General features: G+C 47.9%; 3 protein-coding genes across 6 annotated transcripts; all 3 read right to left on the bottom strand.

The window, feature by feature from the left end:
- Nucleotides 1–7,725: 7,725 nt before the first annotated feature.
- Nucleotides 7,726–22,047, bottom strand: RAPGEFL1 (Rap guanine nucleotide exchange factor like 1). Of its 2 annotated transcripts, XM_008144821.3 has the most exons (15): nucleotides 21,153–22,047; nucleotides 18,322–18,400; nucleotides 17,293–17,428; nucleotides 17,002–17,099; nucleotides 14,473–14,585; nucleotides 14,052–14,219; nucleotides 13,013–13,110; nucleotides 12,776–12,898; nucleotides 11,830–12,008; nucleotides 11,604–11,694; nucleotides 11,085–11,135; nucleotides 10,659–10,746; nucleotides 10,420–10,484; nucleotides 9,995–10,049; nucleotides 7,726–9,728 (listed from the first exon to the last, which is right to left on the bottom strand). In XM_008144821.3, exons 1-15 carry the CDS (start codon nucleotides 21,673–21,675, stop codon nucleotides 9,604–9,606), a joined length of 1,992 nt encoding a protein of 663 aa, XP_008143043.1. In that variant the 5' UTR covers nucleotides 21,676–22,047; the 3' UTR covers nucleotides 7,726–9,603. The 2 variants fall into 2 exon arrangements, with proteins under 2 accessions (XP_008143043.1, XP_054565255.1); XM_054709280.1 differs by lacking the exons at nucleotides 17,293–17,428; nucleotides 18,322–18,400 and having other exon boundaries at nucleotides 14,473–14,617.
- Nucleotides 22,048–25,579: 3,532 nt separating this feature from the next.
- Nucleotides 25,580–44,098, bottom strand: CASC3 (CASC3 exon junction complex subunit). 2 transcript variants are annotated; one of them, XM_008144801.3, is made up of 14 exons: nucleotides 43,798–44,098; nucleotides 43,379–43,406; nucleotides 43,017–43,054; nucleotides 34,319–34,477; nucleotides 34,094–34,233; nucleotides 33,417–33,593; nucleotides 32,577–33,268; nucleotides 30,726–30,790; nucleotides 30,118–30,232; nucleotides 29,780–29,878; nucleotides 29,339–29,553; nucleotides 28,357–28,479; nucleotides 28,116–28,180; nucleotides 25,580–27,189 (listed from the first exon to the last, which is right to left on the bottom strand). In XM_008144801.3, the coding sequence occupies exons 1-13, from the start codon at nucleotides 44,026–44,028 to the stop codon at nucleotides 28,157–28,159; spliced, it is 2,106 nt and encodes a 701-aa protein (XP_008143023.1). In that variant the 5' UTR covers nucleotides 44,029–44,098; the 3' UTR covers nucleotides 25,580–27,189; nucleotides 28,116–28,156. The 2 variants fall into 2 exon arrangements, with proteins under 2 accessions (XP_008143023.1, XP_028008628.1); XM_028152827.2 differs by having other exon boundaries at nucleotides 25,580–27,184.
- A 1,459-nt stretch (nucleotides 44,099–45,557) lies between these two features.
- Nucleotides 45,558–58,391, bottom strand: MSL1 (MSL complex subunit 1). Of its 2 annotated transcripts, XM_054709083.1 has the most exons (9): nucleotides 57,017–58,391; nucleotides 54,134–54,357; nucleotides 52,712–53,094; nucleotides 50,762–50,809; nucleotides 50,238–50,302; nucleotides 49,542–49,609; nucleotides 48,999–49,123; nucleotides 48,758–48,830; nucleotides 45,558–48,151 (listed from the first exon to the last, which is right to left on the bottom strand). In XM_054709083.1, exons 1-9 carry the CDS (start codon nucleotides 57,782–57,784, stop codon nucleotides 48,061–48,063), a joined length of 1,845 nt encoding a protein of 614 aa, XP_054565058.1. In that variant the 5' UTR covers nucleotides 57,785–58,391; the 3' UTR covers nucleotides 45,558–48,060. The 2 variants fall into 2 exon arrangements, with proteins under 2 accessions (XP_054565058.1, XP_054565059.1); XM_054709084.1 differs by lacking the exon at nucleotides 50,762–50,809.
- Nucleotides 58,392–61,727: the final 3,336 nt, after the last annotated feature.

The raw sequence follows: 61,727 nt of genomic DNA, 5'->3' as shown, positions 1-61,727 counted from the left end.
AAATGGAGCGAATAGTGCCTGTCTCAACTGTTTCATAGGCTCCAATCAGGTAATGAATGGGAAAACATGTGATAAGCCAGAAGTTGTTATTATTTTTGTTTTCCTCGTGTTCTGTCATTAGTAGTGCTAAGCACCACCCACTAGTCAAGTAAATGTCCCAGCATTCACTGAGCACCTGCTGTGGGCGAGGCACCCGGAGATGGCTGCAGCGGTGGCTGAGACAGAGCCTCTGCCTCAGGGAACTCACCGTGGTGGGGCAGACTGGCATGTAAACAGCTAGCTGAAATACAAGTCAGCATGTGATTAGTACTATGGGGACATATGGGCTCTGGGACATGTGAGGCAAGGGAGTGATTACTTCCCGCTAAAGAATGGAAGAAGGTTTCGTAAACAGTTTTAAACTCAGCTTTGAAGGATGAGTCGAATTTTATTATTAATCAGAGAAGGCAAGGATCACATTCCAGACATAGGGATCGGTAGGTGCAAAGGTAAAGATTTTCAGGTATGTAGTCCTGCATGCCTGAAATCAGGGTGACTGGGCCAGGGAGATGGTGAATCTAAACTCCCAGCTCTTCAGCCTCATTTTTACTCTGTTCTGTCTTTGCTCACTAGACACTGTGCTTCCTATTGCAACAATGCACCAAGTGGTTTCTCAAGGCGTGTGTGTGTGTGTGTGTGTGTGTGTGTGTGTGTGTGTGTGTATTGGCGTTACTCTGCCTCATTCTCATTTTTCAGGCCTTAGCTCAAATGCTCCCCCTTCAGAGGGTCTTCCCTACCCACCACAGCTAATGTAAGCTTTCATTCTCTATAACATCACTCTATGATAACGGCAGCCACTGGGGTGGAATACAGGGACATCTCACCCAGATTTAGGGAGATATGTGTGGGCTTCATAAAGAAAGTAACTTCCAAGTGAGGCCTGATGGGTAAGTGGGAATTGGCCAGGGGCAGAGGGGAGGGAAAGCATTTCAAGGCAGAGGAAGGGTATGTGCAAAAGAAGAATCATGGCATACTCTAAAAACAAAGCATTTTGGCCCTGACCAGCATACTCAGGGGTTAGAGCAGGGGTCCTCAAACTTTTTAAACAGGGGGCCAGTTCACTGTCCCTCAGACCGTTGGAGGGCCGGACTATAGTTTAAAAAAAACTATGAACAAATTCCTATGCACACTGCACATATCTTATTTTGAAGTAAAAAAACAAAACGGCAAAAACACCCGCATGTGGCCTGCGGGCCGTAGTTTGAGGACGCCTGGGTTAGAGTGTTGGCCCACACGCCAAAGAGTCGTGGGTTCGATTCCCATCAGAGCACATACCTAGGTTGAGGGTTAGATTCCCAGCTGGAGCACATACAGGAGGCAACTGATCAATGTCCCTTTCTCTCATTCTCTCTCTCTCCCTCCTCCCTCTAAAGTCAATAAAAAGAGCCCTAGCTGGTTTGGCTCAGTGGATAGAGCAACGGCCTTCGGACTGAAGGGTCCCAGGTTCAATTCTGGTCAACCCAAGCGCTCAGGTTGCCCAGGTTGCAGGCTGAGTCCCCAGTAGGGGGTGTGCAGGAGGCAGCCGATCAATGATTCTCTCTTATTCATGTTTCTATCGCTCTCTTCCTCACTCTGAATTCAATAAAAATGTAAAAAAATAAAATAATAAATAAATAAATAATAAAATCAAATCAATAAAAACATATCCTTGGGTGAGGATTAAAACATTTTTTAAAGAAAATAAAACAAAAACAGCATTTTGATGTGATTAGAGCTAGAACTATGGGAGAGGCAAGAAGTTAGGTCAAAGAAGTAATGATACTGTTTCACAGTACTTACCGTGTGCTAGGCACCGTCATAACTTCACGTGTCTTAACATTTAATTCGGATCTTGCAGTGGTTGAATAATGTCCTCCAAAAATTCACATTTATCCAGAATTTGACCTTATTTGGAACTAAGTTCTTTGCAGATGTAATAAGTTAAATTGAGGTCAGATTGAGATTAGGTCACATTAGATTAGGGTGAGCCCTAAATTCACATACAAGAGAGAACACAATGTGAAGATGGAGGCAGAGATTGGAGTGATATGTCTACCAGTCAAGTAAGTAAAATCTACATAACATGAACTCATTTTAATCACTTTAAAGTGCACAATTGAGTGGTTTTTAGTCTAGTCACAACATTATGCAACCATTACTACTAGTTCCGGGACATTTCCACCACCCCAAAAAGAAACCCTGTACTCATTACCAGTCTCCTCCAATTCTGCCCTCCTTCCGTCCCCTAGCAATCACAATCCACTCTCTGTCTCTATAGTGGACATTTCATGTAAATGGAATCATACAATATGTCATCTTTTTTCATTCAGCTTTCACTTAGTATAATGTTTCTAAGGTGTATCCATGTTACAGCATGTATTAGTACTGTATTCCTTTTTATGGCCAAATAACATACCATTTTATGGGTATACCGCATTTTAGTTTATCATTAATCAGTTGACACACATTGAGTTGTCCCACTTTCTGGCTATTTTGAATAATGCTACTATGAACATTCTTGCACAGTGAGTTTCTTTTGGAGTGATGAAAATATTCAAAAATTGGTTGTGGTGATGATCGCAAACTGTGTGAATATACTAAAGGTCATTGACCTGTATATTTTAAACAGGTGAATTACATGGTATGTGAATTATATCTCAATAAAACTGTTACTCAAAAATATGCAAAACACTATATTGTTTTGAGATGTATACATATGTAGTAAAAGTTCACAAAAATGCATGGAAATGACACCACAGTCAGGAAAGTGGTTGCCTCTGGGGAGAAACGAAGAAGATGTGATCAAGGACAGGCACCAGGGGCCTGAGCTATAGGGTCATTTTTCATTTCTTAGGTTAAGTGGTGGAGAAACAGGTCTTCATTATGTTAGTCTTTAAACTTTTTGTATGATCAAAATATTACACAACACATTTAAAAATAATGTTTTTGAAAGAGTGAATATTGGGATACACAGTATACAGGGTACCCTCCCCAAAATGTACACACACTTTAACAGCTGATAGCTCAATTTTGAAAATGAAATTACTTTAATAAGCATTGCCTTTATAACTATTCGAAGTGTGTGTATACATTTTTGGGGACACTCTATATTTTCAAGATGCAAAAATTACCAGATAATAACTGCAAAGAAAAAAAAAAAGTATATTTTTAATGGAGAGATCTGGTAGTAGCCGCTTAACCAGGAGTCAAACTCAGATATCACTAATATAGGCCAACCTCTGGCTATTAACAGCATCACCTATAAAGTATTCTTCTCTAGAATATGAATGCTCCAGAAAACCACTAGAACTATGTTGTCCGACTGGGAGCTGCTAGCCACTTGTGGCTATTGAACAGCTAAAATGTGACTAGTCCAGCACTGGCTCAGTTGGTTGGCACATCATCCTGATGTGCCAAGGATTCAGGTTTGATTCCCAGTCAGGGCACACATAGGAGTCAACCAATAAGTGCATAAATGGGTGGAGCTACAGGTCTCTCTCTCTCTCTCTCCTCAATACATTTTTTTAAAATTAAAAAAGAAATAAAATGAACTATTCTAGATTAAAAGAGAGTAAAGTGATATAACAACCAAATGCAGTATATGGAACTAGATTGGATCAGGAAGCGTTTTTTAACGTTTTTTGAAGATATTTTTTGAGACGACCTGGGGAAAATAAATATAGACTAGAAATTAGATAGCATAGAAATACGTTGATTTTCTCAAGGTATGACAATGGTGTGGTGGATATGTAGAAGAATGTCATTCTTAGGAGATTCCCGCTGAGGCAACTTACTTTCAAATAGGTTGGCAAAGGAAAAAGTGTGAGTGTGTGTGTGTGTGTGTGTGTGTGTGTGTGTGTGTGTGTGGAAAGAGAGACACACACCAAGAACAAAAGCAAAATGTTAATTATAGAACCTAGAAAGGTTTAAGAGTATTCATTGTACTAATCTTTCAACATTTCTATGTTTGAAATTCTTCATGATGAAAAGTTGGGGAAACAAAACAAAATAAAAAAGGAATGAATGGGAGACGAGGAAGTGGAGACAATAAGTGGAGTCAAGCCTTTGAAGAAGTTTGGCCATGAACTAAAGTGAGAGAGGGGACAGTGACTAGAGCAGGCTTGGTGGGTCAAGGAACATGTTTTTACAGATAGAGACTTGAGAGGGTTTTAATGCTAATGGCAAAGAGCCAGTAGATATGGAGAGAATAAATGATACAAGTTATTCTGGTCAAATTTATTTCTCATCTTTGGGGATAGACTCTTTCAGACAGATTCAAGAGATCCCCAAGAAATGCTCTAGCGTCTAGCCCATTCTCCCTGTCCCACTCCTCCTCCCTGTTCCCAAGCCTGGAGAGAAAGTAGTCTTGGTGGCGACACCTAGTGGATTCAAAGGGTATTGCTTAAATTCTTCACTCTTCTTTACCTTAACACCTGATCAGGAGGGCAGGCATCTTATTACACTGGTCTTCTGACCGCTCCAAATTATTGTCACCATTGCTAGACCAGCCTAGAAGGCGCAATGCTACTTAATAAGCTCATTCTCTCGCCCACCCCGCCCACAGAACCCTTGGACCACCTACTGAGTCTCTCGGCCACTCTCCCCATAAGGAAGCAGAACACAGGTAGGAAAGGGACCAGAAAGGATAGTCCCCTCAGCTATAGCCAGGTGGCCACTGCAGCCTGGTGAGCACCAGGTGGGCGTTTCTCAACTACTCAAGATCTCAGGACTGTGCGGAGCTTAAACTGGGGCTCTGGAGTCAGAATAACTAGGTTCAAATCCCTACTAGCCGTGAAACTCAGGGCTAGGGACTTAGCCTCTCTGAGAGAAACCCCTGATGAGAAACCTCTCCAGACCTTAGTTCTCATCTGGAAAATAGAGCGGAGAGAGCCAACCTCCGGAGTTTGCTGAGAAGATTAAATGAGAGAATGCACATAATGCCCAGCATAGTGAGTGGCCAAGGGCTTTCCTCCAAATGTCAACTTTCATCATCACCCCTGCAAGGTGCTGGGTCTGATGATCGCTGAGATGGGATGAGAGGAATAACCCACACCACTCCTTCTGCCCTCCTGATTCCCACTTCCACACTTTGGCCATCAAATCCTCTGCTGCTTCAAGACCCGGGTCATCTCTTCGAAAATTTTTTCTCTAATTGCGCCCCACCACCATCCCCAGATCAGTAGTGAATATCCTTGGCTTAATCCCCAGAGCACTTATCATCTTGTGTTTTATGGCTCCTATTTCAACCAACCTAATTTATTCATTCAGCAAATATGTATTGAGTGTCTTCTCTATGCCAGGTACTGTTCTCGGCACTGAATGGTGACTGAATGTCAGACTCATGGAGCTGACGTTCTGGTGGAGGAGTGACCACGAAGCAAATACACAAAGAAGTATATATGATGTCAGGAAGCGATGACATACAGGAGGCTAAGGGGACAGAGAGGAAGGGATGAGAGGGGGTGGGATCAGAGTGGTCAGGAAAGGCTCAGGGAAGGGCAAAGGTAAAATCCCTGAGACAGGAATGAATGTCATGTGTTTTAGGAACAGTAAGGTGGTCAGTGTGGCTGGAGTGGAGTGAGTGAGGAGACAGGGGGGTAGGAGATGGGCAGGAGATTTTGATTTTTAATCTAAGGATTATCGGAAATGGGTGTTATGATCCGAATTGTTTCAGCTGAGGTATAAAATAACCACAGTGAAATGTATAAATCTCACATGAACAACTCAATGAAAACACATGCGCGCGCGCACACACACACACACACACACACACACACGTGTGCATACCATCCCCAGGTCAAAATACAGAACATTTCTATCACCACAGAGGGCTTCTCCATGCCCTTCCCAGCCAATGCTCTCCCACCCCATCGAATAACCATTCTTTTTACTTCTATCTGCATAGATTAATTTTGCCCAATCTTGAACTTCTCTTAAATGGACTAACACAGCATGTAGTCTTATGTGTCTGGCTCCTTTCATTCAATATTATGTCTATGAGATTCACTCGTGCCAATAGTAGTCGTTTGTTCCTTTTTATTGCCATGTAGTATTCCTTTGTAAGAATATACCGTGCACTAGCTCATTGGCTCAGTGGATAGAGTGTCAGCCCTCAGACTGAAGGGTCTCAGGTTCAATTCTGGTCAAGGGCACATACCTCAGTTGCAGGCTGGATCCCCAGCCCCAGTCGATTCCCAGCCCTGGTCAGACACATGTGGGAGGCAACCAATCCATGTGTCTCTCTCACATCGATGCTTCTCTCGCTCTCTCTGTCTCTCCCCTTCCCTTCCACTCTCTCTAAATATATATATCTCACAACTGGCTTGTCCATTCAACCATTCACCTGTTGAAGGACACTTTTTTCCCCCCAATTTCTTTATCATGAATAAAACCACTCTGATCATTGGTGTACATGTCTTTTGGCGGACAGAAGCACTAATTTCTCTTGGATACACACTAGGTCAGAGTTGAGATGCATTTCGTTTCAGCAGATACTGCCAGACAATTTTCTAAAGAGGTTGTGCCACTTTGAATCCCACCAGCAATGTCCGAAAGTCCCAGCTGCTCCACATCTTCACTGACACTTGGCAGGCTTCTCTTTTTCATTTTGGCCATAATGATCTGATTTAGGTTTTTAAAAGAGCACCCTGGCTGAAGCGTGGAGAACTAACTGGTGGGGTTAGGGGAGGAGTGAGAGAGAAAGCTGAGAGGGCAGTAAGAGGCTAGTGTAGTCGTCCTGGGAAGCCATGAAGGTGGTTTGGACTAGGTGGTAATGGAGAAGTCATCGTCATGGTAATAGCGGACCAATCTGGGATATACTAGTATTCTGGGACTCATGGGACTGGCCGATGAGGTGAACAAGGTATGAGAGAAAGAGCCATTCAGGGTGAGTCCTATATTCTTTCTTGCCTGGAGAACCTGGGTGGCTGAGAGGAGCATTTTCTGACATCCAGAAGATCAAGAAAATAACATGTAGGATGAGGGAAGGTCAAGGGCTCCAGCACAGCTGTTTACATATACAGTATCTCCTGGAGCGTAGGTTCTAGCTGCTCGTGCCTTAACATAACTGGCAAATACTGGTTGTGTGAATGGTGCATGCTGTCTGCAGGGGACAGGTCTGGGTTAGAGGCCCAGGCCTGCCCTCTCGCTCGCCCTGTAACATGGACCTCAGGTTAGGACTGCCCCGCCTCCACCTTCCTCCTTACAGTGTTAGAATGCAACAGGATCCGGTAGCTATGGCGCCTGGACCATGGAAGAACTAAAACCTTCCCTCTTCCAAGTGCCGGGCACAATGTGACATGTCTTAGGGGTTTGGCATCTTTTCCTCCCATCCACATTTTCATTCATCCTCACTGAGGATATTTTTCCATTGATTTTTAGAGAGAGTGGGAGGGAAGGGGGAGAGACAGAGAGAGGAACATTGATGTGAGAGAGACACATCGATTGGTTGCCTCCTGCACCTGCCCTGACCTGGGCAGGGGCTCGAGCCTGCAACCAAGGTACGTGCCCTTGACTGGAACTGAACCCAGGACCTGTTAGTCCATGGGCCAAAGCTCCTCTATCCACTGAGCCAAACCGGCTAGGGCTCTCATCCACATTTTCAAAGTCATTCCAGAACCTTCTTGCTGCGGGGCCCAGCACACTGAGAGGCGGTCCCCTCTTGCCGCCCTCGGCCTCAAAGAAACAGAATGGAGAACAGCAGGAGGGTTGATTCATAAGACTTTATCAGCTTATTTCCCACCCAGCAGTTGCCGCAATGCCAACTGAGCCTGTACAGAACACACGGTTCACTCTGTTAAAGCTGTGGGCAGGGGGAGAGGTCTGGAGGCCCCGGGGAAGCAGCAGGGCAGGCGTCAAGGCTAGGGGAGGGCAGCAGCCAAGACTGGACCAGTGGGCCCAGTGGTGGAGGAGGGTGTGGGAGCTGGAGTGAGAAGGCTGCTGAGAGGGGTGGGGAGGGAGGACGGCTACAGGGAGAAGAGGGTGCATCTGCAGCTGCAGGGAGGAGGCAGGGAGCAGGAGGAGGGCCTTGGTCACTGTCTTTGAGGGACGGAGGGGGTGAGACGCGGGGGCTGCATCAGCGGCGGTGGGGGCGGGAATCCATAGACATTTTTTGCCGCAGGAACGAGACAGGCCACTGTATAAAAGGGACTGTACAACATAACCTATGATACACTGTTTACATATAATACAAGGCTCTTTCCCTCTTTTGAGTTTTAAAAAATAAAATTACAATTCCAGAGCTTTGGGTAAAAAATATGTACATCCTCAGAGCAGGAACAGCAGCTGCGTCTGCTGCTGCTGCCTCTTCAGAAGGGAAAGACGTGGTGCCAGAAAGGAGGGTGAGGCTGCGCCTGGAAACCTCACCCAGTAGCTGCCAGGAGCCCCTGCACCCCTCAGCCCGGGAGGCCCGTGATGGGAGAGGATGGGGAGACAGGGGCGATAAAGGCGTCGCTAGAGTCCAGTCTGCCTTTATAGTCTCCGCCGTTCCCTCCCCCCACTTTGGGGGTCTGCCTGCCCCCAGGGACAGGGATCCACCCCACCCCAGCTTGAGGGGGAGGACCAAGAGGGAGTCAAGACCGGGAAAAGGACAGATCATGTTCTTAGCGTCAGACACAGAGCCAGAAGGGGGATGACGACTCCCTCCTTAGCAGTGGGATACCCCAGAAGCAGGGGTGTGGGCAGCAGGTACCCCTAACTCCTGATATCACCTCGCCACATCCCACTGGAACGCAGAAGGCGGGTCCTATAGGCAGCTTAGGCCTGTGTTTCCCTGAGCATCTTTTATCCTCTCCGTGGAGCCCACCCGGGGACCTTCAGGAGGCCTGACTGGGGGGTTCCCGAGGGCGGGCGGGTAACCCCTCCCACCTGCCGCTGCTCGCTGTCCTCACCAGCAGCTTTGCCCACAAGCCTGGGGGTGCAGGGCGGCAGGAGTAACTGAGCAGGGAGTGTGGGCGTGGGGAAAGCACCCACAGGGCGCTGACCCAGGGGCAGAGTAGACAAGGGTAGCACCAAACAGAAGGACCTTCCCCCCCAGCACACACAACGCCCTGCCTCAATGACCAGGCGCACTTCTGCTCCTTGAAGGGGGGCACATGTACACGCACGCCCACACACACACACAGACACGAGGGCAATATAATATTCAGAGGGGTGCAGCCAGGGGTCCCAGCCCTGACCAGGGAGAACCGGAACAGGGGGTGGAGAGGAAGGCTGCCAGGCCTCCCCCAATGGAGGACCAGAGGGTGGGCCACTTTCCTTCCTGCTGGGAAAGAGGAGGTGGGAAACTCTACTCGGGAATGGACCTCGATGGGAGGGGGCAGAGGAGAGAGCTCTGTGCCCCTTTTCCCTGGGAGGGCAGGGACCAGCAGAGTGTGGTTTGGGCTTGAAGGAACAAGGGGGAGAGGACCTCAGCAGGATAAACAGGCTTATGAGTCCCGGAGTAAGTCCATCCGACTCTTCCCCTTCCCGTGGGGCCGGAAGTTGCTCCAGGGGAAAGATGTCGGAGGTGGGTTGGGACATGGTGCAAAGTGCTTGAGTGTCAGGTGCCCGAGGACCCTGCGGGGGGGCTGACTACAATGTCTGTTCTCACTGACTATTCGCCTCCAGCTTGTAGGAAAGCTCGAAGAGGAGGTTCTGGTTGTCGATGACCTGGAACTGGCGCACGTAGGCCTTGGTCTGCAGGTGATGCGGGGATGCCTCCATATCCAGGCCTGAGTGTAAGGAGAGAGCTCATTAGGCTGCTAGACTCTCTTCTTCCTCTACACACACACACACACACACACACACACACACACACACACTCACTGGCCAGAGGACAAGGGTGCAGGCTGGGATGGGTGTTGAGCAGGAGGGCCCCTGGGGAGGCCAAGGAGAGCATGGAGAACTGACGAATTTAAGGAAATAAACATTTCTCCCCAGAACCCTTCCGCTCAGTAAAAACTCGCCCTGTAACGCTCTCCGAACCCTGGGTACTCACACAGAGGCCGGCTCCGGTATTTGCGGACTGTCCTCACTTTTTCAGCCACTGAATGCTGGAGGATGACGAGGAATGAGCCCCAAGAAGGTCAGATAAAGATGCTCCCCCCCCCCCCCGTAACGCTCCCCTTCCTCTGAGCTCCACTTCTGTTGGTTTTGCTCCCTCCAGTCCCCAATTCTGGAGGGTCCCGAAGCACCAAAGAAGTAGGTGTCACAGGGTGCCAGATGAGGGGGAGGTAGAGTTGCCCCTCCCTCTGAGCTGCCTGTCAGCTTTGCCACCCCACCCGTGGGCGGGTTGCCACAGCGATGCCACCAGGAAGATAGTCGGGAGTCTGTCAGGCAAGCTGGGCACCATGGAGAAAGGCTGCTGTCTGTAGGGGGGGTGCCAAGAGAGGGGGAGGGGCTGGGGTTGGCAGTGCCACCTACCAGTTTCTCGATATTCACCAAACCATCCACCAGGGTCTTACTCCCCTCATGCAGGAAAGTCAGGTCTAGGGGATGGAGAGAGAAACAAGTGAGTAAGAGGAGGCCCTTCCCCTTCCCTGGAATCCACTCAATCTTGGGGGGCTCCTCTCCTCTGGGCACTCAGCTGGAAGGGGGTTGGGAGGCAGAACTGGGGCCTGGAGCATGTGGACAGAGGAGCATAATTTGGGAACAACTCTCACCTTTGAGGATCAGAGGCACAAAAGGAATCACAGGAGGTTTCATCTTGGAGATCACGTCTCGGTAGCTTTTGTGGTTCCTGCAGGGGTCCTGGCATTGCGTGGAAGAGGGATAAAGGGACAGATAGGCCCAGGGTACCCCAAAGGCACCCCCCATTTCCTCCCTCATCCCCCTGCCCTCGCAGGTATGGGTGTGAAGGGGGGGTGTTGCTGGGGGATGCTGGGGAAGTTCTCCAATCAGGTAGGGGTGTGCTAGGGAAGTCTTTTCCGGGGAAAATAGGGGAGCAATCCTCCGGCATGGTGGGAAGAGAAGGGGGATCCTAGGCACTAAAAACCTTGAAAGGGAAGCTTGAGGAAGAAAGTTTATGGGAGCAGAGAGTCTCTGGGGTACAAGTCCAAGGGCAGATAAGAGAGCCAAACCCCACTCACCGTCAGGTTCTCAAATTTGCGGAACAAGTTCTTGAATTTCCCTGGCAGCTTCTGCAGAGATTTGAAGGAAGAAGGAGCGTCAGAGTGGAGCTCCTTGAGTTTCATGGGCGCTTCTGACATCCCCAGGGGTTAGAGGGGAAAGGGCCTGCGTGTCTTGCAGGGGCTGGGAAGCCGGTGGGTGGGCAAGTGGAGTCCTCCTTGGCTGGAAGCAGCCCAGAGAAATGAATTATTCTGGGGAGACTGAGGCCTCTGCCATGCCCCAGGGCACCTCACTGAGGCTGGCTACAACCGGACAGCCACGTGTGCCACCTGGCCTGGGCTGCCTGCCCTCCCACTCAGGCGGCCTCCCTTCCTCATCTGCACCAGGACAGGGTCCATTAGCCAGTGCACCCCAGGGCTGTGTGGGCGCCTCCTTCCCAGGGAGGTGAGCCCAGGTGTCAAGACAGGCTGGCGGCCAAGATCCCCAGGTGGGCCAATGCAGGGGGGAGGGGAGGGGAAGGGGGGGAGAGGTCGCATTACCTCCCAGGTGAGCCGCAGGCGGCTGACAGCGGCGTTGTCCAGCCCCATGACCACGGCGTAGAAGGAGAGCAGGTCCTGGTTCTGCTTGCAGCTTCGGGGTTGGGAGGCGGGGTCAGCGGGCGGTCAGGAGGCCCTGGCACCGCCCCTCCCATCCCCAACCCCAGGCCTCCGTGCTAGCTCCCCCGCCCCTCCCCCCCCCCCCCCCCCCCCCCCCCGCTGCACTCACATGGCCGCGATCTTGATGAACTTCTTGAGCAGCTGCACGCGCTTGCCCTGGGCCTCGCAGAGCAGCACCTCGGTGGCCACCCAGTGGGTGACCTCGCTGCAGCGCTGCAGGAGCAGCTCCAGGTTGGCCGTCTCCCGCCGGCCGCGCTCCCCGTGGAACACGTAGTCCACGAACTCCAGCTGCACCCACGGCGGCGGCAGAGGGGCGGCCGGGGCGCGGGGCGTGTGGGTGGGAAGATGGCAGGGCAGGCGGCGAGGAAGGAGAGGCAGGAGGGTTGGGGCGGGAGGGGTAGAAAATAGAAAAGACGGGGACAGGACAGGATGCAGCAGAGATGGGGGGGAACAGCCAACATGAATAATACTGGACCATCTATTGAGCACGTGCTAGGTGCCAGGCACTTAACCCATGTAACAGACATCATTATGCTGCCTTGTTTTATTTCTTTAAGAGTAACTACTCAGCCGACACCGGTTTGGCTCAGTGGATAGAGCAACGGTCTGCAGACTGAAGGGTCCCGGGTTCGATTCCGGTCAAGGGCATGTACATTGGTTGCGGGCACATCCCCGGCAGGGAGTGTGCAGGAGGCAGCTGGTCGATGTTTCTCTCATCGATGTTTCTAGCTCTCTATCCCTCTCCCTTCCTCTCTGTGAAAAATCAATAAAATATATTTTTTAAAAAAAGAAGAGTAAATACTCAAAAAATACTGATAAACCACGGTTCAGGTTGTGGGTAAGCCGCGCTTGGGCCCTGAGCCACCCTGCTAGGGGGTCTCTCTCTTTGCTGTTTCCTCCGATGAGGGGGACAAAGGCTTGGAGAGGTTCTGGTGGTGCACTGCCCCCAGGACGTGCTGCAAGTCGGTGTCTAACCGGGGTTTCTCACTCCAGGCCCCCACACTTGGCACGTTCCTCCCTCCCGGCCCCTCGCCCAGCCCCAGCCCCAGGCCCACCTCGTGCACACAGCGGAACAGCTCCCAGTGGAAGGCCGTCAGGTGGTTGGCCACATCCTCAGGCTCCACTCGGTGGATCTCGGTGTCTCCAGGGGAGACCTGGATTTCCTCGGGGAGGGGCACCTGGTGGCAGGCAGGGGGACAGGGCTGGGCTCCCCTCTGGGCACGTGAGGTTCTGCTCCCAGCCCCTCCCAGCCATCGCTCCCCGCCAAGGCCTTGGGAAGAAGGCATTCTCACCAGCGCCTCGTAGCTGTCCCGGGTGCAGGCAAACAGGTGGCTGTTGATGCCCAGCGTGGTGAAGACACAGTCTTCCGTCGGCTGGAGAAGGACTTTCTCTGAGGAAATACGAGCTGCTCGGCCTCAGGCCCGGCCCCCGGCCCCCTCACACCTCCCAGCCACTGTCGCCATCCCACCCAGAAACTCCTCGCCCTGCGTGGACACGTTCTAGACCCGTGGTCGGCGAACTGCGGCTCGCGAGCCGCATGCGGCCCTTTGGCCCCTTGAGTGTGGCTCTTACACAAAATACCACGGCCTGGGCAAGTCTGTTTTGAAGAAGGGGCGTTAGAAGAAGTTTAAGTGTAAAAAATTTGGCTCTCAAAGGAAATTTCAATCGTTGTACTGTTGATATTTGGCTCTGTTGACTAATGAGTTTGCCGACCACTGTTCTAGACTAATGGGACTTGTATTATCACCAGTTGATGGTATACATTTCTGACATTTTTCAAAGAATGACTTCTTTTGCATTGATAACCTCTTTTTTTGTTCCCAGTGTTCTATCACAGCTCCTCTCTCATGCTTTCGTCCCTGTGACACTGGGAAAGCCGGAATTTTTTTCCTGTCTTAGAGGGAAATACATTGATTACATTGCAGGCTTTTTGCACGCCCACAAGGATTGCAGGCGCGCCCTGCATCTTTAGACTCAAAAACAAAGCATCCTTAGGTACTCAAAGAGATTAAAGGACGAGATCCCAAGACGAGTAAGGCAGGCACCCAGATCAGCATCCAAGTGTCCTGGACCAGTGCTCCCCAAATTTAAATGTGCATGGAATAACAGCCTGGGGATCTTGTTAAAATGCACATCCTGATTCAGCAGGTCTGGAATTGGGGTCTGAAATATTGCATTTTTAATAAGCTCCCAGGAGATGCTCATGCGGCTGGTCCCAGCACCACAGTTTGAGCAGCTAGGATCTAGAAGTCAGTTTCTACCCGCCCCAGGCAGGGGGCTTGTGAGTGTCTCCTCTCCTGGGGTCCCAGCGGGGTTCCTCCTGACCCTCACCTCCTGAAGAGGCCACAGCTACCAGGATGAGGGACTCCTCACGCCCCGCAGGCTCCTCTGAGTACTGCAGTTTCTCCGTCACAGAGCCCAGAATGTCCTGCACAGATGCCGAGAGGCGGCTGCGTATGGTCACGTAAGAGTGGTCAGGCATGTAGACGCGGCAGAAGACTGGGCAGAGACAGGAAGGTGGCTTTCATCAGAGGGCAGAATGGCAGCACGGGCCTTGTCCCCTCCGGGACCCCGGTGTTCCCCACTCCATCCCACCCCTAACCCTAAATTGGTTGGCCTCTGAAAAAGATGCTGTAAAAGGGACAGGTTCTACTACACAGGGAGACTCCGTGGAGGGTGACCAAGACCCAAGACCCCATTGGGCCCCCTAAGCCACTCAGGAAGCCCCGCCCCTCCTAATGCCCCCACTCACTCTCATCAGAGCCCCGGAAGGCCACTCGGGTCTGCAGACAGGAGTCTATCCGGCGGAAGTGGCGGAAGAGTGGCTTCACCTGCTTGTTGGGCGGCTGGCTCTCCTCTGGGATCCTGGCATGGACACAGCTGGGCATCAGGAAGCCCTGCCAGGCATATGGAGCACCAGGCAGGCAACATCAAACAGGGATATCAGAACTGGGTCAAGGATGCACTGGCATCAGGTTCAGAGAGTGGTAGAGGGTGTCAGAAGTGAGGACAATGGCCAGCAGGGGACAACTGTCCGAGTGACCCAAATCAAATGCCACCTCTTCCATGAATTCTTGTCTGATCCACCCCACCCACCAGGAAAGGTCATTTTTTAATGCTGCTTTTTTTTTTGTTTTTTTTTGCTATAGGACAATGGGCTAACTTTTGTTTATGTTTGCATCTTATCTCTTCTACAAGATTGAGAGCTTTTGAGAGCTGGGATTCATTCTTACTGGTTTTGTTTTCCATCGTCCAGGCCTACAACATTGCTTTGGCACATGGTAGGTGTAGGTAACCAGCTGTTTGCTGAATTTTGCCAACAAGAACTTCACACTCTGGGCAGGGAAACCGATGTGCATACAGCTACTTCTAACACAAAGGCAGGTGCTAGGTGACATAACAAATATGCACGGAAAGTTATGTTGGTATAAGGGAGGGAGAAAGCTATTCCTAAAAGGGAAGGTCTGGGGAACTTTCATTGAGAAGATGGCATTTGACCTGGCCCTTGAAGGTCAACAGGAAGAGAAGGGGGTGGGAGGAGGTCCTTCTGGAACAGACCATCTAAATGACAGCAGGAAGTTGGGCAAGCACAAAAGTTTAGGGGATGGGATGTATAGGGAGTGTGGTGGGCACAGGGCTATGTAGGAGTTGAGATGAGAAGGATTAGCAGGAGACAGGCAGGGAAGGGTGTTGAATTCTGTGCTAGGATATTGCAACTTTTCTTGTCTTATAGGCAATAGAGAGCCATGATGTTTTTGGAAGGGGAACATGATGTCAAGTTGGAAAGATCTCTCTCTCTCTCTCTCTCTCTCTCTCTGGTGTCACTATAAGAAGGGAGAGACAGACACAAGACCATAAGCTGAAGCCTGGCCGGCATTAGCTCAGTGGTTGAGCGTCCACCTATGAACCGGGAGGTCACGGTTTGATTCCCAGTCAGGGCACATGCCCAGGTTGCAGGCTCGATCCCCATGGTGGGGTGTACAGGAGGCAGCCAATCAATGATTCTCTATCATCATTGATGTTTTTATTTTTCTATCCCTCTCCTTTAAGCTCTGAAATCAATAAAAATATATATTTTTTAAATAGACCATAAACTGAAGCCCTGGATTGAAGGCTGTGGCAATAATCCAGATGAGAGGTAATGAGGCCTAAATAAGGGTTGTGGTGGTGGGGATCGAGGGGAGAGAAACGGAAAAGGCTGAAGGTATGGATGGATAGATGGACAGACGGATGGGTGGATGGAAGGATGGATGGATGCAGTGGTATCCTAAAGCCAGTTCACATTGCCTCGTGAAAGCAGATTGCTAAATCTTGCCCACTGGTTTTAAAATAAGGCTATTTTTAAAAAGTGTGTGAACCCTGGCCGGATAGCTCAGTTGGTTAGACTGAGCATTGTGCCAATACGCCAAGGTTGCAGGTTTGATCCCCAGTCAGGGCACATATAAGAAGCAACAAATGAATGCATAAATAAGTGGAACAACAAATGGATGTTTCTCTCTCAAAAAAAAATTTTTTTTTAATTACAGTGTGTGTGTATGAGTTTCTAATCCTACAACCAAATTATTACCAAAAAAAAAGTAGTCTCCTAATTGTTTCACTACGTTTCACTATCATCTATGCTCTTCCGGTTATTTACATCGGTGGTATTTGTATGGTGAGAATACTATACAATGGCCTCTGCATCTCTTCCCAGCTTCACAGTCAGTGATGTTATGTTGGTAGCTTGCAATCAGCCATGATGAGAGAATTTATACTCTGAAAATCAGCAAAAGCTACAAAATCAGGTTGTTGTTTTTTTTTCCCCCCTGAAGTACTGGTTGTTAAATATTCACTAGTATGCCATTGGAATGCGGGGGGGGGGGGGGGGGGAGAATATGACTGGAGCCCTGCTGAGTGTGATTCAGTTTGTTGGAGTGTCATCCCATATACCAAAAGGCTGCAGGTTCGATTCCCAGTCAGGGCACGTATCCAGGTTTCGGGTTCCATCCCCAGTCGGGGTGCATGCAGGAGGCAGTCAATGGATGTTTCTCTCTCACATGGCTGTTTCATGTGTGTGTCTCTCTCTCCCTCCCTCCCTCCTCCTCCCTTCTTCTCTCTGTGAAGTCAGTAAGAACGTATCCTCGGGTGAGAGGAAAACTGACTGGAGATAGTCTGTGCTACTCTCCAGTAAGAGAAAGGGACTGAAAGAAGGCCGTATTGGAGCCAGAAGGCCAGTGGCAGCCCCTGTAAGAGGAACGTGGGGATTTCTCTGCTGTCCCCTCCCCCAACCCATTCCCCTCACTTTAGCTCCACTGTTTCCACAAGCTGGTGCAGCCTCAGTGTGTCCTCGCGGAGGTCCTGGTAAAGGGACTCGTCCTTCATAATCAGCAGGTACAGATCCTGGGGAGAGGAGAGAAGGGAGGGCGTCACGCTCTGTAAGGTCTCCAGGCCTTCGAGCACAGGAGAACCATAGAAGCGAAGGCGCCCTGGCACCTTGTCCTTCCAATTCCCAGCTTGACGAGTATGGCTCCTTCAAAGGGGCCCCGTCCAGAGCTAATTGCCTGCTCACCCGCCCTTTCCCCCCCGGGCCCACCTTGATGATGCGGCCGGCCCCCTCTTCCTCCTGCAGCAGCCCCTGGTAGGTGTCCAAGAAATGAAGGAGCATGGCTAGACAGGCCTGCTTCTGGCCCAGTCCCTCGGGGCCCTCCCTGCCTCCTGCCAAAACAAAGCTGACCCCCACGTTAAGGAAAAACCCCGGGCAGGCGGACCTGAGGATAGTGGGAAGGGAGACGGGAGGCTAAACCACCCCAAATGTTCTCTAGGTTTGGGGCCAGGGAGAAAGGAGATCCAGGGGTCCCTGGAACCAAGACACCCCCTCATGCCCCAGCCCAGAGAAGATAGGAATGGCACCCACTTGGCCACACCCACCTCTGAATTTCACTTGAGGATACCCTGTCTGGACCAACCCAACCTCCACCAGCCCACGCCCGGAGCGCACAGCGGGCTCATAAAGGTCACGGTGCTCACCACAAACCTGACCACACCTGTAAGTAAGGCCTGGTGTTTCTAAGAGAGCCTATGATATTCTACCCAGCGGCCTGACATTTGCAATTAGGTCCTAAAATAACTCTGTGAGAAGCCCTATGCTTACAGGAGACCCTATGAAGAGCCCAGCCAGTGGCTCGTCTCTAGTAGACCCTACAGACGCACAACCAGGACTGATGTTTACATCGGACCCTGTAATAACTCACTGGGCAACCAGATGTTTAGAGCAACAATTCAGCGAGGAGAGAGGCACTCTTAATAGAATAATAACACCTTACATTTGTGCAGGGCTTTGCAATCTCCAAAGCACTCCCACATCTGTGATCAGATCTATCTCCACAGCAGCCCCGGCAGGTAGGCAGAGCAGATGCTATTTACCCCCATTTTAGAGAAGAGGAAACTGAGGCCCTGGGAGGTTAGGTGATCTGCGCAAGGTCACACAGCTGGTGGAGAGAAAAACCAGGGCTCAAACCCAAGTGTGTTTTGTAAGGGAGAGCCTAGGAACTGACATCACACATGGGCTGGTGGGCGTGGCTCCCTCCTGATCTTCCCTTTTGCAAGCTCCACAAAAGGATATTACTGGTGCAGCTCCTGCAGAAATTTCTCCGTGGGGAGGAAGAGAGAATGGGTGAGGACGATGTCATCCAGCAGGATATCTGTAGAGATCAATCGGCACCACTGATGTCAGAAGGGCACTTCCAGGATCCAAATGGACACTCCCCACCCCACTCTCTTGCCTCCAAGGGCGAGTTCTCCTTAGCCAGACTGGAGCCCCAGCCACCTGCCCCATCATGCTCTACACACACACACACACACACACAAACACACACACACACACGTGTGTGTGAAGGTTCTGGCCAGCCGCTGCAGGGGTGGGGTTGGCAGCTGCCATGGCAGCTGGAGGGAAGGAGGGGGCACCCTTTGATGGCCACGCCCACTTCTCTTCAGTGTGTATGGGAAGCTGGTCAGATAATACACCAAGCTTGAGATCAGCCCCCTGAAAAGAGTTCTTTAGAGAGAGACAACTTCCAAACACAGAGGTCAGGGTCAGCAGGGTGTGTGTGTGTGTGTGTCCCTCCTCTCCTCCCCACTCCCTACCTAACAGCTTTGAGTTCCAACGAGGCAGGTGAGAACCAGCCCGATTAAAAGGGAGATGGAGCAACTGCCATTGCTTTGATCCTAAAGCCTTTAAAGAGAAAAACCCTGTGTCCTCTCCACGCTCAGAGATCGTTGGGTTAATGATGGAAAGGTGGAGGGGAGTGGCTCCTCCCAACACGTCTTTCCCCTCCACACCCCCATCTGGGCCTGGCTCAGCCAGTCAGCCAGGTACAAGGTCGCCCTGACTTGCATCCAGCCCTGGGGTGGGGCAGGGCAGCCTGGCACACACAAACAGGCTGGGCGCAGGGAGGGAGCCAGGTGTCCTTACCCGGACAGGTTAGGGCCAGGTCCCCAGGTACTGCCTCAAGACAAAACCAAGGCTTCTGGCCTCCAATTCTAGCCAGGAAGGCGGAGGAGGAGTACCAACACGGGATCCTTTACTTCGACTCTTCCACTTCACAAAGGAGAAGAAACTGAGGCCCGGGGCTGGGAGGGACTTGCCTGGAGCTGGGCTTAAGAACCCACAGTCCTGAATCTTTGATCTCTTCTCAATATGCCTGAGGCAGACTGTCTGGGTAGAACCAGTGGTCAAATGGGGCTGCTTAGACTTTCGAGAGACTGGCTAGTTTGGGGTACTGTCTGTAACTCCTCTCCTCCCACACACCCTGGGAGGGAACCGAGAGAGCGTAAGAACATTGGGTGTATTGGAGAAGATCAGAGTGGCAGGTTAAACTGATTCTCATTCATTCTGGGACTGGTTTGGGGTTGTTCCCCAAACCAGTTACTCTGGGAATTGAGCCTGCCAGGCCAGATAATGCAGGTGACAGTCAATTCAGGAGTCCTTCTCCAGGAAAGACTGGGCAGAGTCTGTGGCAGCCAGGCACCAGAAAAACAGTTTCTCCCTTGACCTCTCTGCCCAGCTACCCTGCTATGTTCTTAAAGAGAGTTAATAGCTCCCCCAACTCCGATGTCCAGCTCCAGGGATGAGGGACCAGGACTAGAGATGCCTAACGTCCTTCCTATACTCCTTATCCCACTGGTGAACGAAACCAGAGCAAAGGAAGAAGAGCACAGGGCAGAATGGGGGAGATGCTGCTTGTGGGGGCTCCAGTTTGGCGTCTGTCTCCTCCAAGGCAGGCTCCGGTCCAATGCACAGCCTCCCCAGGGAATGTGTCATAGAGACACAGGGTGTGTAGCGTAGGCGGGAAGTTATGGTTAGAAGAGCTGTACGTGTTTGATATTTTTCTAATTAAATCCAAAAGGTGTCAGCTCCCCAGGGCAGCGACAGTCTGAGCTAAAGGAGAGGGCCCGGGTCTTGAGGAAAATCTAGGGGACTGGAGCCCTCTTCCACACCCCCAGGCTAGGGCTGCCTGCAGAGGTCTGAGAGCACAGTGGGAAACCCCCATCTTGACATTCTCAGCCAGGGTCCCCAATCCCCAGACCCTGCTGGGCTTAGTGAAATGCCAAGAGCTAGGCCTCAAGACCCACACGTCTTTTACCTTAGCAACTACCCAGCAATTCGGGGCCTCGGTTTCCTCAAAGTCCCCTTCGTAGGGGTGCTTAGTGGGGAGTGGTGCAATAGCATCATCATTTAGGGAATAAGCCTCTCAGGGTGTGGTTATTATTTTTTGAAAGAGGCGGTGTGCTGAGGCCTGCCAGGGGAAGGGTGGGGGTTGGAAAGGCCCAGACCCCCCCTAGTAGCCACAGGGCCCTGATGTCTGCCCAGTCACCCCTCCCCCAACAACATCTCTGAGTCAGCCCCCAACTGGAACACCTCCCTCCACTCCCCAGCGGCTAAGGGACAATGCATCCCTTTGCCAGAGCCCCAAACCCAGCTCAGGCCCTGTGCCTGTCTGGCACTGCCCCCTGGTTGGGCCAGCCCTCTGCTCGGGGCTTCTAAACCGAATGGGGGGACCCCTGGAAGGTCCTCCAGGCTTGGGCACCTCGGTGGGGGGAGGGGGGCACGGCTGCTCCGGGCAGCTTCCATCTTAGTGTGTCAGGCCCTAATTTTGGGCCCCAGAAGGAGGTAATCAACATCAGAGGCCCAAGAGTCTGTGGATACAACGTCCAGGGGAAAGGGAGGGCGGCTCAGGGGAAGACAGAGGTTCCGCTTCTTGGCCAGCTGTGGGGTGAGGCTGCTGCAGGGAGCAAGGTGGCCCTGCCACTCTGTTCCTCCGAGGAGCCCCTACCCCACTTCGGCCGACCACTCAGCCCCGCACCCCGGCTCCAGCAGAGCGCCACCCCCACGCTGCAAGGGCAAGGGCGAGGAACCAGGCGGCAGCCCCCTCCTCTGGGATGGAGACTCCTTACCTGAGGCGGCGCTGTCCCTGGTGGCCCCTCCGGCCAGCCGCTGCAGAACCCGGTTCAGAAGATGCTCCGGCCGCTCGGGGGCGCCCAGGGGGGCCCAGGGTGGGGAAGTCAGGGGCTCGCCCGGGGACAGTTCGTCGGAGGAGTACGAGGAAGGGGACCGCAGCGGCCCCCCTCCCCCGAGCGGCCCGGGCCCCGGCACCTCCTCTAACTGCAGCCAACAGGGTCCCCCGCTGCCGCCGAGCTCCTCCGTGACCCCCGCCGGCTCTCCACCTTCCTCCTCAGGGGGCGGCTCCAGCCCCGGCTCAGCGGGGGGCTCCCGGAGGAAAGCTGGGAGCAGCAGGCGAGATACGCTCTGACGCCGCTGCAGTGGCCGCGGTCCCCCGGCTGAACCGCCGCCCCCGCCAGGTCCCCCACCCCCGCCGGGCCCACCGCAGCTCCCCGGGCCTCCGCCGGGACCTCCCGCCACCGTTCGCCCCGCCAGCTGCGACGTCTGCTTCTTCAGAAATTTCTCCAGCGGCTTCATGCCCCCCCACCCGCCCCTCTTCTCGGGGCCGCCGGGGGACCCAGGTGTCCCGGGCGCGGGCGGGGGGGCGGGGACGCGATGCTCAGAGCCGGAGGGGCAGAGCGGAGGGCCGTGCCAGGCGCCGGACCGGGGGCCAGAGGTGCCCAAGGCTCGCTGGCCCGAGTCCAGTGGCCAGTGGCCCGGGGAGGTGCCAGAGGGAAGGGGTGCCCGTCGTTAGTGGCCTCCCATGCCGGCTGCAGCCGGCCCGCGGCCCGAAGGGTGGGTAGGATGCGGGGCCGGTGCCCCGGCTCTGCGCTCGTGGGCCGGGCTGCGGCGGCAGAGGCAGCGGGCGGAGCGCAAGGCTGAGAGGACGCGGCGGCGCTCCTGACCGCGGGGAAGGTGGAAGGACTGAGGCCGCGCCCCCTCCTCCAGTCCCCGCCCACGCCCCGCCCCCTCCCTTCCTGGGCCCGCCCCCTGGGCCGCGCGAGGCTTGAACTTGGGCGTTGGGGCTGGTCGTGGGGGCTCCGGGGGCCACCTGGGATTGTAAGGAGCTGAATGGGATTGGGTGGAGAGTTCAGAGAAGACGCAGAAATTAAGGGCAAAGTAAGAGTGATACACCAATGGAGAGGGATTCCTGGCTCCGGGGCTTACAGAGGAACCTAGTGTCATTTCAAAGAATCAGGGCAGGTCTGTGGCCTGCATGCCTTGACTCACCTACCTGGACTCAGGTGAGACCTACAAAGATTGTTGATTGGGTATCCATCACTCTCAACCCGGAGAGTTTACTCTGTTGACACACTGACAGAAATATGTGGTCTTTATCTCCCTTCTTGCAAGAAGGGCTGGGAAGGCCTTGGGTGGGTTGGCATTGGCCCTGGTGGCGGCACTCATCTAACCTTTCTGGCAGGGCACGATAGATGGTGAGGGCCTGGCCTGTGAAAGGCAGGTCCTGGCAGGCAGGTAGGAGCCAGGTGGGGAGCAGCAGGTTGTGGCAGGTCTAGTTGGGGTGAGAAGAGACAGTAGGCTGGGGGAGGAGACCAGGAAACACAAGGGCACCTAAGCCCAGCTGGCAGCAGAAAGCAGCAGGGCCGTGGAGATGGGTGACAAGCTCCAGCGCTGCCATCTGACATCATTAAGTACAGAGAGCTCCCCAGAGTTGACACAACCATGGAGTGGGGAAAGTGGTGCCAAATTTGCACTCCAAATAATCCTTATTCCTGATGCCTATGCCAGGAGCATTCTGTTCCTGAGGAGGAGGTGGGTAGAGAGACACGCTCAGTGTAAGCACATCGAGATTAAGGTAACAAGGTTGGGGAGTGGCACCAGGTTCCAGATGGGTCGAGGCGCCTTGGACAATGCCGCACCCACTTACTGTGTACCAACCAGGCAGGGACAGGAATGAAGGCTGGGAGTGGTGGTGGAACTGAACAGGGTGTGCACTACTGGCATATCGGGGTGTGCGCATATCTGGTCCTATGTATGCTAGAGCATGTGTTCACAGAAATGAGCTTGCATACCCATATGTTTGTGGATTTGGAAAGGGAACAGTAAATAGGAGAGAGCACAGTTTCGGCTAAGAAGCTGAAATAGAGATCCAAGTATTAGCTTCCTGGGCTCCCTTTATTAGGTACCCCAATATCCCTGGGGTTAAGAGGGGCAACTGGCTGGAGTGGCTCGGAGCTCTCCAGGCATTTTTATGAACCAAATAAGAAAAGGGGAGGGTTCCACTCCAGCACATGCCACAGTTACCAGATTAAGCTGGTTGCCTTGGTAACCTCCTCTCTGGGCAGGATTTGGGATTGTCGGTTAGGAAGGGGGAAGAACTGGCGAGTGTGGAGAGTGTGGGGGCTGAAAATAAAAGGGGCAGAGAGAATTCTAGAAACTGGAAGCTTTGGGAGCAGGACCCCAGGATCCCTCCAACTACTCAATGATACTAGGTAGAGAGTAAGTTCAAGACCTTAAATCAGGGAGGAAAGCCAGTCACGGTTCTCCTTGAACAGCAGTGGCACTTACCCCAACCCAACTGCACACTGGAATCCAGGGGAACTTTTCAAAAATACTGGGAGCCCTGGCTGGTTTGGCTCAGTGGATAAGAGTGTTGGCCTGCGGACTGAAGGGTCCTGGGTTCGATTCTGGTCAAGGGCATAAGCCCGGGTTGCAGGCTCAATCTCCACTAAGGGGTCAGCAGGCAGCAGCCGAACAATGATTCTCATTATTGATGTTTCTATCTCTCTCCCCCTCTCTGAAATCAATAAAAATATATTTAAAAAAAAATACTGAGAGGGAGCCAAGATTTGTGGTATTTTTTAAAAATGTATTTTTATTGATTTCAAACAGGAAGGGAGAGGAAGAGAGAAACATCAATGATGAGAATCATTGATCGGCTGCTTCCTGCACACCCCACTGGGGATCGAGCCTGCAACCGACATGTGCCCTGACCGGGAATCAAACCGTGACCTCCTAGTTCATATGTTGATGCTCAACCACTGAGCCACAATGCGGGACTATGGTATTTTTTAAAAGAAAAATAGGCAGGATTAAAATAATTCAAATAGGCAGGATTGAAAATTACTGCCCCAGAGGGACATCCCAACCCAAGTAGGCTGCAGATACTGACTGGGATTCTTTATCTTTCGCCCACAGGATAGCAGACGTGTGTACTGACCCCAAGGGGTGAAGGGGTGGAGGGCTGGAGGGCACCTATAGTCTATCATGGAAGAAAATGAGGGAAAGAGGGTAGTATAATTAACAACTGTGAGGAGATGCAGGCAAGAAGCCCATGGACTTCCAGAAGGGGATGAGCAAGGCTACCTAAGGCCCATTCTGTCTGCCCTTACACTCTTTTCTACCCACTGAGTGGCAGGCTGGGAGGACAGAGAACCTGGGGGCTTTGCTGAGCTTGAGTTTCTTCTTGCTGAGCTGGTTACCAGGGCAACAGAGAGCAATGGGATTTGAGGAAGCAAGAGGCAAGGGTGAGGGGGGGAAGTATCTTAAACCGCTCATTCCTCCTGCCAGTAACCACCCCCAAGGCTGCCTGGCACTATTTACATGACCCCAGATCAGGCCCAGAAATACCCATCACCCTATGGGGAAGAAGGGAAGCAAACTGATATGATTTAAAGAGGAATGGAGATAGAGGTGAGGAAAGTCATGGTCCTCTGGCTGTAACACCACCGAAGGGTGGAAGGGGAGTTCCAACTGTCATGAAGTTGTGCCATGATGTCCATGCCCCCCGAGCACAAGGATTTGTGCGACTCAAGAACAGACACTGCCAGCTCCGTGTTCAATTCAATTGCTCCCCCACATTGTGGATAGCTTCTGTAGTAAACTTCCACCCCACCCAGGGTCTGGAGGAAACAGTCAACTCAAAGGTAGGAACTGCCCTGTGTTCATCACAGGCCAAGTGGCAAAGGTAACTGGCAGCATGAGCCACAGCTAGAGGTCTTTCCATTGCCCTCCACGCTGCCTGTATAAAGATTAATAGGAACCTCTTTCTTAGACCGTGGTCTTTGATAAGTCAGTGCCAGCTTGAGTCTTTACTTTTCAAGAAGAAAGCTAGCGGAACCTCACCTCTTCTAGGACTTAGTACAGCTGTACTGACATGTGGCACATTATCCTGGGAAACTTACTTGCCAAACACAAAGGCAGGCCTAAGGGATATGATGTTCACATAGGTACGCAGCATCTCACTCATTTTTGTCCCTGACACTTCCAAACTAAGGGACTGCAGGATATCCTGGAGTCCATGTGGCAATGTGGTTTGGAAAGATAACTGATGGGGAGTAGACACACTTGTGGCTTCACAGGGGTCCTCACCTCTGTGGGCTTCCATTTCACAAGTTTGAGCCGGCTCAAGTTGTGACTGACTCTGGGGAATTAAGAAGTCATCTTCCCTCCCTCTCAAATCAAAATGAATGCAAAAAAGCCAAGTTTACAGTCTAAATTTTATTATCTTCAAGTCACAATACTGATCACAAATGTGTACCCTTTAAAACAGTAACAACAACAACAACAAGAAATTCTTGCAACGAAACACAGCGGACCAACATAGACAACTGTCACAGTGTCTTAAGGTCTGGCAATCTGGGCATGCTGCCCACGGGCTTGAGGAGACATCTTCAGGTTTAAGGCAAAGGGAACAGCCTACCAAAGGCACAACCACCAGCTACCCCTGGAAGAACCTCTTAGATATTTCTTCCTTAAGGGTTACAGCTTGAGTGCCTCTCCTCCCTCCCACACACTATGGACTCAAGAGTGGGCAGGCCAGCTGCTTAAGAGAAGGAATACAAACAGTGACTACTTGGGGAGAGACACAGCTGCCACCTTCTCCCTCAAGTTCTATAGAAGGACAGACACAGTGGCCAAGGTACCCTTGGCAGACACAAGTGCTGCAATAATAGGAATCTCTTCCGCAGAGGCAGCAGGAAAGTGGTTCAGTGCCATGGATAGGGAGGAAAGGAGCTCTTGCTGCAAAAGTGACTGGCTTCCTTAGGCCTTAAGCCCAGGTGCAGTACCTTCTTCTGCTTGCAAGGACAGGAGAACTAGAGGAAAATAAGGTAGTAACACGTAAAACACTTGCAGCAGAAAATACATGAAAAAGAGCAAGTATAAAGGACAGGACAGATAGATTGCTTGCTGGATAATATTTGCCTCTAGAGAGATGCATTGGTCCACAGCAATTGGAAAAGGAGTGTGTTAGGAGGGATGGAAATAAGAAAAGCAGGGTCCTCGAATACCACTTACCTCAAAGACTGAGCCCTGAGGACTGTGTGAATACACATCCCTAAGGGGCAAAGGCTCTCACTCCACCCTCCCTTTCTCACAAAAACATTTGATTTGCCATCTCTCCCCACTGTAGAGACTCTATCCTCAGTAGAGGCCTGAAGACTACCAGAGACTACTGATGGAGACTCAGGCTCCTAAAAACTGAAACAAGAAGAAGGGGCTCCTACCACAAACTTTGAGTTAGAGAAGTTAAGAGAATCCAAGTATATAACAAAGTCCAACCAAAAGTGAAAGGCCAGATCTCTGTAGATTTGGTGGGAAAAGACTAGCTGGCAATTCTCAATTATCTGCATTGTAGGGAAGAACCAAAAGGGAACCAGAGGAGCCAGCAAACTAGAAAAATGAACTTGTCTCATTTAAAGGCAGAGAAAGAGGGAGAAAGAAGGAGAGAGGGGGTAGGGGGAGAGAGATAAAAGACAAAACAAACAGGAAGGAGCTTCCCTGGGAGAAGACATTTGAATTTCCCAGGACAAAGTGAAGAAGAGCCAAAAACCTGGGTTTCTAGACGCAGACTAGATGTGGGCTGTCTGATCTCTGCTCCTCTGAGCACAGCTAACTCCAGCAGAGAGTGGAGATAGTAGGAAGTCCACTTGTTTCTCCCTGTCTCTACCAGAGCCTGTCCTCAGAGGAAGCCAGGGTCCTCCTCTTTCAGCTGCTTGTGGTAGGAGCCACCCTTTATCTTTGAAGCCCTCCTGGTAGTAGGCAGCCAGCTGTATTTCTCTTCTTTCCTGGGTTCTCACCTCTGCTGTTCTGACAGGCGTGGGGAAAAGGGAAGAACCACCAAGGTGTTAGTGGACCTTCTGGGTATTTACGAGTTGCTTTCAAAAAGCCACATTCTAAATGTGTTTTAAAGTAATATCCCCCCCAAAAAACAAAACTCCTATAGTCTTTTTCCTCCATGACCTTTAGAATTGGCTCTAACTGTAACATCTCAAATTTGTTTTTTAATATATAACTTTTTATTTTTCAATTAGGCCTTAAATTCAATATTGTTTTGTATTAGTTTCAGATGTTCAGCATAGTGGTTAAACAATCATATACTTGACATAGTGTTTCCCCTGATATTTCCAGTACCCATCTGGTCCCACATATAGTTATTACAATACTAGTGACTATATTCCCTATGCTATACTTTACATTCCCCATGACTATTTTATAACTACCAATTTGTACCCCCTCCCCTCTGGTAACCATCAGTCTGTTCTCTGTTATCTATGAGTCCGTTTCAACTTGGTTTGTTCATTCATTTTGTTCTTAAGATTCCATGTAAAAGTGAAATCATATGGTATTTGTCTTTCTCTTTGTGACTTATTTCACTTAGCATAATACCCTGTAAGTCCATTCACACTGTCACAAATGGTAAGATTTTATTTTATTTTTTTTATGGTGGAGGTAACATCTCAAATTTAGATTTCCTTTATAAAAAATGCCCTCCTGCATTTTTTTTTTCTTGCAGCTTCCCAAATGAAATTCTGCCAAGTTAATGTTTTCTATTTCAACCCTGTTCAATGCAATCTCAAAACAAAGACGAGTGAATTTTGGGATTTCTTTAAGCCTCCTCCCATGATAACCCATGTTTACAACTTAAAGAATTAATTAGGCGACTGTTAAACAAGTAAGCATGAGCATTAGTTTTAAGAATGTTTTATGAGAGTCACAGTAAGTTGTGCACTTACTTTTATATCATGTTAAGATTTAAAATATTCAGAAATTCTTATTAACTGGAACCCCTGCTTACAACCTGAAATAATAAAGTTAGAATCTGTTATCAGGTAATTAAGAAAAAGACAAGGAAAAAAAAAAGAAAAAAGACAACTGTTTCAATAAAAACACACCCAGAACAGAAGGGAAATCTGAAGAAAAGGAAAGCCCACTGATGCAAGATGTGCCCTAAAGCATGGGCAGAAGCTCTCATACCTCAGGTGGTGGGGGCTTGATGGTGACTGGCTGGGGAGTCCTCCGGGGTGGTGAGGGCTTTGGCTGCACCTGCTGCTGGGCGGGGTTATAGTAAGTCACTCCTCCATATACCTGTGATGGGGCCTGGACACCCCACAAGCCAGAAGAGAAAGTTAGGAATTAATCCAAACTATGATGAACAGAAAACATTAAACATTATTCAGGCGCAAAAAGAAAAGTATTACAGAATTTGTAATTTTTTAAATCTCTAAGCTGCACCCCTTAAAAGTAAAATGAATATTCATTTCTGTCTTACTATGCCTAATTATGCTCCGGTTCCTATTTCTTCAAAGTACTGCCCAGCTTTCTCTAATTCCTACCATCAGTTGACAAATGGAAGAGGCTGAGCTCAGTGGTGACACTAGATACCAAATTGTTTCAACTTATGGAGAGTTAAGCAGTATAGGGAGAGATAGGGCTAGTAAATAGAATAGTTTCTTTATGCTGTTGAATAAATGGCCACCTAAGACATACTAAAACACTTAAATGAAACACTATTAAAGAAATGGAAGAGCCCTAGCTGGTTTGGCTAAGTGAATAGAGGGTTGGCCTACGGACTAAGGGTCCCAGGTTCGATTCTGGTCAAGAGCACATGCCCAGGTTGTGGGCTTGATCCCCAGTAGGAGGCATACAGGAAGGAGGCAGCCAATCAATGATTCTCTCTCATTATTGATGTTTCTCTCCCTCTCCCTTGTTTTCTGAAGTCAATAAAAATTTTAAAAATAAGTAAAATAAAATTAAAAAATGGAAGAGAATAAACAGATGATGGGCATTACATAAGCTGCATTTCCAGGTGCTGACCACTAAGAGGCGTCTGGGCACCACATGTCAATTAGTGGCATTGAACTATTCTCTCCAATTTCTTGAGCATTCTCCCCATACCACAATCCTGTCTGATTTAAAGGATGTGTACCTATAAAAATCTGTTCATTAGCCATCTCACCTGTGTATTAGGATACAGATGAGGAGGTGGTGGGGGAGGCAGTGCTCCTGGAGCATAAGGGTAGCTGGGATTACCAAAGTTCATGACGCCTGGAGCAGAAAAGTAAGTAGGAGCAAGCAACTGCTGAGGCGGTGGCTGTCCTGGAGACATGGACACTGGTGTAGGATAGAGGCCCGGATTGGGCAGAGGCGCTGGTGTCTGATGGGGATGTAAACCTGAACAAGGAGAGGAAAACAAATTAAAATAGAAAATGACCAGTTCCAGCATAGACAGGCTCGGGATAGAAGTCCTTAGGATGGACTCATGAGCTTTGTTGCCCAAGTAGCCAGAGTGGCCAGCCTCAGAGGCAAGCAGCACTGAGCTCAGGAGGATGGGGTTTGTAAAGCCCCCAATACACATGCTCATGTACAGGAAGCACACAAAGTTAGGTGCAATGCTTACCTGGGTGGGGAAGGTGCATTTCTGGCTGCACAATCATGCCCTGAGGAGGCAGTGGGGCAGGGCTGTCTCCATGGGTATAGATTGGTCCCTGGAACTGCACTGTAAAATATCACATTGGGATTCTCATAAACTCTCATTCTTCATATCACATGGACAAGTCTGCCCATCTCCCAAACCCTTTCAGAGATGTTCTCAATTTTCCATGTGAAGAAAACACCAACCAGACAATGACAACCACTGTGAGAGGTCAGAAAGGAAAGCAGAAGACAGGAGGCTGGTCTATTTAGTTTGCTTCACCAAGCCAGAAAAGGTACCCCAACCTTAAGAAAAAAGCTCACGTGGATCATAGTAATGTCCCTCCATGATACTGATATGCACGGGAGGGGCAGGGGGCTCTGGCACAGGTCTCTGCCGCTGAGATGAATAGCGTTTGGCTCGCCCACCCTGGACACCCTGAAATAAAGAAATAGGCCTGAGCAGAAGACTCTCATTCAAGTCCCCACCCTCCTTTATGTGGAACTTTGTATATGGCACGTGTTTAAAAATGAATTGAAAAATCAGTAAAAAACATCAAGATTTGAACCTAAACCCTCTACATTTTTGGAGACCCAAATTAAACAAAACACAGGTGCCCGAATGGCAGAGCTCAGTGGTTGAGCATCGACCTATGAACCAGGTCTCAGTTCGATTCCCAGTTAGGGCTCAAGCCCAGGCTGTGGGCTCAATCCCCAGTGTGGGATGTGTAGGAAACAGCTAATCAAGGATTCTCTCATCACTGATGTTTCTCTCTCTCTCTTCCTCTCCCTTCCTCTCTGAAATCAATAAAATTTATTAAAAAATAAATAAAATAAACAAAACATAGGTAATTGATTGGAAAAGTGATTTCAAAAGCTATTTCACGCATTCCCCTTTCCCTCCTCCATCTGCCCCTTTTCCCCTTCTGTACCATTTCTTCCATCCGGTTAAACGGAGGTGGAGGTCCTGCTCCCATGTGTATGTGGTTGTGCATGCCTGTAACACACCAAAAAGTCACTGCTGCAGAGCAGACAGATGTGCAACTCAAAGATACCATCAAGAAAATAAAGTAAATGGCTTTCTGCTTATAATCTAATGGAATCCCTTTTAAACTATCTCTGCTTCCTGTCAATACCAGCATTGGGATATTTGCCCCCATTGGCCATTACCTTAATACAGCAATAAAGCCATTAAAAATTTTAAAAATTTACTTCAGTGAGAAAATACAAGTTCAAAATTTCCCCACCAAATACTTCCCTGCACAGAATCACTGGGAAATTACAATAAGCACATTACATTATCAAACACAGTAAAAAATATCAGCTCAAGAGTTTCTGAACAACAACTAGAAAGTGAGGAATGTTTTGTAAACCTACCCCAGCCACCAAGGTCTGGCCCGAAGCTTGGGAAGAGATTCCCTTCTGGCTGAAAATGACTCAGACCAACAACAAAAAAAGATTACATTTTAGAGACTGTTTTCCAATGATAATAAGATATCAGTGGAAAGGTATACTCCTTGGTCCAAAGATCAACTCCAGATCCAGTTGAGATGACACTGGTTTTTGCTGTTCAAAAACCATGCACACCAGAGAAGGATGCTGAAACTCCCAGGCTACATGAGGATTTCCAACCTTTAAGTTCAAATTAGATTTCAGAAACTCGGGAAAAGATTCTTTGATCTATCTGGTTGGAGGAAGACAAAGGATGGGCAAAATGGGTGGTAGATAGGTCCTAGTCTCTAGAACTGTGCTGTCCAATATGATACCTACTAGCCACATGAGGCTATTTAAATTTCAATGTTTAAAGTTAAAAGTTCAATTACCCAGACCTGGCCACATTATAAGTATTCAAAAGCACCATCATGCCTGGCTGGCATGGCTCAGTGATTGAGAGTCAGCCCATGAACCAGGAGGTCACAGTTTGATTCCCGGTCAGGGCACATGCCCAAGTTGCGGGCTCAATCTCCAGTGTGAGGTATGCAGAAGGCAGCCAATCAATGATTCTCTTTCATCATTGATGTTTCTTTCTCTCTCTTGCTCTCCCTTCCTCTCTGAAATCATTAAAAAATAAATTTTTTAAATTAAAAAAATGCACCATCATTACAGAAAGTTCTTTTAGGTAGCCTGCCTCTACCTCTAGAAGATTAAGGAAATTAGAGAGACTTCCTTTTCAAAGAGATTAGAAGATTCCCATCCAAATTCAAATGAGTAAGTTTCTGCCTTCAAACTTTAACCATTAGCTCAGCTCAAATAATAAAAACATTGCCTTCTTCTTCCACTATTCTACAGAGTGGTAAAGGATTCTGCACCTAGGAATTCATTTTTTCCCCGCAATCCTCATCCAGGATGTTTAGAGGGGCAATGAGGGAAGAAGAGGGAGGGAGGGAGGGAGGGAGGGAGGGAGGGAGGAAGGCAGGCAGGCATCAATGTGAGAGAAACATCAATTGGTTGCCTCCTATACGCACCCTGACAGGGAATCGAACCTGCCACCTTTAGGTGTATGGGACAACACTCCAACCTACTGAGCCTCACCAGCCAAGGCCAGGAACTCATTATTGGTTAATAGTAGGCAAGGTAGTAGGGTAGTCTTAGATAACAGATAAAACTGCTATGAGGTCCCTGGATGAATATATCTAGAAATACATGTTTTTTGCAGTTAATGAAAACACAGATATTCGTCAGACACCACATCCCTGAAATTAAGTCCAATGTCCTAAACCCAGTGTTGTTAAAGGGGTGGTGGTGGGGGCGAGGAATCTAGTTACTAACCCTAAGGTACCTACCCCGAAGTTCGCGTGGTTGCAGGAATGAAGGTTGCCCTGGATTCCAATTCTGTTCTGTTATATTCAGTTGTGCCACGTCTTGCTCAAGTCCACTTGTAGCAGAATCCACTGGAGCCTCCCAGTTCCCAGTCTTAGCAGGTGAAGGAGGAGTAGTTTCTGGAACTTGAGGTGTGGGGGTCAGCCCTTCAGGTAGAGGAGGCATCTCCTCTGAAATCTTGACTGCATCTCCAGCTTTGATTCTGGTTCTTCTTACACGGGAATAGGATTTCTTCTCAATAGGTCTGTCAGGGGGCGGTGGTGCAGTGTCAGGAGCAGAAACAGGAGCTGGTATCTCTGAGGCCACCTCTTCCTTCTCAGGACTGCCAAGCACTTGAGCATCTGCTTCTGGAGACAGATCCCGCACAGGAGTTTGCTCCAGGCGCCGTGACCGGTAACTACTTTCATGTTTAACAGTCTCACCAGACCGGCCACCATGCTGTCCACCAGTCTCCATAGGCCTAAATCCAGCACGACCTTCCTTGAAGCTCCCAGATCGAGAGTAGTTCCTAGGAGCAGACATGCGACCAGTACCTGCAGCTTTCCTATTGACAAATGTCCTTGGTGGTAGGGTCCCCCCAGGACCCTGGTGGCGATGAGACTTGTTTGGTCGCTCACCAATCCAATTTGGATCTCTTTGTGGAGGACTCCCAAACCTGAATAAATGGAATAAAAAAAGTCTTAAACTGAAGGTCAGGAAGATGTCTCATATTCCTCACCCATTCAATTATTTGCTGGAATGGTATTTAAAAAAGCCGAGTTCTTTCTACAATATCAATAGTCTAGGCTCCAAAATTTCCTCACCTGGGTTTCCGGATTCTTCGGGGTTTGATGTCATCAGGATTGTGAGCTGAACGGATGTCATATCCATAAAGAGCAATGAGCTCCTGCCGGGACTTTGGGGCCTGCTCATCTTCCCGGAACTTGTCATGTTCCCAGCGACCCTCATCCTTCCACAGCTTTCGCTGACGCCCCTTGGGTCTGGATAAAACCAGGAAAAAGTGTCTTAGGTTGGCAGAATCTGTCAAGTAAAGATGTTCATGAAACAAACAGGGTTGGGTATGGAATCAGAAGAAACTTCATGTAGTCTTTCCATCTTTCCAGATTTAAAACAGGCCTCCCAAAAGCAAGAGTGAATCAGTACCTCAGGGCCTGCTGGGCTCAAATGCAACAGGAAGAGAAAGAAAGGTTTCACTTCAAACTACTCAGCACCTTGGAAACACCTCTACATAAGGCAGCCTATGCAAGTACTTCATATCCCAGAGGCCTTGAGCCTCAGATTAAGGAAGGCAAGTGGAGGGTAGGTGTGGATCCTAGTTGCTGCACCAAGAGTTACCAAATATTCTAAGCTTCACTTTCCTCATTTGTAAAGAGGTAATACTTACCTTAAAAATGTTATGAATGTAGGTAAAAGCACTCCAGCAAAGTGCCTAGCATACAATAAACACTAAATATATACTACAGTAACAAGTGGCTGTTACCTGACTTCCTCCTCCTGAGTTTGCCCTCGAAGATCATGCTCAAAGAAGAGCCCTTTCCGGGGTATGTATGCAGGGTTCTTCCGATCTTCGTCGTCATCCAAATGCTTGGATACTTTGTTCTCCACAGGCTCTGTGCTCTCCTGGAGGACAAAGGGCTCCTTACTCCCTCTAAAGCTGAAAGCCCCTCTTCCAGCCCCAAAATGGAGGCCTTTGATGGGTACTGACCTGTCCATCCCCACTTTGCCTCTCTCCCGTCACAGTGCCTTTGGAATCAGGCTTTTCTTCTCCCTTTTCTTCTTTTGCTGAAGAATTAGCAGCATCATTGGCTTCTGATTTCAACTCCACTTTGGAGTTTTCCTCTTCACTGTACTCCCCTTCTTCACCCTGAAAAAAGTTTCCCTGTCATCTGTGGAGAAAGATCTGAAAGGTGCTTTAAAAAAAAAAAAAAAAGGTTTTTAAAACATCCTCATTAGAGGATATGTTTTTCATTGATTCCAGAAGGAAGCGGGGGTGGGTGGGGGGGCGGGCAACGACACTGATGTGAAAAACATCAATCGGTTGCCTATTTACACGCTCCAACTGACCAGTGATCAAACCAGCAACCTAGGTATGTGTCCTAACTGGAATCGAACCCACAACCTTTTTTGGTGTATGGGACAACACTCCAACCAGGGTTGAAAGGTGCATTTTAAAGTTTTCCATTCTTTAGGAAAACATTTTCTAACAAACTTAAAAATTAAAAGCAGCCCTAGCCAGTTTGGCTCAGTGGATAGAGCGTCGGTCTGCGAAGTGAAGGGTCCTCGGTTCGATTCCAGTCAAGGGCATGTGCCAGGGTTGCAGGCTCAGTCCCCAGTAGGGGGCATGCAGGAGACAGCCAAACAATGATTCTCTCTCATCACTGATGTTTCTCTCTCTTCCTCTCTGAAATCAGTAAAAATATATTTTTAAAAATTATAAAAAGTATTTTTACTAACATTTCAAGAATAAGTGCACTGTAAAAATAAAATCACAAAATATATCCACATATATATAAAAATCTATATTAGCTTTCCAGAAAGATATGCAATCAACTTGTAACAGTAGCAGCCTCTGGGAAGGAACCCAGGGAATATGGATAGGAGGCAGAAAAGTGCCTAGCATACAGAGGGAGCTTAATTTGTATTGATAATTTCTCTCCTCCATGAACTGTCTCTTAAACATGCAGTGCCTAATAACTATACTGTTAACTCAAGTTGTGAATTCTCTCATCTCAAAATCGCTTAGAACAGAGGTCCCCAACCTTTTAGATTATGTGAACTCCCTTTCAAGATCTAAAATTTTCATAGATCTTCTGAGACAGCAGCTCAGTGCAGTATCCACTAAGAAACCATAAGACAAACAACTACTATACATTCAATACTTTATATTTAGCTGAGCTAATGGATTTGCAAACTCTTTGTAATAACTCCATGATTTCCTAAGGCACTATTATTCTTAAGTTGAAAATAGTGGCTTTGCCCTGGCCAGTGTGGCTCAGGTTGGTTGGGTGTCATCCTGCAGACCAAAAGGTTGTTGGGTTAACATGTCAGGGTACTAATACACTGCGCTGCCACCTGGTAAAAATATGTGTATAACAGCTCTTATTCTCCTACTGGGCCTGACCTGAGACCTGAACCAGACCCTTTTGTAACTAGACCCAGGCTGGCCTCAGGAATCTGATCGGAGACTCACTGTCCGATTCCTGATGAGGCAAGATGCTCTAAGAGAGCTGAATCAGCCTGATTGGTCCAGACAAGCCAATTAATTCCTCTTCCCCATTCTTCTCTGTTCAACATCTGGGCATTTTGGCTTCTAAGGACTGGGATTAGATTTTCAGAAAGGTGATACTGGTATGAAACCCACAGAATTGAGGAAGACTGCTTAATCCTACCCACACTAAGCCTTTATCCATAGCTTTTTAACAACCAAATACCCTTGATCCCTTCCATTTTTCCCCTCAATCATAAGAAGTTTTCCCTCCTCTTGAGATGGGGATAGGTGTGTGGTAATCATTCAGTTCTTTCCTTGATCCTATGTTCCATGCAGGTTCTGAAGCAGAAATTGTAAGAATCTTGCTTGGTGCTTTATGGGACCTTAATATATATATCTCTCTCTCTCTCTCTCTCTCTCTCTCTCTCTCTCTCTCTCTCTCTCTTACTCTCTCTCTCTCTCTCACACACACAGACTGAATTTACATCTTAAAATAGTATGATTAATAAGGGAACTTCATTTTATGCTCCACCTCCTCTAGTCTGTGGTAGAATGTCAAATGAAGCAACTAAATTTGTTTCCAGGGCAGGGCAGAAATATACAATGGCACAGTGCTGAGGAGACTCCAGATTAGTCAAAGTCTGATCTAACTGAAGCCAAAGTGCTACTCTAGGGTCACACAGGTGTTTTTTTTAATATATATTTTATTGACTTTTTTTACAGAGAGGAAGGGAGAGGGATAGAGAGTTAGAAACATCGATGAGAGAGAAACATCTATCAGCTGCCTCCTGCACACCCCCTACTGGGGATGTGCCCAAAACCAAGGTACATGCCCTTGACCGGAATCAAACCTGGGACCCTTCAGTCTGCAGGCCGACGCTCTATCCACTGAGCCAAACCAGTTAGGGCGGGTCACACAGTTTTGACTCAGAGCTAACATCAAAACCCTTTTCCAGAGACAAACTCCCCTACTGCTGATTCCACTTTAGTGAGCACTCTTCCCAACTCTAATGCCTAACTCTCCCCTAACTCAATCGCTTCCCTAGCAAAGTTCTCACTGCGGTGGTTTTAGCTCATTCTCCACTCCACGTATTTCAGAGTAAGGGGTGGGTTCTTCCTTGCTCTCAATGTCTCTTCCAGATCCAGCTCCTCCAGCCTCATTTTAAACTCCTGCTCCTCTGGGGGGCGCCTATCACCGGCCCTATACCTCTATGCCTCTGCCTAGGCCCACCCTGTCATTAACTTTAATACTTTAGCAATGAGTTTGCAGTCTTCACCTCCACTTCAGCCAACCATTTCCACGGCCACACTCCAGACCAGTCTTATCTGTGTGGGCGAAACAAGGGGTTCAATGGAAAGTATCCTCGCCCTAGCTGGTTTGGCTCAGTGGACAGACAGTCGGCCTGCGGACTGAAGGTTCCCAGGTTTGATTCCAGTCAAGGGCACGTGCCCAGGTTGCAGACTCAATCTCCAGTAAGGGGCGTGCAGGAGGCAGCCAATCAATGATTCTCTTTCATCATTGATGTTTCTTTTCTATCTCCCTCTCCCTCTTCCTTTCTCTCTGAAATCAATTTTAAAAAAAAGAAAGAAAGAAAGTACCCTCACAGGGTGATCTGATCATAAATTCCTAACTGGGCAGGTCATGGTGGGTAGTAACGCCTCAGACTTATAACTTCTTCAGTAAAAGGTTTATCTTTGCCTTAAGTAAGCCCTGTCCGTTGTTTCTGTACATCTAGGTTAACACACCTTTGAATAAGCAACCACCCTAAAAGAGCACATAATCTTGTTTTTTTTTTTTTTTTAAATATGTTTTATTGATTTTTCACAGAGAGGAAGGGAGAGAGGGATAGAGAGTTAGAAACATCGATGAGAGAGAAACATCGACCAGCTGCCTCCTGCACGCCCCCTACCGGGGATGTGCCCGCAACCAATGTACATGCCCTTGACCGGAATCGAACCTGGGACCTTCCAGTCCGCAGGCCGACGCTCTATCCACTGAGCCAAACCGGTTTCGGCAAGAGCACATAATCTTGTTAACTATCCTGTAATCCAACCCCTCTTTGCTTTTCCCCACCTCCATGTAATCTTCCTTACATTCCCTCCTTAATTACAAATGCATAAAATAATCAATAAAACTTATTCTCTGGAGCATTTGAGATCTTGCTCCCTGGGATATGTCACCAGTTTGGCTCGAATACACTCTCACAAATTCTCTACAGGTTGAATGTTTTGTCAACACCTGGAATTGCTATGCAGTTTTTAAAGTAAACCTGCTTCGCCAAAACCGGTTTGGCTCAGTGGATAGAGCGTCGGTCTGTGGACTGGAAGGTCCGGGTTCGATTCCGGTCGAGGGCATGTACATTGGTTGCGGGCACATCCCCGGTAGGGGGCGTGCAGGAGGCAGCTGGTTGATGTTTCTCTCTCATCGATGTTTCTAGCTCTCTAGCCCTCTCCCTTCCTCTCTGTGAAAAATCAATAAAATATATTTAAAAAAAAAAATAAATAAAGTAAACCTGCTTCACCTTTTAAATCCTAAATTTAAATACCCTAGACTTTGATCAAAACTGCCACACTTAGACCCTTACTTCACCCCATACACAAAAATTAACTCAAAATGGATAAAAAAAACTAAATCTAAGAGCTAAAATGATAAAACTCTTAGAAGAAAACATAGTGGTTAAGCCCTGGCCAGGTAGCTCAGTTGCTTAGAGTGTCAAGCGGCTATACCAAGGTTTTGGGTTCGATCAGAGCACATACAAGAATCAATCAATGAATGCATAAATAAGTGAAACAACAAACCAATGTTTCTCTCTCTCTCTCTCTCAAATAATAAATAAAAATTAAAGAAACAAACATGGGGTTAAGCTTCATGACTTTGGGTCTGGCATGGATTCAGCAAAGGCTTCTTATGTATGACACCAACAGCACAAGCAACAAAAGAAAAAACATACTGAACATCAAAACCCTCGTCTGTGTGTTCAGTGGTTAGAGCACCGGCCTGCAAAATAAAGGGTCACTGGTTTGATTCCAGGTCAAGGGCGTGTACCTGGGTTAAAGGTTCAATCCCCAGCCCAGCCAGGGCGTGTGTGGGGGGTCAACCAACCAATGTGTTTCTCTCACATCAATGTTTCTCTCTTTCTCCCCCGCTCCCTTCCACTCTCTCCAAAACCAATAAAAACAAATTTTAAAAAAAGGACAGAGGCCGAAACCAGTTTGGCTCAGTGGGTAGAGCGTTGGCCTGCGGACTGAAAGGTCCCGGGTTCGATTCCGGTCAAGGGCGTGTACCTTGGTTTTGGGCACATCCCCAGTGTGGGGTGTGCAGGAGGCAGCTGATCAGATGTTTCTCTCTCATCGATGTTTCTAGCGCTCTATCCCTCTCCCTTCCTCTCTGTAAAAAAATCAATTAAAAATATATATATATTTTTTAAAAAAAGGACAGAGTATCTGAATAGCCCTTTCTCCAAGAAAGTATGCAAACTGGCTGATATGCACAAGAAAAAATGCTCAACATCATTAGTCATCAGGAAAATGCAAACTGAAATGAGATACCATGTCATACCTACTAAGATGGCTGGAATAAAAAAATCAAGATAATAACAAGTGCTGTCTAGTATGTGGAGAAATTAGAATTCCCATACATTGCTTTTGGAAATGTAAACCGGTGCAGCTGCTTTGGAAAACAGTTTGGCTGTTCCTAAAACGATTAAACAGAGTTACCAAATGACTCAGCAATTCCAGTCATAGGTACATTCCCAAGAGAAATGAAAACATATTTCTACACAAAAACTTGTACACTAATGTTTATAGCAGCATTACTCATAACAAAAAATTAGAAACAACCCAAATGTCTATCAATGGATGAATGGGTAAACAAAATGTGACCTATCCATACAACGAAATATTATTCAACCAGAAAACAGAATGAAGTTACTAATGCATGCTACAATTTACTAAAAACCAGCTAAGTGAAAGAAGCCAGTCACACCAGTCTACATGTTATATGATTCCATTCATATGAAAGGCCAGAATAGGGAAATCTCTAGACACAGAAAGTAGACTTGTGGTTGCTTAGGGGTAGTAGGGATGCAGATGGAGGAACTAGGGTTAGGGGTGATAACTCAATGACAGGGTTTTTTCTAAGGTGATAAAAATGTTCTGAAACTGTGGTAATGGCCATGTATATCTGTGAATGCATTAAAAAACATAGAATTAGTGTGGCTCAGTGGTTGAGTGTTGACCCATGAACCAGGAGGTCACAGTTTGATTCCGAGTCAGGGTACATGCCCGGGTTATAGGCTCAATCCCCAGTAGGGGGCGTGCAGGAGGCAGCCGATTAATGATTCTCTCTCATCATTGATGTTTCTCTCTCTCTCCCTTCCTCTTTGAAATCAATAAAAACATACATAAAAAAAAAAAAAACCATAACAAGGATTCCCATTCATGTATTTAAAGAAAACACACCATAGAATTGTACATTTTAAATGGATAAATTGAATGGCATGTCAATAAAAGGGTTTTTTAAAAACCCTGCCTATTATTTCTATTCTTACCCAGTTTTTCCTTTACCCTCTCACCTACAACTTGAGATATCCACTCCCTTGACCTTCCCACTTTCTCCCTATCATTCAGTTCTTTCCTACATTCCCTTTCCTCTCTCTAGATTCGAAGGCCCATTTACTTTAATCACTACTAATAACACTTCAATTCCCTTGCCATTCCCATGTGCTCAGGATTGGACCAAGTCATATGTCTCCTTTCTCTAGGCCTACAGACTACTGACCATCACTGAAAGGAGTTAAAAAAAACACATCACGCATCAATGTCACCTTCAACCTCAGCTACCCAAACCTCTTTTAGTCTCATAACTCTCTTTTTTTTAAATTTAATATATTTTTATTGATTTCAGAAAGGAAGGGAGAGGGGGAGAGAGAGAGAGATAAGAAACATCAATGATGAGAGAAAAACCATTGATCGGCTGCTTCCTGCACACCGCACACTGGGGATCAAGCCCACAACCCAGGCATGTGCCCTGACTGGGAATCAAACTGTGACCTCCTGGTTCATAGTTCGAAGCTCAACCACTGAGCCACGCCGGCCAGGTTAGTCTCACAACTCTTACCTCTACTCTCCACCAACCTCTTCCTTCATGTCTTTCCTTCTATTTCTCAGAGAAAACAAAACAAAGAAGGGAACACCAGCTTCTTCCCACACACCTTCCTTCCCACATCTCCATAGTTACAAACTAAAGATGTTCCCCTCGTCACGTTCCTATTTCTCACGCACTCAGTCAAGAACCACCAGTACATGACCTACTCCCTCCTCTTTCCTTCCCTTGTATTCATTCTTTCCATCTTTAACCATACTTGAGTCTCCAACTTTAAAAAATAACCAACAAACCCTCTCTTAACCCCATAGGCTTCTTTCCAGCTACCATCTCTCTCTAGCCTCTCCCTTCAGAGTCACGTTTCTTTAAAAAAATTTCTTGAAGGATTCTGAAAAAATGGCAGTAGCATAGTTTTTGATCTCTTCAAATCTCCACATGAAATGAGAACTTCTAGACAACAAAATCAAAACCCTTCTAATAACACTTACCAAAAAAAAACTAGGTTACAAGGTATCCTAAAATAAATGCACATAACAAAGTACACACACACAAAAAGAACAAAGCACCAACAGCCACAAGACCTGTACCAAACTGGTGTCAGTGCCAGAGAAAGCAGAGAGAAGTAAGTGGATCTGAGAACGGGAGAAGGCTGAAATAATCAACAGGTCTTCAATGGAAAGCAAAACTGAGAACAGCTGAAACTAGGAGGAATTTTACTGTCTCTGGTAGCATGTAAGCATACGGATCTTAAGATAAGGAGGTCTAAGTGGGGCTAGAGCGGTCCAACCCCTCTGAAATCTTTAAATTGACCTGGCTACCAGGGCTCCTTCCTGGGATAGGGAATGAACACTGCAGAGAAATGGTTGAGAGGAAAATCATATTGAGCAGAAAAGGGATAAAAGAAATGAAGGAAAGAGAAGCTCCAAAACAAGTTAGCAGAAATAAAACAAGTTAGCAGGAATAAAAGCAGAAAATCTCAAAAAGCAAGCCACTATATATTTAACACTACAGGAAATAACAAAAAAAGGGAGCTCTGTGAAGTTAGAAAAAGCTATTCTGAGCCACTTCTAAGATACCAGAAAAACTAATTTTACATAAAAATCAACAGGAAAATATAATGGTTACATCTCATAGGTAATTATTATGAGAAATAAAATAGAACAGCATTCCTACAGACAATAAATGCATGCCAGAAAGACATGCACATTTATCAAAATTATAATTTCTATTTCAAAATGAGCCCTAGTCAGTTAGCTCAGTGGTTAGAGCATCAGCCTGCAGACAGAAGGATCCCAGATTCTATTCTGGTCAAGGGCCCATACCTTGGTCACAGGCTCAATCCCCAGCCCTAGACGGGGGTGTGTGCAGGGGGCAACCAATCAATGTGCATCTCTCAATAAATCTAGTTTTCATAGCATAATTTTTAAGTTGATAATTTTGTATGGCCCGCAAATGATGTTATAAATATCCAAATGACCCTGTCAGAAAAAAGGTTCCCACCCCTGCTCTAAATGAACAAGACCTTTTGGGCCCTGGTAATTCAGTTGGTTAGAGCAGTGGTCGGCAAACTGCGGCTCAAGAGCCACATGCAGCTCTTTGGCCCCTTGAGTTGTTAGCAAAGGCCAGCTTAGGAGTAACCTAATTAAGTTAATAACAACGTACCTACCTATATAGTTTAAGTTTAAAAAATTTGGCTCTCAAAAGAAATTTCAATCATTGTACTGTTGATATTTGGCTCTGTTGACTAATGAGTTTGCCAACCACTGGGTTAGAGCATCACCCCAATACACCAAGGTTGCAGGTTCGATCCCCAGTGAGGACACATACAAGAATGAATGAATGAATGAATGAATGATCGAAACAACAAATAGGTGTTTCTCTCTTTCTATAGTCAATAAATAAAATTAAAAATGTTAAAAAGACCTTATGTATCAGCTTTTCCAAAGCATAAAGAATGCAAAAGAAAAAAAAAAGAATGCAAAAGAAGAGTAACAAGGAGGTCATGATACTTTTGAACCACAGGCATATATTACATGTTTTTAAAATACATTTAAATATATACACCAAAGGAAAAAAACCTATCACACTCACTTCTGAGTCTTCTGCACTTTCATAATCCGAGAGAACAGCTGAAAAGAAAACAGAAATATGTCAAGGGAAAAAAAAATAACAGAAATGATTATAATTACATTTCCTGACTGCTAAATATAATTTAAATCTGATATCAACCTATGAAGTAGGTAAAATTATAGTCCCCATTTACAGATGGGAAACGGGCTCAAAGAGTGACTTGCCTAAGATCATACTGCTAAAACGTTATGCTCTTTAGTATTATGCTACAAAGAGCCACTCTGTACCACTCTCCCCCCAAATCCCTAACATCCTGAGATGTCAACTGCTGGGAATAGGTGACCTGAGTTTTGGGGCAAAAATACCACCATGATGCTACTCACCATCGCCCTCGATGCCATCTTCACTCTCCTGAAAGAAAGAAGTCATGGGTTAGTGCAGTGATTTCCAGAGGGTGGAGAGCTGAAGACTCAACACAAAATGGTTAAAAAGGGAGATGAGGAATGGCACATCTTTAACAAGTAGCATCTGAGGGAGGTCTGGTCTCTTCGCCTCCAGCCCCGTTTCTGAATAAACATTCGCTGTCAATCCGCAGCGGCTCTGCACTCCTCCCAGAAACCCCCAACCCCTCCTCTTCCCTGGGGGCTCCGGATGCAAACCGCCCTGGGATAGCCCTCCTCTAGCTCAACACAATGTGCCTCAGCATCGACCACCAACTCAGCCTCCCATCATCACCTACACCCCGCCCCCGGCCCGCAAGCCACCCGCTCCGACCCACCCCACCCCGCCCGCGCGCACTCACACACTCAGACTCTTCAGCGCTCTTGGCCCCCCCGCTCTCCACCCGCCGCAGATGAAGGGCCCCAGCTCGGCCTCCGCGCTGGGAAGGCAGAGAGCCGCTGCCGCCGCCTCCAGTGCTACCGCTGCAGCCCCCGCCGCCCCGAGCCGGGGAACCGCCGCTGTCTGAGCCGGAAGCACCAGACTCTTCGTCCTCTGTGTCCTGCGAAGCGCGCTGCCGCCGCCGGTCAGCCATCTTACGGAGAACGGCCGCCCCCAGCCAGTTCCTGACGTACGCCCGTCGCAGGGGCCGCCGGGAGGCTAGAAAGCTAGTCCCAGCATGCTTCACGGGAGGCACTGACCGCCCGCTTTTCGGGAGCGGGGCGCGGGGGGCGGGCCAAGCGCGCTGCGGCACGTTTGCGGGCGAGCGGCATTACGTAATCGGTTACGTCAGGGGGCGTGGTGTGTCTCCTGACTTCCTTTGGGTAGGCTCAGGGCGAGAGGGACCTGCGTTTGGATAGCCTCTTTAGGCCGCTCGCCCGGCCATCTTGGGCTTTCCGAGTGGAAGGCGTCGACCTGTCACAGCTTCACTGCGGCATTAGAGCTGTTGATGGTGTTTTTTTCGATTTCTTGTTTCTGCCTACGTTGGAAGCAAATCATTTTACTGCATTTGTCTGGTGAAATCACGAATCAAGGTAAACTTCTGAAGCAGTGCTGCATCATCAGGATTGCCACACCGTCCCATTTTAGGCTAAAGGGCGAAGGAAAAACCATGATGTCTGCAGTGAAGCCCGAGGATTTACTCTTGCACTTTCCCTTCGTTCTCATTTCCTCTTCATTCATGTATCTCTCCACCCCAGCCATCACCCCTCCCAAAGTGCAGGCTGGCATGATGCTAGTCTTACAAGATTTTAGAACTGATTTTAAAAAAAGAGAGGATTAGGAACCGTCATTGGTTCAATGCAGTGACATGATTTCCTTGTTAACCAGATGAGGAAATGCTATGATTTTGGCAAGGCATTTGTCAGCACTGAAAAAAAATCAGTATACCAGGTGGAGCAAAAGTAGGTTTACAGTTGTGAGTACCCACAAGTTTATTCTTGTATTACTACTTATTAACTATTGTATTACATACAAACAACTGTAAACCTTTTTCCCCACTTGTATTTTCTTTGGACCATAATAAGGACATACAAGATATGTGAGCTAAGTTATTAGTGCACCTACAAGAATACACCTTAATATGTATTATCAGAAAAAGGTCACTGTGGCACAGCACAGGATTCTGTCATGTGTAGTATCTTACAAGTTATGATTAAGGATCCTGATGCTTATCAAAGTTACAGGCAATATGAAACTAGAAGGCATTCTCAATGCCTTCAGAGACAGAACCAGGATCCAAACAGATCTCAACTGTTTAAACAAGTTGCCAAGTGTGACAACTTGTAAATCCAGTTCCAAAAACCAACTGCCCTAGTTCAAAATGATGTATGATTTAATGTTAAAAAAAAAAAAGCCCGGCCAGCATAGCTCAGTAGTTGAGCATCAACCTATGAACCAGGAGGTCACGGTTCGATTCTGGTCAGGATCAGGTCACAAGCCCAGGTTGTGCGATAGATCCCCAGTAGGGGGCATGCACGAGGCAGCCGATCAATGATTCTCATCATTGATGTTTCTCTCTCGCCCTCTCCCCTCCTCTCTGAAATCAATAAAATATATTAAAATAAACAAAATCTACAAACAGAATTGTTTAATGCTTCCCAATAAAATAAATTGAAGCAGAAGTTCAAAAATTAACAGCCACAATAGTTTATTTACAATTGAACTCTTTATAAGATATTTACAAGACAACCAATTTTACACATCAGAAATGGTATCAAAAGTATGAATTACAACACAGACAACAATATGAAATGGGCTTAAAACAAAGCTGAAGTGGACAGACAAGCAATTTCTCTCTTTAATTTATTAACACTAGCTTAAACTTTGTTAAAGAAACAAAGATCTATGTTTTAAGAGAACTGCAGGGCCTTCAGTTGAAGACTGAATTTCACAGTGTTGTACCCTCATGTAGGGAAAAAAATAAGATTAATTTTCCCCCCACACTCTTAACACACTGTAATTTCACTCTTGGAACTTTGCTAATCTACTCTCCAAAATCCTTCTCAACAAACCTCAATATATCCAAATCAAAGAAGAATTGATCTAAAAGAGGGGACAATAAAATAAGAGGTTCTAGGTAGAGGGAGAACCAAGGAAATAGAATCCAATTAAGTCTGGCTATTAGCACCTCATGGATTCCTCTTCGTCTAGCTCAAGTTCAGAATCTGGGGAGTCCCCTGGGTAGGGCACAAACAAAAGATTAATTTGCTAACTCATACCCAAATTAGGAATCCAATAAAAATGCTGAAAATCAAGAAGAAACTGCGAGGAATCAAGGAACAAAGTAAAGACACTAACTGGTCTTTTTCCTTCTTGGGCACATTATAAACATAACATGGGTCAGAGTAGGAAAACCAAACAGCTTGCCATGTTAAAATGATGGAGAACAAAGAAAATCTGGCCATTTTTCTGGAAATCTCCTTCCTCTTCTCAAGGTGTGAGACGAGAGCCCCTAGTGGAATAAGTCCTATTTCTCTCTATATTCTTGCAATGAAGTTCATCGCAGGTTCCCTTGTGGAGAGCCCACTCTCCTAAGCAGATGGAGTTACAAATGAAAACCCAAAGCCACAGACACACACACACACACACACACACACACACACACACACACACACACAGAAATAAGAGCAGCAAGATCATCCAAGAATACTACATGTGCTGCCAGAATAATTATTTTAAAAGTCAAACCCAGGGAGCAGATTAACATCTCACAAAAAGCTCTAGCAGTGGGAGGCCCCTGAGGAACTTATCTTTTCTTCCCACAATGGTATTCCATTCTCTCATGCTCCACTGATGGGCCGGCCACACACCCTACATACCTTGGCTTCTCCTCTAAAAGTGCTAATAATCTGGGGACATACTCTCTTCAAGGATAAAAGTCCCTATCTTCTAGGAGATTAGGCCCCTACTTGTTTTCACACAGTAGTCCTGAAGACTAAAGAAAGGCAATTCCTATATATTTAAGACCAGAGGTCTTGGCTCTATTTTCCTTCCAGATAGTTACACTGAGACCAAAGTGGCCTGGAGTGCTGGGCTGACATTTTTTAACAAAAGGGGTGTGTGTGGTGGTGGTAGTGGTGGTGGTGGTGGTGGTGGTGGGGACCAAGATGGTACACATACAAATCAGTTTTTACAAAGTGAATAGAGAAGCTCATTAGGTACATCTGTTTGTTTAAAGATGTAGACATTTGCCAGCCAAAGGAAGCACATATTTCCACATACACCCCCCCACCCTCCCTAAATCTCTATCCCACCACCAAGAGCTCAGCTAAAAGGATAAAGCCCAATAAATGAATACTTGAGAAGTGATGTGACACAAGGACATCTATACAGGTTCTGGCATGCCATCCCCAAATGTCAACTGCTTTAGTTTAGAGCCATAACTTGTCCAAAAGTAACCATCCCCATTCTATTTTCCAAAGATTTTATTTTTTGAGGGGTGGGGGAAGAAATTCAGTTACCCATTAACTAAAAAAAACAAAAAACAAAAACCACAGCCAAACATCCTTTGCCACATGGCTATATCACAGAGTAGTTTTAAGAGAACTGTCTTTTCAGACATTTACCTACAAACTCTCCAAACTCTTCCACCCTGTGAAGATGACTTGCTTCATCACTTCAATCATTCCTCATCTGGTCCTTAAGCTCATGGTGTTGGGGTTTTTTGTTTGGTTTTGTTTTAGGGTAAAAACCACTATACTCAAACTACATGGAAGGGCATACCAGGGCAAGAAGAGTGCCATGCAGCACAGATCTAACGGCAGGGGATGCTTTATTTCCACAAGTGTAATGAAAGAGCCCTTTTACCCCTTTAACATAGGCAAATGTACAGAAGCAGACCCTGCAAGCTTCCAAATCTGCCACCCTAGAGATTTAGCTTGAGAGCTCATTTCCCCAAAAGAGGAAAAGATATCCCAATCACCTTCTATAATTCACAATTAGCCCAATGAAAGAGTTTTTGTGAAATCAGAATGATGAAAACAAAACCAAGATCAAGGGAGTATGGAAGGGCATCATCAGTGAATAACATACATGAGGACACAGGTCACATATACAGGTCTCTGCCACTCTCTGGGAATGGCACGCTACAACTATCTGAAGACGGAAGGTTCTTGCCAGCACACAGTTATTTCCTACACGTCCGGTGAGGTGTTTGCTTCTTCTGGATCTCCAACCTGCATCGGCTACGCTCATCCAACCAGGGCAGCTCAAAATTCCTGGCAAAAAGGATAGGGAAATCAATGTCCAAGACTAGAGTAGACATGAGAATAACTGAAAAATAAAACACAATGTCCCTCACCACTCCTAGCCCTGACTCCATAGTCCCAAGTTTGGAATGTCTTTCCTGCCTCAAAGTGATTGAATAATCTATTTCTAACTTAAAAAACAAGTCCTCCTATTTCTGGGCTTGGGAATCTTATCACTGCAAAAGCTAGTTGCCCAGGTAGTCTCATTTCTGTCAAAGAACCATGGCTATCCCCTAAGCCAGTGGTCGGCAAACTGCGGCTCTGTTGACTAATGAGTTTGCCAACCACTGTCATATACTACCCTTTACCTCTTTGCACACAATATGCCACAACTGCCTAATCCTCACAGCTTCCAACTACACAGTAACATTTAGTCTAGCAGTGGTCGGCAAACTCATTAGTCAACAGAGCAGCAAACCGCGGCTCGCGAACCGCATGTGGCTCGAGAGCCGCAGTTTGCCGACCACTGCCCTAAGCCACCCATTCCCCTTATATCCAGGTTTTCATACAGTCTGAAAGGGAGGTGAAGTACCAGCTACCTGAGAGGGGAGGGGAAAAAGAACCCTTTATACTTACTGTGGAGTTAATTTTGGTAATGGTCGTCCAAATGCTACAACAGGCAAGAAGGGAGTAATCATCAAACTTTCAACTAGGGAAAAAAGCCAAATGCAACCTTGTTAGTGACGTAGTTGAGAAATGTCTGTCAACTACACCTGCTCCAACATACTGTTCATTCATTCAGAACAAGTTGTAGCCTGGAGCCTTGTGCCCTTTTTCTTCGTTAAAAAAACTACTCTTTTAGATAGACAAAACTTACCATCATCTGGCTCAGGGAAAAATGAGGTAACCTCAGGCTCAGATTCCTGAATTCCTTTCTTTTTATACATTCTGAGCTGCAGTCGCTGTAAAATTCTTTGTTCCCTGATCCTCTGAATATCCCATCTGGGAAAAACAAACCAGACAAACAAAACAAACAAACCCAACATTACTGAAAACCTTCTCTATAAAAGCAACTCACACAATCCAGATGTTAGGGAGCTCTTTGCTGACTCTTCTTGATTGGGGGGAGGGGGGAGGATATTAAAGAGAACTGCCTGCCTGGTTACAGAACACTGTTTAGGTCTAGCAGTTCAAATCATGTGCTGATGTTCAACAGAGAGTGGAAGTGAGAAAGGGCACACCGGAGAAACAGAAGCCAAACCTTTTACCTACAACAACTCCCACTTCAAACACAGACACTCAACCAACTGGGAAGCCAGTAGTTTAAGTGTTAAGAGATCCAGGACTCTCCCCAGCATGGATGAGAGGTGTCAGGGTCCTAGGGCTCAGTTGTTCCCAGGATGAACATCTCTAGCCTCACCTTTTCCTTCTCTTTTCATCCAGCTCCAGTTTTGCATGCCGCTTTGAAAACACACTGTCATCTAGGTTCTGTGTAAAGAACAGAAGCTGATAAGCTATTTATCACCATGTGACTCGCATACACTAATCCACTTCCGGCTTCCAGGAAGGTAAAACCTTTCACCTTCAGGTCCCACCGGAGTCTGTGAGTTCTATGAATATTATGGGAACCTCCTGGTAACAGAATCAATAAAACACATTCTCCTTCCCCTCCCCCCACCCTTGTGGAATCTCCAAATTCCAAAGTCATTCCCATAACTTTCCAAAGTGGAAGTCACGTTACACTAAAACAACTCGTGAGACAGTCATAAACCCCCGATACTTGATAAGAATCAGAGTTTAAAATAAATATCAAACTTTTAAGAATCTAATGAGTTTGGAATATATAATTTTGTTGCTGAGTGGTGGTACATGCTAACTTTTCAACTTAACATGAACTCCAGCTTTGAACACTCCCTAGCTAAATTATTTAACCACCTGTGGACCTCAGTTTTCTCATCTATACAACAAAGAGTTGGAGTGGATAATCTCTCAAGTAACCTTCTGGCTTTAAAGTTTCATTTAGCCCATTCATACAGTTATTATGACATATTCACATTACACTCCCATTTTTACTCTGTCTCTCACTACCTTCCACTAACAGGTCTTGGGTACCTACCTCCAAAAGGTCTGAAGGATTTGGGTCCCTTAGAGGCTCTACTGAGTGGTCCCTCCAAGAAGGAACTAGAGGAAAAAAAAGAGAAAAAGAAAAAGAAAGGGAGGAGGGGTGGAACCACTCTTAAATCCAAGATCACAAAACCCTCCTCCTATTCACTAGGACAAGAGGTCTCTCCCCAGTTAGACAAAGTTACCAAGTGATAGGAATCCATTCTATGGCCTCCCCTGAAGCCATATTCAGTGTCCTCGCTATGGTATAAAAAAACCTAAAATGCCATTGCAGTCTGCCAAACACAGGATCACAAAAAAACCCTAAGCCAATACCTGACAATTCATATAATGGATGCTATTGCAGTTCCTGAAAAACAACTGAAATTTGTAGTCATTTTGAAGTCTATAGTGTAATCATACACCAAGGAGTCTCACTCTCCCACATCCAGCTGATGGGGAACGCAGCTCCCAACCATCCACCATCCCACCCCCCAGCCCCCCAGGCCCAGCCAGCACAATTCCTATTCTACTCACCAGCCAAGACTGAAGTTTCTCCTGCAACACTTGATGGCATCAGACACCCTAAATAATGCAGGAGAGAAGAATCATCTCAGTGTAAAAAGAAAAAAGCCCATACCCAAAATGGAGGAAAGGAGCCTCACTGACGTTCTCACTAGGAAGCCATTTGGTTGTTTTGAGCTGTTCTTTTGAGAATTTCTCTCTGGGGGAGGGGAAGAGGGAACAACAGACAAAAGAAAAGAAAATAAGCCCACCACTTTTTTTTTTACACTGAGACGACTTCTTTTCTTCATTATTTAGGGTGGTTTCCCTGCAACAGTTGATGGCCAAGGATATCAAACCTTAAACTCAGAACATGGCAGGTGAGTAAAAGTTGACCCTATTTTTCAAATAAAAGATCAGTGTTCTCAAAACTTACATATGTAGTCTTCTTAAACAGCTCCCTCCTCCCTCCACACAAACTACCTTGCTGGTCCAGCCTGAACAACATGCACAAAGACTTTGGCTTCCTTAGACCAAGCCATTGAGACTTCCTCTTGAGATAGGGCATCAAGAATAAGGATTCACATGTTATTCACAGCTCAGGCTCCTCAAAGGGTTGGGATTCCCCCCTCCCCCCAATCAGACTCCTTCTATACTGCTTGCTATGCCCACAATCTCAGAGGTGCTTCACATTTCTGTGCTAGGGCAGATACAGTTTTCAAAAACAGCCAGTCACATAGAACAGCTCTGGACCAAGCCATTTCCCAATCCCGGATGGGAAGTTGCTTCAGTTTCTCTTGTTACACAGTATTGCCATGACAGCAAGAAGGTTAACTTAAGGATGAACCTGTTCAACTGACTGAACCAACAAAAAAACTAAACCTAGGTCAGGATCCTGGTCTATTTCATGTACTCAAATGAGAGGCCTAAAGAATTTTAGGTAATTAAGAAGAGTAATCTATCTTCCCCATTTAATTTTGTAACCAGAACAGCCTGACAAAGCCTGGAGAATGCTCTTATCTTACTGGAATGGATTCCCATCCCCATCCCTGCTGGGGCAAGACACAGTGGTAGAAACTGGGGGCTGCAGCTCTATTCAAGAAGGCTTCCCCCACCATCACCCGGAGCACCCACAGTGACTGTCAGAGACTAACATTACACAATTGAAGGCACATTGCAGTTACTGATTGATGTAGGAGATAGGGGAGTACCTCTGTGTGGAAGCCATAAAGAAAAAAGGGAATGAAGACCAAGGTCCCACACCCCACACCCTCCCCAAGCAGCTCAGATATCCCAAGATAGTCCTTATTGTTTGAAAAATAGTTTGTAGACCATTTTATTTAAATATATGAACAACCAATGGGCTACTGCAATCCAAGTAAACTCTTCACATTTAGAACCTTTGTGAAGTATAGTAAGATAAAGACTGTTGGTCTTTTGTAGATTCCTCCTGCCCCCCAGACCGGGACACAGAGATACAGATAAATGTTTATATAGTTAAAGAGCGGAGGCCCAGGTGAAATTCCCCACCCCAAGCTGGCTCCCCAACCCAAAAATTACCATTGGCCCCTGAGAACACCCAAAGACCACCCTCCCAGGTTTCACACAATATCAATGGCAGGAACAGTCGTGCATAGCAAAGTGTAAGTTCTATGCATTTCACAGCACAGAAAACCCTTCTTTCAGAGGGCATGCAAGTTGCCGGAGATTACACCCCCAAGTCTGGTGCTCTTGTGATGAGCAACTTACTGGCAAACACATCTCCCAGTGTTGTAAGCAGGCAAATACATTGAGCACATTTTGCTGTAATTCCATCTATTTGCAATGCCTGCACAGTGTCTGTCTCTGGCTGTTAACTTACTCATTCTTGACAGAACTCTGCTTTATTGATTGCACTTTTTAAAAAATGCCAAGGGCATTTTCACACTTGTTAGCTTGACCGCCACCACTAGGGTATAAGAGCAAGTGTTCTCTATGCCTTACTTGCTACAGTCTCCTCCTTCTTTGGAGAGGATTCCCGTAATGGTAACGGTGATGGGGGAGGCTGGTGCCAACGACACAAATACATTTCTGTGGTGGAAAGGTACGGCAAATCTTCTATCTCACTTGAGAAGGCTTTCTCCTTGGGATGGGTGCTGGGTCCCTTCTGGGGAGTGGAGAGTCTTGGCGGGGTGTCCACTGAAGACCGGGTCTTTTCTGGAGTTTCTTGGCTCCTCAATTCACGCTTACAAACAGTTTCAGATAAGGAACCACAGGGTTCCTCTTTAATGGGAGAGTGCTTAGGAGTTTTTGTTTTGACTTTTGAAAATTCAGGAGCCAGCTTTTTAACAGGAATCTTTCTTTCTGTACTTCCAAATGGGGATTTCCTATTAGATAGGGGAGAAAACATAATACAGTTCATTGACTCTTGGATAAAACCCGATTTGATTTCATTTTGGGGTAAGAGAACTAGCTTGTATTCAGGTATCTAAATATCTAGGTTCCTTTGACAGTCATAAGCAGGAATAGTCTCATGCTTAACAGTATATGTAATAGACCCTTAATAAATGTTTATTGAACAAGTGAGTTTCCATGCTTAAAAACCTCTATAGTATTCTATTGCCTACTAAATCTAAAAAGGTCCCTATTTTATTCAAGACCCTTCAGCTAGTATTAGGTGCCACTACTCTGTGGCTTGTTTCATTACTGTCAACCAAAGACCAATCTCTTATTTCTCCTCCCACCTTCCTAATCCTATACGACGATAGTTACAATCTCTATTTCTGTTTTCTTGCTATCTGGCTCTCTTTCTCCTACCACTACTCCCCCCAACCCCCCACTACCCCACATTCCTAGAATGCCATCTCCTTTTCTTTTTAGCAACCTAAAGTCTATACTTCTTTTTCAAGATCCATCTCCTACTTAACTCAAAATAATCTTTACTATCCTGAATCTTACAAAACTTAGTTCGTCTTACTGTTGTCTATCTGCATATTTTATTGGTCGAATTCTTAGTTTTTAAACATCCTTTCAGCTAATCTCTTTGAGTCTAAGGATTGTTAGATCTTTGTTTTGGATCTTACTTTTTTATATCCACCAATACCTAACACAATGAAGGAATTTAACTCTTCCTAACTTGAAGTGAACTGCTATAGTTTTCTTTAAGAAACTCAGCTGTCACATTTGTTGTCCATTCTCTTTATGATGTACTCTGCATTCTGTAATTACTACTGTGACCAAAATGTTCCTAACAGACTTTTATAGCATGCACAAAAATGTTTCAAAATCTTTCTCAACACAGAAGACCTCATAATTCAGAATGTGCTTGTAGTAAAACTAATTTATAAGTCTCAATCCCCTACTGCCAGTCACAGGAAATAAGTGTCCTCATCATGTCCAGACAGCATAACAAAGTTATCAGCACACCTTTTGTGGCCCTTTCCACTCCGCCCACATGAGAAGGGCTTGGGAGGCAGAGTCTGGGATGTCTCAGAAAGCTCTGGCTGGCACTCCAGTTTAATTTTCTCAGAGAGCTCCGTTTCCTCTCTCTCTTCAGTTTCATAGCCCTGAAACAGCTTATGCCTTTCTTTCTCGTTATCCTTCTTTACCAGCTGCATCCGCCTTTCCATACGTTCAATCCGAGCAAGGAGCTAAAAGAGAGTGGCAAAATGCAGACTTAATACACAAAAAATTAAATGCAGGTACTTAGGCCATGTAGGAATCCATATGGTCTTCTACCTCTTTCCATGGACAATAGCAATTCAACTTATTTTTAATAGGCAGGCATTAATCTAAATAGTTTTCCTTACACACAACAGAGAAGACAAGGGATATTACATTGCTTAATTTTAGGGGCTAACCTAGGGACGTGGGGGAATTTGAAGTTCATTCTTCTGAAACAAGATCCTCTTCATTGGGAGGGGCCACAACATGCCTTTTAAATGGCATGGTCTCTGCTACTGCTAACCATGTGGCTCCAAGTCAGCTTGGTAGTTTCCAGAATTAACCTTAGGTTCTTTTAGGAGGCCTTAGGGTTCTCCAAATCCTATCCTCTCTACCTATACTCAAGGGCAAAATCAAAAGAGTACATTGAGAAGGAATTAAAAGCTCACACAGTCACAGTGCCAATAGGGATTGCAGTGTTATTTGAAAGGGGTCTGGTTGGGTGGATGGGTGTCATCTAAACAATGAACATTTAATTTGGAAGAATTGAAATAGAAAGTATTACCATAAATCCTATCAATGATGAAATATGCATACTGCTTTGCTGCTTTGCACTTGAGATAACAGAAGAAAATTATACCTATTTATCTGAATATTGACTAAAAGTAGTCTTTTAACTCTAAAGGGAGAACTACAGAATCAAATAGAAAATGGAAGTCTATTATCACTGAAAACGTCACATTAGAATGTTCTGAGAAAAGGTGCCAACTGTGCTACTTATACCCTATAAATAAGATCTTATTTGGGGTAGACAGTGATATTAATGTTGCCTCCGTTACATCTACTTAGCTGTACACAGATTTCAGAAGAGGCCAAACAACAACTGGAAAAAGAGAAACAAGCTTAAACAACACTAAGACTGCAATACACAACAGAAGCAGCGAATGCCAAGTTCAGACTGACACTCTATCCTTAACTCACCTCACTTTTCCTGCCTAGGAAAATCTGCAAAGAGGCCATGACCTCAGGAACTGAGCAGAAACCTCCACCATCAGCAGAGCCCCTCTGTCACCATACTCTCATTTCATCCCCTTCTGTTTTGACTCGAAGCCTTAACATTACTTAACCATGGTTTGTGGGTGACATTTCCTTGATTTCTTCTCCTGCTCCCCCCCATGTAAGGATATGGTGTGTTGTAATTACAGTGCCATCACACCCCTAGACTGCAGTACAGTAGCTGAGCAGTGCCACCTCCATGTTGAGTAACTTCCACAAATCAACACCATGAGGTATTTTAGTGAAATCTACCCCAGCTCCCATTCCACCTTGCAGAATGCATTCTTCAATCAAACAGCCGCTGCCTAATGCAATTCATTTGGAAAGCAAACACAATGAATAGCCCTCTGCTCCCTTGCTCAGCCCTTGGCACAAACAGAGAGGGGGGGGGGGGGGGGGGGAGAGAGCAAGAGCGCGCGCGCAGAGACTGCTGCAACCTTAACACAATTGTAGAAACCATGTTTATTTTTAGGCAGCTGCAAGGTATGCTAGCACAGTAATACCCCATCACCACAGCTTTTCTGATATCTCAAGGAATATGTTTCAGCACATGAGGTGCCCTTAAGGCGGCTCAGAAGTACAAATAAATAATAAATGACTTCCCCACTACCTTAAGATCCTAAAATATAGAGACTTTGGGGGGTGGAGGGGTCTACATAACACATTTAATAAGCTCACTTTCCCCTGATGCCTTAAAATCTTCCAGCCTCTAAACACCATTCTTTTTTTTTTTTTTAATACATCTTTATTGATTTCAGAGAGGAAGGGAGAGGGAAAGAGAGAGAGAAACATCAATGATGAGAGAGAATCATTGACTGGCTGCCTCCCGCACGTCCCCTACTGGGGATCAAGCCGGCAACCTAGGCATGTGCCCTTGACCAGAATGGAACCTGGGACCCTTTAGTCTGCAGGCTGACACCCTATCCACTGAGCCAAACCAGCCGGGCTAAATACCATTCTTATACAAGGGAGCCGGTCACTGGGTCAGGTTTTAGAACAGATTCCTATTTTTAAAAAAAACTGAAATCGAAAGCAGTAATTCTCTTATCATTTAAGAAAACTGAAATAGGATTCCACTGGGGATCACCGCTACCCCTCTGCCAATTAACAGGCCTACCCCTCTACCCAAAGATGCTACAGCAAGTGGTTAGAGCAACAGCTGCTATGCCCCTCTCCTCCAGAATGCCTTTCTAACGCAGACGCTCTTTAAATTAACCCCTTCCATAAAGCCACCACGGATGCATCCCACCATCTCATTTTCAACCCCTCACAAATCAGGTCTCTCCCCGCTCTCAACATCGTTCCCACAAGTCTGGTGCTGTCATTTTAAATTAACCCTTTGGCACCTGCAACCTTCCCTTCCCACCCACTCCCACACCCTCAGGAGGGTGCCCTTTAACCCTTCCCTCCAACCCAACGTGTCTGGGAGCCTGGCTCCCAGGGACCCGGCACCTAAGGGACTCCTTTGCTGGTGGCCAACCTCCTTACCCCTAACCAAGGGGGATACCTTAACCTCCTACAGCACCCCCTGGCCCCGAGCATGCGCACAACTCGCCCCCAGGCCCGAACGCCGATTAACCCCTCCCGTACCGTGTCTCTCTCGGACTTCAGCTCCTCGATCTCCTTTTCCTTGGCCTGCAGCTGCTGTTGCTGCTGTTCGATGAGGTCCAATTGCAGCAGAAGTATCTGTTTGAGGCAGGCGGCCTGACTGGAGGCTCCCGAGCCGCCGCCACCCCCGAGAGGGCTCTTCCTCGTACTCTTCCATCTGCCCTCGCTGGCCGCCAGCGTCCCGGCGGCGGCGGTGGGCGCGAGGGGTGGCGGCCCGGGCAGAGGTAGTGGTGGGGGTCCCGCCGGGTCCGAGGCGGTGGCAGCTGGGGCAGCCGCCCCACCCTTGTCCCCGGCCCAGGGCGTAGGCTCTTTGGCCGCCGCCACGAGAGAGCCGGTCTGAATGGGCAGCACCGCCTGATACTTGGGCCGGGGACTGCAGCCGGCGCCGGCGGCCGCGGGGTCCCCCCCGACGCCGGCTTGTTTGGTGGCCGGGGGCGGGCAAGGCAAGGGCACCGAGCCGCCCCAGCTCTCTTCCTGCTGCCCGGGGGCCGCCCCGGCCGGGAGGAGCAAGCCGCGGCCCTTGCCGCCGCAGCCGGCCGGGGAGGGCGCGGGGCTGCCGCCCTGGGCGGAGGCCAGCGGCGGCCCCGGCTCCTTGAGCTTACGGTGCCGGGGGAGGAAGTGGGCTTCGGCCGCCCCGGCCTCGTCCTCGGGCCCGCCCAGCGCCGCGGCGCGCTCGTAGTCCAGGCGCTGCTCGGGGTTGCCGCCGGCAGGGGCCGCGGCCGCCTTGAACACGGCGGATCTCATGGTCATAGTGGTCCGGAGCGGCGCGGGGCCCGCGACTGGGAGGGGGCGGGGAAGGGGCGAGGTGCGGGGGGTCGAGGGCGGGGGGGGAGGGGAGTTGGCGGGCTCGCCTCAGCAGCGCGGCCGCGGGCCTCGGCTAGCGCGGCGCCTCCGGGGCCCGGGCGCCATCCCGCCGGCGTGCGGACGCGTGGAGGCCGCGGCTGAGGCCCGCCGCCGGCCCACGGGGGCCTCGCCGCCGCCTCTGCTGCCGCCGCCGCCGCCTCAGAGGCAGGAGCTCGCCCCGAGCCGCCCCCGAGCTCATCCCCGGCGCTCGCTGCGGCCCCCCCAGGCCCGGCCGGGCCCGCCTCGTCTCCCCACCCCGCACCCCCCGTCCCCGCCCGGCCCCCCGCCCCGAGCTCGCCTCAGCCGCCCCGAGCCTCCATTTCCCCCCCGCGCCTCCTCGGGAAGGGGTGGGAGGAATGGGTCCGCCCAAAGCCCTCCTACTCCGGGAGGGGGTCTGTCGCCTCCCTCGGGGGGTCTCCGCAGCTCGGGGTCCCCTCCCCCACAGTCACCCCCGGCGCCTCAGCGTTTCCCTTTAAAAAAACGGAGCCGCTCGCAGCCGACTCTGCCGCAGCCGCCGCCGACCGGAGGGCGCATGCGCGGGGAGGGCCGCGGGCGGGAGCGAACCGGGAGCCGGGAGGAGGGAGGCGGGCGCGCTATTGTGCAAGGGGCTGCCGCCGCCGCGAGGGGGCGGGAGGGGGCGCGGGGAGGCCGGGGATCGGGGGCGAGGACGGAGGAGCCCGCGGAGGAGCGGGGTGAAGGTGGGCTGCGGGGGGAGGGAAGAAAGGGCGAGGGCGGCGACGGTGGATGGGGCCTGCGGAGGCTCCCAGGGGAAGAGGAGCGCGAGAGAATGGAGCTGAGAGGAAGGAAGGAAGGAAGGGGGCTGCGGGCGGCTGCCGCCCTTGGCGGGCGTGGACCCCTCGCCCCACGTCCCCGGCCTGCGCTCGGCGGCCCCTGCCCCGGGCCGGCGGCCCCTGCAGCCCTGCCTGCCCGCCTCCTGGACCAGAACCTGACTCCGTCTCCCCGGGGAGCCTGTGGGTGTTTCCCGGGGTGGAATTCTGGCCCCGCCACCCCCTCCGCTCCCCTGAGCCCCACACCGGTGCGGGAGGAAATGAAGTCCTTTGTCTCTGAGGGATCCAGGTCGGGAACGGACGAACCTCTGGCTGTCACAGCGGGTACCATCCATGATGTCCGCCCAGGGAGTTGGCCACAGCCTCCCTGGAATGGGTATGGCCAACCACCAACAGTTCTCTCCCAACGGCCATCTCCCAGCCTCTGGTCACTTCGTTCCCGCATCTGGGAGGCTCAGGAAGGGTTGGAGCAGAAGAAGTCTCGGAAGGAATGTTTACCTTTCCTGGGGATAGGAACACGTTAGGGTTCAGCTTTGCTGAGCACTTCTTGTCATCTTTCAGTGCTCATTGTGTGTGTGTGTGTGTGTGTGTGTGTGTGTGTGTGTGTGTCTTAATTTCCAGGCAACTTTAGCCAGTAAGTCCTCCCAGAATTCGTCGTGAAAAAGCTTTTAGTTTTAATTGGTTGTTTTTATTTTCTGTTGATAGATATAGATATAGATATTTTTTTTTTCAACCCGTATGGAGATGAAGACTAACATTCTTGGCCTAATGTGAAAACCTCTAATTAAAACTCTGTCTCTGCCTTGTGGGCCCAAAGCATGGAGCACTGGAAATTTAAACACTGACTGGGTGTGAATGGTTAAGAAGCCAGGAGAGCCCCAGTCCCCTTCCACCAGACTCTGTGGCCTCAGGTCTGCAAGCGAAGTATTGGGATTAGGAGGGGTACCGATGAAGGGGGATGTGATGTGGTGGGAGGTGACTTCAAATGCTGACCTCTTCCAGTGTCAAAACTTTCAATACCACCGCTACACTGACCAACTCCCAAATGTGTATCTTCTTCCTGGATGCATCCCCTAACTTCAAAATCATACATCCAACTCCCTAGGAGACATATCCACTTGGATGTCCAATAGGCATTTCAAACTTACATCTAAAATCACACTCCTGGCCCCAGCCGGTTTGGCTCAGTGGATAGTGTTGGCCTGCGGACTGAGATCGCGGGTTCGATTCCAGTCAAGGGCATGTACCTTGGTTGCTGGCACATCCCCAGTAGAGGGCGTGCAGGAGGCAGCTGATCGATGTTTCTAACTCTATCCTTCTCCCTTCCTCTCTAAAAAAATCAATAAAATATATATTTTTTTAAAATTAAAATCACACTCCTGAATTTCCCCCATCCAAATCTTGCTTTTTCTTCAGCCGTCCTCTCTTTCTTTCTCTCCTTACATCCAATCAGTCTTCAATTCCACTGGCCTTCAAAATATATATCCAGAATCACATACCTTAGCAACACCTCAACAACCTTGGTTTAGGCCAGTGGTCGGCAAACTCATTAGTCAACAGAGCCAAATATCAACAGTACAATGATTGAAATTTCTTTTGAGAGCTGAAAACCGACTTCTGCACATGGGCCACGAAGTTTCAATCACACTGTACGTGCGCGCCCGCACGTGGTATTTTGTGGAAGAGCCACACTCAAGGGGCCAAAGAGCCACATATGGCTCTCGAGCCGCAGTTTGCCGACCACTGGTCTAGGCCCTAACCATACCTCACTTTTTTATTGCAGTAACCTTGTAATTAGTCTCTCAGTTTCAACCTTTACCTTCCCCTACTTAAATCTGTTCTCAGCACAACAGCCATAGCGATCACGAGTGAGATGTTTTTTTTCTCTCTTCTAAACTCATGGTGATGGTGCCCTAGCTGGTTTTCTCAGTGGTTAGAGCATCGGCCCACAGACTGAAGGGTCTCAGGTTCAATTCTGGACAAGGGCACGTACCTTGGTTGCAGGCTTAATCCCACCTCTCCCTTCTCCTTTCTCTGAAGTCAAATGGAAAAAATATCCTCAGGTGAGGATTAACAACAAAAAAACCCATGGCTTCCCATCTTACTTGGAGTAAAAGTAAAATTATCATTATTTTGGCCTACATAGGATCTGGCCCCTGGTACTGCTCTCCCTTTCTTTACTACCCCCTGCCACGCTCACCTCTTAGCTGTTTTTCTTTTTTTAAATATATTTTATTGAGTTTTTACAGAGAGGAAGGGAGAGGGATAGAGAGTTCGAAACATCCATGAGAGAGAAACATCCATCAGCTGCCTCCTGCTACCCCCTACTGGGGATGTGCCCGAAACCAAGGTACATGCCCTTGACTGGAATCGAACCTGGGACCTTTCAGTCCGAAGGCCTACGCTCTATCCACTGAACCAAACCGGTTAGGGCTCTTAGCTGTTTTTCAAACACACCTGCCATATGTCTGCTTAGGTCTTTTCACTTGTTCCCTCCACCTGGTTCATTCCTTCAGATATCCTCTCTCTAAATATCTTTTCGTCAGATCTTTTCTAGCCACCCTATACAAACTCACAGCTCCCCTCCAAATCCCTCTCCCCTTTTCTGCTTTATTTTAATCCGTAGAACTTAGTACCATCTAACATGTAATTTACCTTATTTATTGTTCTGTCCTTCTAGAGTGTAAGCTTCATGTTTTATTCACTGCTGTGTCCTCAGCACTTAGAACCATACCTGGCGCATAGTAGGCACTTAATAAATATTCAGTGAATGAGTAAATGAGCTGTTTAGTGATATTAAAGACAAAGCATCTACCCTTGACCTTGAGAGTGACAGTCATAGAACAGTATAGCATAAAAAATAGTGAAACCTGGGGAAGAAGAAAGTTGTCTAGGAGCACAGAGAAGAAAGAACATACTATCTTGGAAGGAATTGAGGAAATGACAACTGAGGTGGGTCTTAAAGACTGCAGGAGGACATTTCAGACAGATGAGAATATTGTGAAGGCATGGGATAAAAGAATATATTGGAGCAAATGGGAGAAGTTGGCTGGTGTTTAGCT

The sequence above is a fragment of the Eptesicus fuscus genome, chromosome 20, assembly GCF_027574615.1.
Source record: "Eptesicus fuscus isolate TK198812 chromosome 20, DD_ASM_mEF_20220401, whole genome shotgun sequence".
Classification (NCBI taxonomy): domain Eukaryota; kingdom Metazoa; phylum Chordata; class Mammalia; order Chiroptera; family Vespertilionidae; genus Eptesicus; species Eptesicus fuscus.
This window is presented reverse-complemented; position numbering and strand designations above follow the sequence as displayed.

What these genes read in the sequence shown, in the direction of transcription:
- CASC3 (XM_008144801.3), bottom strand. Translation starts at nt 44,028, where the DNA reads ATGGCTGACCGGCGGCGGCAGCGCGCTTCGCAGGACACAGAGGACGAA. An exon ending in AAAGTGCAGAAGACTCAGAA is followed by an intron (nt 34,478 to 43,016) that starts GTGAGTGTGATA and finishes AACTTTTTTCAG; the next exon opens with GGTGAAGAAGGGGAGTACAG. An exon ending in TCAAGCCCCCACCACCTGAG is followed by an intron (nt 28,181 to 28,356) that starts GTATGAGAGCTT and finishes TTATTATTTCAG; the next exon opens with GTTGTAAGCAGGGGTTCCAG.
- RAPGEFL1 (XM_008144821.3), bottom strand. Translation starts at nt 21,675, where the DNA reads ATGAAGCCGCTGGAGAAATTTCTGAAGAAGCAGACGTCGCAGCTGGCG. An exon ending in AGCTGTGGCCTCTTCAGGAG is followed by an intron (nt 13,111 to 14,051) that starts GTGAGGGTCAGG and finishes GTATTTCCTCAG; the next exon opens with AGAAAGTCCTTCTCCAGCCG. An exon ending in TTCATCAAGATCGCGGCCAT is followed by an intron (nt 11,695 to 11,829) that starts GTGAGTGCAGCG and finishes CCAACCCCGAAG; the next exon opens with CTGCAAGCAGAACCAGGACC.
- MSL1 (XM_054709083.1), bottom strand. Translation starts at nt 57,784, where the DNA reads ATGACCATGAGATCCGCCGTGTTCAAGGCGGCCGCGGCCCCTGCCGGC. An exon ending in AGAAACTTCAGTCTTGGCTG is followed by an intron (nt 50,303 to 50,761) that starts GTGAGTAGAATA and finishes TTTTTCCTCTAG; the next exon opens with TTCCTTCTTGGAGGGACCAC. An exon ending in GATGAAAAGAGAAGGAAAAG is followed by an intron (nt 49,124 to 49,541) that starts GTGAGGCTAGAG and finishes TGTTTTTCCCAG; the next exon opens with ATGGGATATTCAGAGGATCA.